Genomic DNA, 68,563 nt, shown 5'->3' with positions numbered 1-68,563 from the left:
TCTAGTTCCTTAACTTCTATTTCCTTTTGCCTAACTTTCTGATATTACTTGACCTAGTTATTTGTTGCCTACTCCTATCAGGAAACCTAGCCCTTCATCAAGTCTAACCAGCAATCTGTCCGTGCACTAAGAGGATCATCACTGTAGTGGATATGAATGCACAGACTTGTAAATACTAGTGTGTATGATGCACTCCAGTTAAGTCACAGATATGGAAAAAAGGCATAGTGAGACACATTTTGAGAGCCTGAAAAAGCCCAAACTGTAGTATTGGTCAACACAGTTTTCCAGAAAAAAGATTAACATAGAATCACCTAAAAAGAGACAGCCATTCAATACAAGATTTCCCAATGACTAGAAGTGAAAATAGAATGAAAGTGGAAGGCTGAGACCTTGTGAGATGAAGTGCCCCAGCACCATATGCTACTTGCTGACTTTGAGCTATTTTCAAAGAATAATACAGAAAGGGAATAGTGCAGAGAGGGATGAAATGGTAGACATTAATTCATAACAGAGAGTCTGGGCTAGATGGCCAAATCAACCTACAGTCTTGTTATAATACTAAAGATCTTGATGCAGTTACCCTTTGGGACACGGAGAAATAGATTATACGTATAGCTACTGAAAAATCTATTAAGTGATACCAAACTGGGTAAGGAAAACGAAGTGGGAAGTGTGGTGGGAGGTTCAATGGACTGCTGAAGTCTTCAAACAGTGGCAAAGTGGATTCAGACCAAACTGTTTATGCAAAACAGAGAAGACCTGTAAGAAGTGCAGTGGTAAGAGAAGCAATATTGAATGATATGTATGACAGTGTTTTGAACATAACTCAACAGTAGATGGGAAGAGAAAGAAATGGATAAGATGGCTAAAATTCCCTATGTGTAAAAAAAGGACTTGGATAATGATGTCCTCAGCGCTATTAGTGATGAGTGGATTAGTGGCTGACCTAAGAGATATCTGGCATGCTTGAAAGATGCGTTTCTAAAATGTCTGGAAAGGAAAAATATTCCAAAGAATATTTGCATTCACTGGCACTGTAAATTAAGTTGAAATGCCAGCTGGCGGTTCCAAAAGTAAACTGAAAAAATAAAAACATAGAAAAATGGCAGGGTCACATGCTGGACTTATGGAGGTTACCAAAACACTAGGACGCTGATTCTCAAATAGGGTGTAGCAGCATTCTCAGGTGCCCTTTCAAGGGCACCACAGGATGAAACACGATTCACAAGATAAACCTAGAGACTTCAAATAGGGATCCAGCATTAAGAACACACTGACCTGATGTGATCTTTCTGAGCTCTTTGCAACAGAAAAACTGTTCTATTATTCTTCCTATAACCTAAAAATGAGTGTAAACTAAGAGCAGGCATTTAGTGAGGGATGCCTCAAGTCTAATGAGGAGTACCTTGAGTCCAAAAAGGTTGAGAATAAGGAGATGCTTTAGGGCATGAAAGGGGATTGTTACCACATTTAATCCAAAAAAACCTGTACAATACAAAATATTTTGGACAAATAATGAGTAAATGCAATATAATGAGTCTTGTCCAAGCTGTAAGGTAATGACTATCAATGTTATAATGCAGAAGCATATATTTACTTAGAAGAAAAATTTTAAAAGATACCAAAGGAATCCTGCAAAAAGTAGAAATTTGGTCATATTACTGTGGAAGAATAGAAGAGTATTTCATGGACATGCAGGCAGGAAATGAGGAAGGCATATTTATGTCTTGTACTAGTTGCGTCTTAAAAAGGCAAAAATAGGGATTCTACATGTATGTCAAGAAGTAGACCAAAGACACCATGAGTCCCTTAAGGCACGTACAAGGTCGTCTAGTTATGAAGACAGTGAAAGTATTCAATGCCTTTTTAACTGCAGTCTTCATAAACGGATGACAAGTACAGTTGGCAGCAAAGGTAGGGAAGGAGACAAACAGCTAACAGTCCTAGAAGAATAGGGCAGAAATTACTCAAGAAATTAGATACTTTGAACTTGGTTGGGCCAGAAAATACGCAGTGTGGAGTAATGAAAGAATTGGCTGAGGTAATTTTGGAGTCACTAGCTATCTTCTCTAAGAACTCAAGGAGGTTGGGTAAGGTCTCTCATGATTGTAAAAGGGCATATATAGTGGTCATCTTTAAGACAACACGGTTAAGCAGCCAGCAGAAACAGAAACAGCCAGCATTGTTTCACAAAAAAACTAGTTATGCCTGACCAACCTGATTTCCTTCTAAAATGCAACAGGATGTGGAGAGGTCAGTGGATGTGATGTACCTTGTCTTTAGCAAGGCTTTTGGACAGTCTCCCACAACATTCTCATTAACAAACTAATAAGATACAAACTAAATTAGTGCAAGGAGGATACCTAAGTAGTTGGATCATCATGTTCAACAAATAGACACCAATCTAGCTGGGAGGAGGTATCTAAAGGGTCTCCATCCTAAAGGTGCTTTACGTTGTCATCAATGATTTGGAGATGGGATCAAGTGCATGCTTAGTAAATGTAGCCCATGAAATCAAGTTGGATGAAGTCGCAGACACTGGAGAGCAGCAATAGGTTTCAAAATGACCTAGATAGTCTGGAAGAATGGTCTGTAATCAACCAGATGACAATTAGAAAGGACAAGTACAAAGTACTGCATTTGGAACAAAGTAATTGCATGTACAAATGCAGACTGGTAGTACTGCACAAAAGGACCACAGAAGGGATGACAGCAGAGCATAAACTGAATATGAGCCAACAGTGTTCTCGTGTTGCAAAAAATACCAACAGCAGACTGGGCTGTATTAACAGGACTGTCACTTGCTAATCAGGGGAAGCGAGTCTTCTGCTCTTTTCAGCACTGGCAAGGCCTCACTTGGAGGACTGGGTCCAGTTTTGGGCACCACATTTCAGGAAGAATGTAGCCAGATTGGAAAGAGTGCAGTTCAGAGGAACAAAAATGATTAGAGGCCTGGGAAATTATCCTTGTAAAGCTGGAAGAGCTGGGGTTATTTAGTCTGGAAAAGAGAAGAATGGGGTGGGGGGGATTTGATAACAGTTTTCAAATGTCTGAGGGGCATTTATAGAGAAGATGGTGATGGGTTTCTCTCTGTGGCTGTTGGCTGTAGGGGAGACCGCTGCTTCTAATGCTGTCAAGATGAAGCAGACAAAATTTAGGTTGGCGATTAATAGGAAATTTCTGACTTATGTGGACGCTCAAGCATTGGAACAAGCTACTTAGAGAAGTTGTGGAATCTCCATCTTTGAGCATTTTCAAGAGCAGGTTGGATAGACACTTGGCTAGGATGGTATAATCAGGGACAATCCTGCCTTGACCCCGCTACATGACCTCGTGGGGCTTCTTCCAGCCCTACTTTACCATGATCCTAAGACAGACATAAGAGAACCACAAAAAATCATCAATAATCAATCTGGTTTTAGAAAAGGGAAGAACGAAGGAAATCCTCAGACACATTCAAGAAAAGTACAGAGAAGAATAAACACTCTACGTGATCTCTGTAGATTTAGAACAGTCGTTGTAATCCTTCTTTAGGCTAGAGGCACCTACCCAAAAATCTCAGCTCTTAAATTTTCACTCAGTTTTGATTACAGAAAATGAATAGAGCAATTCTTCTATTGCAAAGAGCTCAGAAAGACCACAACAGGTCACAATATTTTTAACACGAAGGATTCCTATTTGAAATATCTGGGATTATCATGTGAATCACGTTTGCTTAAATGCCCTGTGACATCCTGTAGCAGAGTGCCTGAGGGGCTCTGTCACTTTAGGAGGGCAGGAGCCCAGGCACAGCAGGGCAGGCAGGCAAGTCACAGCTGCAGTTAGGTTGCCACAGTGATCAGTTAATGGGATTAATTAGGAGGAACCCGCAGGCAGCCCAGAGGAAGTCAGCTGACCAGAAGAGAGGTGCAGCCTGAGGAATATAAAGTAGCTCTAGAGACTGAATGGTCAGTCTGGCCGGGAGGGGTGGAAACAGAGGGAAGTCTGCAATGGTGCCTGTGAGATAGAAGGCTTGCGTGTATGCTAGGCCCTCCATCAGCCACAGAGCTGAGGGCTAGCCAAGGATTTAGACCCAGGATTGAGGCTAATGGTTTAGTTAGAGCCAGAAGGGCTTTTATTTGTCTTTTGACTACAGTTTGAGTCCAGGAAGGCTCAGAAGCCCTGATCCAGGGTGGGTAGGGCTTGTGTTTGACGTTTGGATTCCAGAGGTTTGGGGGTATAGGGGTGGTTAAGGTGGTCCCATAGTGCCCACAGGGATGGGGGGGCTGCAGCCTGACACAGAAGCCCAAGAAAGCAAGCCAAGAAGCTGAATACCCCAAAGCTTGGTCTGGTCTGTGAACTAGAGCCACGGGGCTCAGCTAGAGCAAAAAAGTGGAGGCTGAGAAGGCTGAAGCCCAATGCTTCAAAAAGTGATAGGTTTGCTCTTGCAGCCTCTTTCCTAAAAAGTCTTGACATTCAAGTGAGTAAAGGAAGTGAGGGCCCCTAGAGTTAATACTGAGGAAGTTTGCATGGCTTCCAAGGGGTGTCCCAGCTGTCCCTGGGACCCCAACCTCTTACACAACCCAAGGCACCCCTGAAAGGATCTCAAAGCATTACAGGGTGCCATGACACCCTGGTTGAGAATCACTAATCTAGAAAAAGCATTTGAAGAGATCCCAAAGGAAGACCTTTAGTGAAGCCAGACAAAGAAGAAAGCACCAGTAAAGTACATCTGACTAGTAAGAAGTATGTACATTTTACATACCAAACTGACCAGAACAAGCACCTGTAATAAAGAACCTTTGGATGCAAAACTGGTTTTCACGAGGGCTCTGCATTCAGCACACTTCTTTTTAAAATCACAGTAATGGAAGTCTTTGGAGAAAAACTGCACTGTGGATCTTCCTTATTTTGGGAGGCTGCCTGTAAATATTGTAACATTTTAGAAAGGCAAGAAAATGTTATAGACTGGTACAGTGATCTGGATGGCATGGGTCTTAAGTAAATACAGTGAAGACAACGTTTGTGGTCTTTGGACCTGGAGACATAAAAAGGCACATGTGCACAAACTTACAGAAATTCCTTGTTAAAAGTACTTGGGTTTTACCACGCATAGAAATATCCCTAGAGGTTGAGCTGAAAACAGACGCTGATAAGACTTCCAGGGATTTATGCTGGTTTGTAACCAAAGAGAAGAAAATGGATCAGACACCACTGAAATGCACATTGAAGGATAGTTAAACGTTTGGACAGATACAACAGGAAAGAAAATGAGGAAGTAACAATGGGAAAAAGAATGAGGAAGGGAGTAAGAACAATTCCCCAAGAACAATTCCTTGGTGTATAACTATGAGCACTGGATTGAAAGTGGTGTGGACATGCTGGGAAGACAGAGAGGGATCATCTTGCCAAATAATTGCTGAATATGGGAGCACCAGGATTTAGACCCAGAGGAGGAGGCTGGCTGAAATTAAGGAGGATATGAACATTCATGAAACAGAACACAGGCCTCATAAATGACAGAGCAGTGCGGAGACAGTGAATTTAAACCATCAGCCCAACTTTCATGAGAAGAAGACTGTAGAAGAACAGAACCAGAAAAGGAGAGGAACATTTCTAAGCTCACACAGCTCTGGGGATAAGCAAGAAAGAGAACTTTACCGAGGGAATCAAGGGTTTGGTAATTCCTCAGCATCTGGTCCCGATAAAGCACCTTGTCTCCATTTTCCAGCAGCTCCCACTCTTTCTGAGAGAAGTACAGTGCCACGTCCTCGAAGGCCTCCCGGAGCTAAAGTCACAAGCAATACACACTCAGACCCTTTTACTAGAGCCTTTCCAACCCCCACTACGCCGATTCTTATGTGGCACTACAAGAAGTTGTTAGCACAGCTACACTGGGCGTAATTATGAACCTCCCCACCCTTCTGCACAGATGGTACAGTAAAGCCCTTGATATGGCTACGGCCCAGAGTATGCAGGGGGCACTGCTATCAACACCAAACCAGCAATAGTGACTCAAAAACATACCCTACTTTACCAGACATCTCTCCAGGGAACCCCAGGGCCTGACCTGCTCTGAGCCTCAATCTGCACCAAGAAGATGCTGGGTAGGAATGAACAAGTTCTCAACCCCCGGCTGATGCAGGTGCTCTAGCAAAGTCTGCTGCGAGGACTGTGCTTCTCTCCTTCAGCTCACGTTATCCAGGAGCTGGCACAGCACAAGCCACGGGGACGTTAGGAAATGCTGCCATCATCTCTGCGCCAACATAGACTCTAGGGCAGACAGCTCACATCTCCCGCTAGGGAAGCGGTTTTCCTGGCAGTGACGCACAGGGAGAACCCTCACGCCTGGGCATGGTGATCCCAACCATTTATCCTTTTTGCCCAGACACCTCCCCAGGGAACCCGAGGGCCTTGCAGCACAGCATCAGGAGTCTTCCTATGCTTCCCACACGGCTCTGGCTCTGTAGGGCGCAGGGAATTTACTGCCCCGCCGAGAAAGAGAGGGGTCTGCCTGCTGATGTTTTTTTTACCTGAACCGGGGCTGCTGCAGCCATCCCCGCTGTGTCCTGCAGAGCGGAGAAGAGGGGCAGGAGGAAGGAAGCGGGGCGCGGATCCTCCAGGCTGCCGGGCAGAAAACAACCTGGAACCAGAACAAAAAGGGCAGCGCGTCATTGCTTTGCGCACAGAAACAACCGCACGCCAGGAACCGCAAAGCGCCCGCACTCCCCCGGCGCGAGTCACCCCTTGGCGGGTGTCGTGTCCGCGGACGCGTTCGTAATCCCCGTGCAAGGGGCCCGCACTCCCTCGGCGCGAGTCACCCCTCGGCGGGTGTCGTGTCCGCGGACGCGTTCGTTATCCCCGTGCAAGGGGCCCGCACTCCCTCGGCACGAGTCACCCCTCGGCGGGTGTCGTGTCCGCGGACGCGTTCGTAATCCCCGTGCAAGGGGCCCGCACTCCCTCGGCGCGAGTCACCCCTCGGCGGGTGTCGTGTCCGCGGACGCGTTCGTTATCCCCGTGCAAGGGGCCCGCACTCCCTCGGCGCGAGTCACCCCTCGGCGGGTGTCGTGTCCGCGGACGCGTTCGTTATCCCCGTGCAAGGGGCCCGCACTCCCTCGGCACGAGTCACCCCTCGGCGGGAGTCGTGTCCGCGGACGCGTTCCTTATCCCCGTGCAAGGGGCCCGCACTCCCTCGGCGCGAGTCACCCCTCGGCGGGTGTCGTGTCCGCGGACGCGTTCGTTATCCCCGTGCAAGGGGCCCCGGGCTGGGATTCGCTTCACTTTCTCGCGGGGCGCGCACGCGCAGAGGCTTCTCCCGCGGCAGCCAGCCGGTCTCGCGCCCCGTCCCCCCCGGCGTCGCGCAGACGGGTCTGTTGCAAATTCTGCGCGCGTAAAATCTCACGAACAATGCGGTACTCACGTGGCGGGGGGAGGGCTGCGCACCAAGACGTGACAGCATGAGGCACAGAACTGGCGGCAGGCGACACGCACTGAAGAGGCTGCAAACAACGACACATTTATGTTGCCAAACACTGTCGTGATGACGCGGGCGCCTGGCACGGCCACACCGCGGGCAGCTGGGGACAGACAGGACACAAACCCCCTCCCCCGCCCCCGCACCCACCTCCCACCACCGCGTCCGGGCAGCAGCACAGGGACGGCCCGCCCCCCGCCGAGCCAGCCAATGGCTGGGGAACCGCCCCTCCGCTCACCGACGCGAGGCGCCACGATTGGTCGCTGCCAATGCCGCTCAGCGCTGCGCAGCCAATCGCAGCGGGGGGGAGGCCCCTGGACGTTCCATCCGCGCTGCAAAGCCAGCGCCCGCTCCCTGCCCGGCTGCGGGTGATGTCACGGCGTGTGAGGTCACTGCGGGTGATGTCACGCGGGATGGTGGCACGGGGCGGTCCCTGCGCTGGTGGGGCTCCGGGGGCTGCTGCTTGGCTCTTTCCAAGACCCCCGGCCCACACTTGGGCACTGAGCCTGCCGGAGCGTGGGCAGGGCGGGCCGCTCCCTCTGTGCCAGGGGGATCGCGCGTCCGCCACCCACGCGGACGGCCCCGGGGACTGGAAAGAGCTAGTCCTGAGCAACCGATATTGAACGGTGTTAACCTGTTGTTCACTGGAGACACAAAATCGGAGAAAACGAGGGCGGGAAGGGAGCTCAGGAGGGCACATCTAGTCCAACCCGCTGCCCCAAGCAGGGCCAGCCCCAACTCCATCATCCCAGCCAAGGTTTTGTCCCGCCTCCGAGGGGGGAGATTACATCCCCTCTCTGGGTAACCCGTTCCAGCACTTCGCCACCCTCCCAGTGAGAGAGATTTTTTTCCTGATACCCAACCTAAACCGCCCTTGCTGCAACTGGAGACCGTTGCTCCTTGTTCTGTCATCTGCCACCGTGGGCCTTGTCAGGGAGGAGACTGGCAGTCCTGGGGGCTGGGAGGGGTGCCTGTGACAAGCGTGTGAAGGGGCAAGAGTAATAGGGCAGGTCCTTTCCCCTCTAGGGGCCATCAGCCCCAACCTAGCCCCGCTGTGGGGAAACGGAGTGGATGGGGGGAGGCAATGGGGTGAGGGGCCTTCCCCCCACGGTAGCAAAAGTCGCGTATTATATGCATATAACCCACCTCTCCTCTTCTGCAGCGAGCTCAGGTTTGGCTGAGCCGAGATTTCTGCCGTTGAACTCAACAGCTTGGGATCGGCTGCTTTTCCACGGGATGAAACTGCCTAGAATGGGCTTTGTCTCCCGAGTGCAAGATGCAAGAGCCTATCAGGTTCATCCCCGCTAAGGAAGGACATGAAATCTCAGCTCAGGGAGAAGTTACAGATGGAAAAGGCATCAGGCCAAGGCAGGACATCACTGTTTTAGACTCAGAATTGAAAAAAAAAAAAACCACAAGAAAAATCAGGCTGGAAGGGACCTCAGGAGACCCTCTAGTGCAGAGCAGCTCAGCCAAGAGTCTGTCTAACCTTTCCTTAAAAGTATCCAAGTCAGAGAGTGCTGAACCACCACAGGGATAGAAAGCTCTTCCCCCTTTCTATCCAGGATCCCCCTTATTGCAAGTTAAGACTTATTTCTTGGCCTGTTCACTCTGAATCCGGAGAATAGTCTATCACCCTCTCTTTATAACCACTGTTCAGGTATTAGGAGACTATTATCGAGTCCTTTTCCAGCCTTTTATTCAAATAAATTCTCCTACGTCTTCCAGCCTCTCCTTGTAAGTCTCGTTTCATAGACCTCTATGCATTTTTCTTCCTCGCCTCTGGCCTCTTTCCAGTTCGTCCAAGCCTTTCTTTACTCATAATGTCCAAAACTGGATGCAGCTCAGCAGCAGAAGCCCGGGCAGTGCTGAAGAGAGTGGAAAAATCGCTTCCTTCGACTTCTGCAGTCCACTTGTAGGAAGTTCGGGGTCTAGGGGCAGCCGTGGCAGCGCTTGGTGACCATGCAACCCGCACCCCGCTCCAGCTCTAGGATACTGCCCTGTGTCACTCACCTGCCAAGCCTTGAGGTATTTAATCATTGGAAGGGAGGCCGTCTTTGCTGAGAGTCTGCAGGTCCCTCCTGGACTCTGCTAGTTTCAACCCTGCCTTCATGCTAAGTGCCCCGGTTCGCCTGTAGCCTTAAGGTCTGTTCACAGCATCCAATCTCCTCTATAGCCCTCACCGTGCCTCAGGTATTGTTGTACCAACTCTCCCTTATCAGGACTTTGGCCTTCTCAACCTCTACCCATTTATTTTAGCTGAGCCTTTTAGCCTGGGTCTGCTATGCGCTACTGCCTTCTGGGCTCCAAGCACTTGTCTCAGTACACTGGTCCTGTGCCTTCTGGCCCTGTCTCTGCCCTGCCTTGGGGACTGAGCCTGTTTGGCTCCCTTTGAACCCCCAGGCGTAAGCTCGAGACACCCTCAGGCACTCTTGGGACCTCTCTACCCCTACTAAAACTCCCTAATTCAAACTGCCAGGATAGCTACAGCAAAAAAATAAGCCCATTAGCTTGAACTACAGGCTCCCAAAGTCACTGCCTGTATCACCACCTAAACCCAAATTAGACCCAGATACAAAGAGCAGTTTATTGTTGGAGCAGCAAGACTTCGCCTTCCCCTGATTCGCATCACCTGCATAGCAACCCCTACCCCTTGGCACTGCGTGCTGCGGCCTGTCTCAGCAGCCCCGGGAGCCCAGGTGGCGGGCCGGCACTGGCGGCCCTGGCCTTCAGGCCAGCTGAGGTGCCGCAGAAGCGCTGGCAGGTGCCCTGCGCCTGCCAGGCCATCGAAACCCGGGCGCTGCCTCGGGCTTGGGGCGTGCGCCTGGACGGGGCTCCCAGGCCCGCGGGGGGCTGTGCAAAAGGGAGCCTCCCCGTCAGGGAGTCGAACCCCGGTCTCCCGCGTGACAGGCAGGGATACTCACCACTATACTAACGGGGAGACAGCTAGGGTCTGCCCCCTCCTGCTGTTGCCCTCACCCTCGCCCTTGCATTGGCAGGGCCGCCGGCCTGGGCAGGGAAGCCTGTGGAGCCCTTGCTCTGGGCTGTGCTGGGGGAGGGCAGCAGCTGGGCAGGTGCCCGGGCAAGCCGCCTGAGGGAGCGGGGCTCTTGCGGCTGGCGTGGCCAGAGGCAGCCTCCCAGGAAGACAGCCTGGCTTGCCAGGCTGGCAAGGCCTGGAGAGCAGGCGGGCAGGCGGCTGGGGCACAGCTGGCCTCCCAGGGCCTGAGCTGAAGGCAGGTGGCCTGGCCCAGGCTTTGCCCAGGACCCCCACAGGGGCTTGGCGCCACGTGTGGTGGGGCTGGGCTCGAATGGAGGGGCTGGCCGGCCCTTGCTCCCGCCCAGGGCTCCCTTGCCTCTGGGTTTGGAGGCCCAGGGCCTGGGGCCCAGGCTGTGCAGCCAGGGCAGGAGGACCTGGCAAAGGGGTGCCATGCCCGAGGCGTGGGGCGGAGGTCCGGGTGCCAGACACTGGGTTGTGGTAGCTGTGGCCGAGAGGTTAAGGCGATGGGCTTGAAACCCATTGGGGTCTCCCTGCACAGGTTCGAATCCTGTCAGCTACGTGTGGTGCCCAGGCTCTTTTGCTGCCCAAGCCGGGGCAAGACCCAAGTGCAGGGGCCCAGCTCCCCCAGGTGAAGTGCTTCGACATCCACAGCATCTGTTGCTTGCAGGGTGGAGGCACAGGTGGGGATGTGCCACCCTGACGCTTTGGCGGCCCAAGCAGAGCGCCCAGGCTCAGCCCCCTGGGCGCGCGGGCAAGCCCAAGGCAGCGCGGGGGCTTGCTCTTTTGCCCTTGGCAAAGCCCAGCCCGCCAGGCCGCGCCCAGAGCAGGAGAGCCACGGTGCGGGCCCCTCGCCCGCCTGGGCCCTTGCAGAGGCGCCACGTGCCACATGCACGATCTGCCAAGGAGCGAGAGAGAGGCAGCAGGGAGCGGGATTTGGAGACGGTCCCTGAGTCGTGGACACTACCCAGGGCCAGGGCCCAGGAAGGGACTGTGTGCCAATTCTCCCACACTGCACTGGTCTTGTTCGCTTCGTGCCTCCTGGGGCCCGCCTGCCTGGAGCCCCAGGCCCAGGGGCACTCCAGGTGGGACCCTGCCCCTTGGCGCCGCATCCCATCTCGGCAGCTCCGGCCTTCAGGACAGCTGAGGTGCCAGCAGGTGCCCTGCGCCCGCCAACCCATCGAAACCCGGGCGCTGCCTCAGGCTTGGGGCATCCGCCTGGACAGGGCTCCCAGGCCCGCGGGGGGCTGTGCAAAAGGGAGCCTCCCCGTCAGGGAATCGAACCCTGGTCTCCCGCGTGACAGGCGGGGATACTCACCACTATACTAACGGGGAGACAGCTGGGGGAACTCCAGCTGGGCCCCTCCCCCTTGGCGCCGCGTGCCGTCTCAGCAGCCCCGGGGGCCCAGGCGGTGGGCCGGCAAGAGCCAGTGCTGGCTGCCCTCGGTCTTCAGCCCAGCTGAGGACCTGTGGGAGCAGAGCCAGGCACCCTCTGGCCGGCCCTGGGCCACGAGTGCCTTCCGCTGGGGCACGGGTACCCAGCTGCTCCCACAGGCTTGTGGCTTGTGGCTTGCGACTGGACCGGGGCACTCCAGCTAGGTTTCCTGCTAAGGAGACACGTTACCAAGTTTAACCCTAGTGCCAGTAATTTGTGGTCTAAGATTTCCTTAAATGGATTTGCTCTTATAATCTCAGCCCAAACTTATCTCATTATTAAGGTCAATGTTTAGCACACAGGATTGGTGGCTGTCATGTTGGAGAGTGGCACTTTATAGCCAGATGGGTAACCTTTGGGCCTACACAGATTCCTTGAAGATAACCTTCCAAATGGCGGACTCCTGTGTTTTGGGTTGTCTACCAGGATTTTGCCGAAGAATCCAGGCCTAGGCTCAGCTGCTTATACAGGTTTATGTGCATAGCACATTTCTCTGGGTGGAGTGCTGTTATATGTCAGTTTGATGCATAAAGCAGTTCGTTTCTCTGGAGGCCACAAAAATCACAGGCACACACTCATTAGATGGCACAAAAGGTGTATTTGCAAATAGGGTCAGAGCAGAGTCTAGAACTCAGATTACTCCGAACCAACAAAGGAATTTTGCAGGCTGTATTTATCTCCTCCCTCCTGGGCACGTGTGCAGAAACAGGAACTCTTACAGCTCACTTCCGTTTCATACAAGCATTCATGTGGTTACATCACTACATACTTTGCATGTATAGTATAATTAACTACTTAAGTATGCAGGGCGGAGAGGTAAATATGTATCAGCTAATTAAGCATGCTCAGAAATTACATATAGGTCACCAAGAGTTCAAACCACTGCCCCTTTTCAAGGACACAGTCAGTTGAATTCCAGCTTCTGTAATCTGTATGAGAAAGGCTAGGGAGAAGCTGGGGGAGAGTCTGCGATTTAGCATAAGAAAGGCTGTGGCAAGGCTGGGAAAGGAAAAAAATCCTTGGCAGTGTTTCTTTCTTATCGGGTGCAAGATACAAGCTGTGCATTTCTAACAGTACTCCATTTCTAACAATATTCCATTTCTAACAATATTCCCCCCTCAAGATGCTTTCTGCTCCCCGTTTTCATTTAGGCAGATCAAGATAATTGCGAGGAATTTTTCTGAGTACCATGACTTTTGCTACAGTCTGCGCTTTGAGGGGGACTGCTGCAACTTGCATCCCTTCAACTGTGGTGGTTATCAGTCTAGTGACAGTACTCTCCTAATGCCACTTGGGAAAGATCCCAGCTGCGGTTCTCATCCCATTCTTGACCAGTACTCTTAACATCTGCCATATCACTTACCAACCATTTTGGGGCCAAAGGAAAAGCCCTCCAAGACCACTGTTCTCTGCCTCTCGGAGTCCCCCACAGGCCCAGCAGTTGGTGGGATTGAAGGTACCTGCATTCCATCATGTCAACATACAAATTTGTCCCTGGGGGAGCAATTGGGGGAAGCGGGGATATAGGCTGGCAGCTAGGGCTGCTCAATCCTGCTTCTCTTACTACATAGATAACAACAAGGCATATCAAGATTCCCACCATATTCTCCCTTTCTTGAGATCAAATACAGCCTAAACTTTTTCTTTTTAATTTCTTGTCTAATTTTCTGAACTTTGATTAAGCCGTCTCAGGCGCACTTGGAGATCACCAGTAGGTTCACAGCTCCACTTGCTGGCTTCTTGTTCCGAGGACGACTCAGCTTCCGGAGTGAGCTCATCCTGGGAGTTGGTGTCTTCTGACGCTCGTGGATGTCGTTTCACACGGGTATGGTGTATCCAACGGTCATGGCCAGCAATCTTTACAGCGGTGTGGGTTGTTAGAAGTACCTGGAAAGGGCCACTCCACCCCTCAGTCAAAGGTTCCTTTTTCCACCGCTGCGCCAAGACCCAGTCTCCCGGGCAGAAGTCATGTACCGGTACGTCTAAAGGCAGACGCTGAAAGGAGGCTGCATACCTGTGAAGAGAAGACAAGACAGACTACAAAGCAATAACGTACATATGAAGCTCGCTATTACCTAATTCAAAAGTTACATTTTCTCGCATCCCAGGAGGTAAGACTCGAGGGGGCTTGCCAAACATAATTTCATATGGGGTTAATTTAATGCCCCATCGGAGAGTGTTTCGAATGCAAGTAAGAGCTAGCGGCAATGCTTGAGGCCACTTAAGGCGTGCTTCAATACAGATTTTGGTGAGTAGAGTCTTTAAGGTCCTATTCATGCGTTCCACTTGTCCTGAACTCTGTGGTCTCCATGGTGTGTGTAGTTTCCAAGTGATCTTGAGAGCTTGTGCGACTTCTTGAACTACCTTTCCCACAAAGTGTTGTCCTTGTTCCGACTCAATGGACTCAGGCAGGGAATACCGGGGAAAGATCTCCTGCAACAAATACTTCACTACTGTAGCCATAGTGGCAGTCCTGGTGGGCCATGCCTCGACCCAACCAGAGAGCTGGTCTACCATGACAAGTAAAAACCCATGATGTCCAGACTGTGGGAGCTCAGCAAAATCAATCTGCCATGCTTGTCCAGGGTACACTGCCCAGGGTCTACCTCCCATTGGCACAGGGGGTATCCTTCGAGGGTTTACTTTCTGGCATGTGATGCACCTGGTAGCAATACGCTGAGCTTCTACATATAGCCCTGGGGCTACTGCTTGGTGGATCACTAGATCACCCGTAGCCAAGCCTCCCATATGGTTCTTGCACGAAGCTGATGCAGCACTTCCCGAAGCAATGGCCTGGGTATCATGACCTTTCCTCCTGGTACTATCCACCACCCCTGGGAGTTCTTTTCTGCACAAGCCTTCTGTGCAAATTTATCTTTTTCAGGGGAATACTGCAGGACTAAATCCCTGATGTAGGGCCATATGGCATGGGACAAGGCCTGCCTGGATACTTATTCCGCCTCTCCTCCAATAAATGCGGCTACCTTTGCTGCCGCATCAGCCCTTGAGTTTCCAAGCTTATGCTTTTCCTCAGCAGCCTTCCCATGGGCCCGCACATGAATGACTGCTACCTCTTTAGGCTGGTGGAGTGCCTCTAGTAGCTTGATAATCTGAGGGCCGTCAGCAATTTTATTCCCAGAAGCCGTAATGAAACCCCTTTCTTTCCAAAATAGTCCGTGCGCATGGACCGTAGAGAAAGCATAGCGAGAATCAGTGTATACATTAACCCGCTGGCCTGTCCCCAGCTGTAATGTTCGGGTGAGCGCAGTGAGTTCCACGGCCTGTGCCGACCATGAGCTCGGCAATGACTCCCTCCATACTACCTTATCCAAGGTTACCACTGCACATCCTGTTCGTCTTTTTCCATCGATAACAGAGCTGGAGCCGTCTACGAAGTATTCAGCATCTGGGTCTTCAATTGGGTCCTCAGCAAGATCAGGCCGCACCTGCGTAGTTTGATTCAGGACCTCAAGGCAGTCATGCGTCAGTTTCCCTGGCTCTGGCAGCAAGGTTGCAGGGTTCAAGGCTGTAGTATGTTTGAAAGTAAGTCCTGGATTAGAGAGCAAAAATATCTCATACCGTGATTGTCTGGAGGGGTTGAGAAACTTTCCTCCCTCAGTCCCTAGAATCTGGGGAAATCCATGTGGGGTGTGTATTTCCATATCCGCACCCATGAGTATCTTCTGGGCTTCTTCAACAACCACTGCTGTGGCTGCCACAGCCCGAAGACAGGCTGGCCACCCGAGTGCAACTGGATCTAGAACCTTTGAGTAATATCCCACGGGTCTCCAGGTCGGGCCTGATGGCTGTGTCAGCACCCCTGATGCAACCCCTCGATTCTCATGAACATACAGTCGATATGGCTTTTTACTATTTGGGATGGCCAGGGCAGGGGGCTGGGTTAATGCTGCCTTAAGCAGATCAAAGGCATGCTGCATTTCTTTATTCCATTTCCATTTAGTAAGACTCTCCTTAGTCAGGGAGTCATACAGTGGTCTAGCCTTCCCACCATAATCTGGTATCCATAGTCGACAGAACCCAGTTAGCCCTAGGAATGCCCGCAGCTCCTTGGGTGACTTAGGTGAGGTTAGACCTTGGATTGCCTGTATGCGATCTGCACTCAGGCCTCTGACTCCTTTTGAGAGCTTATATCCCAGAAATGTAACTTCAGGCTGACATATTTGGGCTTTCTCTCTAGAGACTTTATATCCTTTTTCCCCTAGAGTGTTTAGCAGTGACCTGGTGGCTTCCTCGCAGAGTTGCAAGTTTGGGCTTGCAACTAGCAGGTCATCCACATACTGGAGGAGAGTCACTGCGGGGTGTGATCCCTTCCACTCCTCCAAGTCCTTCTGAAGGGCAAGTCCGAAAATATGGGGGGCTGCTATGAATCCTTGTGGAAGAACTGTCCACATGAGTTGGGCTTTATGGAAAGTATCTGGATCCTCCCATTCAAAAGCAAACAATTTTTGACTCTCTCGGTGAAGGGGAATGGAGAAGAAAGCATCTTTCAAATCTAGCACTGAAAATATTTCAGCTTCCCCCGGTACTTGTGTCAAAATCGTGTGAGGGTTCGGGACTACAGGATGGTCTGAAAGGACCTTCTTATTTACTGCTCGCAGGTCTTGGATCAATCTGTATGAGACCCCATCTGCCTTCGGCACTCCAAGAATGGGGGTCTTATATGGTGAGGACCCTTCCACTAGCCATCCGCACCTCTTGTACTTCTCTATTAACGGCTTGAGTCCAGCTCTGGCTGCTCGGCTGAGTGGATGCTGCTTTACCCGAACGGGCCCCTCCCCATCCTTGCGTATGATCCTTACTGGGGAGACCGACTTAGCTCGTGCAGGGGTTCCATCAGCCCATACTGAAGGGTCTACTCCAGTCATGTGATCTTCAGAACTTACTGCAGGGCGTCGGTCCTCCAGGAGAGCCACCTGATAGTTCGAGCTCTGCTTGACAGGTAGCTGGACCACCATCTGGTCGTCTCTGAAAAATATCTCAGCTTGCAATTTTGTGAGTAGGTCCCGCCAGCAAATGGTCCCCCACTTTGGTGAGGAGTGGCTTACAAACAAGGAGTCGGGATTGCGTTCCCTCAATCCCTTCCACAAATACATGCTGTTCACTAGTTCCTGCACAGGGGGCGTTTTCTGGAATCATTGAAAATGTAGCCCCAGTATCCACCAAGGCTTCAAAGTTTTTGCCACCAACCCTAATGGTTACCATGGGATCTTCTCGGGCTCCAACCCAAAGGGTAGTGGTCTTAGATCCCCGTCCCCTTCATTCTGTGTCCTCACCCTTTTCCTCTGCCCGCATGAGGTGACCTCTTGGTTCACCCTCTCTCTTCTCCTTTAACTTTGGGCATTCCCTCTTCCAGTGTCCTTTCTCCCTGCAGTAAGCACAAACGTCTGATCCCACTCTTTCTCCTTTCCCTTTCTGCATCCCAGCCTTTCCAGGGTTACCTCCAGTTATAGCAGCTGCCAGCGCTGCCATCTGTCGCTGAGCCTTTTTATCCTCCTTGCACTCCTGCATATGCTCACGATTCCCATATACCTTATATGCAATTTCCACCAGCTCTGAAATCAGTTTCCCAGCACCTCCCTTAGTTTTCTGTAACTTCTTACGAATATCGGCAGCGGATTGACCAATAAACATAAGATTTACCATGCGTTGATTATCTGGGGCTTCTGGATCTAGGTCCGAAAACCTGCGGAACGCCTCATACAGCATCCCGAGGAAAGCTGAGGGATCCTCCTCTCTTCCCTGTCTCACTTCATACAATTTAGACAGATTAGTAACCCGAGGCACTGCCTTCCCCATTGCTTCCACTATAATCCCCAGATACCGTGCACTCAGCTCTCTTCCTTCTGCAGTATGATTATCCCATCTCGGTTCCTCAACAGGGCAGGTATCACGCAAGGTACGACCAGCAGCTCCCTCCGCTTCTACGCTGGCTGCTGCAATGCGCTCTGCGTCCCCAACACTAATCTCCTCTCCTCCAGGGTCAGGAGGGTTTGGAGCATCTTCTGGACATCAGCCCAAGTGGGTCGATGGGTTTGCCCAATAGATCGAAACAGGTCCCTCATCTTTTCAGGGTTGTGAAGGGATCAAGGACCCGGGGGGCTAGGACAATGTGGAAGGCGGCGGAGCCCGGCCCGGCTTCCGGGTCCGGACCCGGAAGCGGCCCCTGAGGTCTTCCCCTTCCAGGAACCTGGACAGACCTGGGTCGGGACCAGCCCAGAGCTATAAAAGGAGCACCCCAGCTCCAGACGGGTGGAGGGAGGGGCTCCGACTGCAGCCAACGCCGGCGGCGGAGCCGGAGGCAGCGGAGCCGGTGACAGCGGGCCCGACAGCCGCAAAGCCAGAGACGGCAGAGCCAGAGGGACATGGTAAAGGAGGCGCCGGCGGAGAGACCCTCCTGGGGCAGCTGCAAGCCATCTGGCTGCGCGGCAGGACCCTCTGGGGCGGAGGTAAGCCCCAACGCACCCAGGCGGCGCGAGCGGCAGGCGGTAGGGGAACGAAGACCCTAACACCGCAGAAGGCAGCGGCACCCGGCCCAAGGCGGGTACCGTAAGTACTCTAATAGGGGCACACAGCGGGGGAAGACACCCCACTGCGGGGCCTGTGGACGGACTCAGGGGCCAGAGACCCCAGCCTGGCCGGGGCTGAGGGCAATTGCGGAGTGAGGTAAAACTCCACCCCAGGGATATTGGGCTCAGAAGTTGTATTGGCATTGTATTTCTTTTGTTCCTTTTGCCCCTTTTGAACATCACAGGGACTAACGCCCTGTAGGGTGGCAGGGCCCAAGAGGCAGCTAACCCGGAGGACTGGGCGAGGGTGTAGGGGTGGAGGAGCCCTCAGGACCCCTGGACTCTAGAGCCAAGGGACCGCGTCCGGACTGCCCGCTCCCCAGACGGGTGAACCCCATATTCCATCAAGTCGTGGCAGGCGAGATCGGCGGAGGCGCGGTACGGACGGCAGATCCTTCTCTTCTCCAGGGGCCATCCTGGTGAGGCTGGTGACCGACCCAAGGTAGCCCCCACACAAGGGTCTTCACGAAAAGAGGGGCTCTGATTCTTCCAGTTAAATAAATCTGAAGTACTAAATGGGGTGTAGACAAAAGTTGCATTGACCCCCTCTCCAATAACCTCTCGCATCGGGCAATTCAGCACCAGCTGTAATTCTACAGTCTTGCGCAAATAATAGCCCTTATTCCCTGATTCAGATGGGGCACTTGGCTGAGGCTTACGCTCTGAATCATTAGGTATGCTTTGATACGCCGGTGGTGGTTTCCCTGAGGGAGGGAGCGGTGGTGCAGAGGGACTGGATCCCGAGGAGGTGTCTGATTCATCCTCGCTACCTGACAGGGCGACCGGAGACCGGGTCCGATACTCAGTCAATTCAGAATTCCCCCCCTCATTAGACTCAGGGAGTACAGGCGGTCCTCCTCGAGTCTTTCCTTTAACAACCATCACATGAGACTTTACTAAGCATTTCTTAATCCAAGGTGGCTGATTTTGAACCACCCACAACCAACAATCGATATAAGGAAATTGATTCCAATATCTGTTCTGCATAACTATTTCATGGATAGCTATCACTTCTTTTACTACAAAGGATCCTTTCGGGGTCCAGTGGACCCCAAATGTTGGCCACTCAAGTTGACAAAACTTAATTAAATCACCCTTTTTCATCTTCACTCCATAATCTGCCTGCTTTGGAAATTTACTGAAGTTTTGTAATATATAACTTAAAGGCGTATCCGGGTTTTCTACACGGGAGCGACCCGCATCCATATTAATGCCCACAAAAGTGCGCCCAATGCACACCAAATACCAACAGATCCTAGTTACAGATGGTTCGCAACAAAAACCAGGCTGAAAATCCCCCGGTAAATTGAACACGTTTTTGTTCCCGGATCCAGACCAAATTGGGCAAAGGAATTCGTATACTCACTCAGATACCCCAGAGATCTCGATCAGAATGCCGGAATGTGTGTCTGGCGTCCTCAGAAACCAAAAATTTTGCACAGGAGCCTTTAATCTCTCGGGTACCCCGACTCACGTCTGAAACCCCCTGGGCGAGCCCAAAAAGGTGGCTCGGTGCGCACTCCCCGTGGTGGCAGAGATGCTCTTGTCACTGGGCCCCAAGGTGATCCAGAGACGCCCCATCTGGGTCGCCAGATTGATGCATAAAGCGGTGCGTTTCTCTGGAGGCCACAAAAATCACAGACACACACTCATTAGATGGCACAAAAGGTATATTTGCAAATAGGGTCAGGGCAGAGTCAAGAACTCAGATTACTCCGAACCAACAAAGGAATTTTGCAGGCTGTATTTATCTCCTCCCTCCTGGGCACGTGTGCAGAAACAGGAACTCTTACAGCTCACTTCCGTTTCGTACAAGCATACATGTGGTTACATCACTACATACATCGCATGTATAGTATAATTAACTACTTAAGTATGCAGGGCGGAGAGGTAAATATGCATCAGCTAATTAAGCATGCTCAGAAACTACAATTGGTCACCAAGAGTTCAACCCCGCCCCCTTTTCAAGGACACAGTCAGTTGAATTCCAGCTTCTGTAATCTGTATGAGAAAGGCTAGGGAGAAGCTGGGGGAGAGTCTGCGATTTAGCATAAGAAAAGCTGTGGCAAGGCTGGGAAAGGAAAAAAGTCCTTGGCAGTGTTTCTTTCTTATCGGGTGCAAGATGCAAGCTGTCCATTTCTAACAATATTCCATTTCTAACAATATTCCATTTCTAACAAGTTTGTAATGCAAAAAGTGAGCCCAGGCTTCTGCAGGAAGGTTCACCAAAGGTGGAGACTTGCAATTTGGGATGATTCAAAGTGGGTTTTTCCCAGTAAACCCAGCCCAAACTCAGTTCCTGATTCATTACAATGAATTTAGCTCACAAAGTTGGGAGACTGTCATTTGGCTGGCTGGCACTTGATACATGTGCTGTGGACCAGGCCTATACAAAGTTCATTGAGGGAGTGCCCCAGTATCAGGGATTTCTGGCTCTGGGTGATCCAAAAGGATTTTTTGTGGTAATATCAGCCCAAACTCAGCTCTTTATTCAGGGCTAAGTACCTATCACAGGTCTGGGTGGATGGGTTAGCAGGCTGGCACACAAAAACCAGCTTTGGGTCAGGCTGGGACCTACACTGGCTTCTTCAGGATGGTCTCCCAGTGGCAGTATCATATGTTTTGGGGTAACCTGAAGAGGATTCCTATCATAATCCCAGCCCAAACCCACTTCCTTATTTCATAGTTTGCTTGGGAACCTTAGTAGGCATCCTGGTACTCACCAAGTTTCAGGTCAGGTAGGGGCCTGCCCAGATTTTTTCAAGAAAGTCCCCCAGTGGCATGTGGTTTGAGGTGGCTTGAAAAGATTTCCACCTATAATCCCAGCCAAAATCCATCTTCTTATTCAGGCCTCATTCAGGGCAATGTATCTGATACACAGTACTTTAATTTTTTATTAGTTAATATACATTTTTGGTGAAAACCTAACTCTTTACCTTGTTTAATTCATTACTAACAACCATTACTCATGTAAAGATTGTCTTTGAAAAAGGAACTAGGAACCAGGAATAAGGAACTGGGAAAAAGGAACAACATTAGCCTCATGTCTTTAAGGAGCATCAAGCCATTCTGTGATCACAGGAAAGTAGGACCATTGGAAGTTGGGCCACAGATGGCTTTCATTACCTGGAAAAAGCCCTGCACACCATCTTTGGATCTCACCACTGATTTTTGATTTCTTGGATCTTGCTTTGTGCTTCAGCTTTGAGGAGCTGGTACATCTCCTTCTTCTGCTCAGATGAGGTATCATCTTACCAAGTAGAATGAGCCCTTCTCTTTCAGATAAGAAGGGCTTGGATCTTGTGTCACTCTCACTGACCCAGTCGTGGTGTCAATAGGTGGTGTATCCAGTGGATTCATCACAGGCAATATGGATGGAGGTTTTAAACCCCTTGCAGAGTTCCTCAGTGTTGCCTTCATTTGCAGATGGGAAAGGGAGCTTTTCATGGAGATCCTTACAGACCTTCAGGTCTTTCAGAGATTTGGTGCAGAGAGTCCATTACATTGCTTTTGGCTGTTTTTGATGTTTCAGATCAAGCTGGAAGTTCATAATGAGTCTGACAAGATGGAGATCTATCTAGCAGTCATTTGTTCCTTGCATGGCTCACATGGTACAGACACCCATTCCATCGTGGGGAAGGCAATCATCAGGCTACCAACCACCTCCATGCAGATTTGTGGCTAGAGACTCCCAGATTCAGTAGTCCTGTCTCCGTCACCCCTGGTTCATGGCCCAGGGCTTTTGCAGGTAGGTGCCTTGTTTCCTGTGGTAGAAGCCTGCCCATGACTTGGTTGAACATGAGGAAGCTGATGTGTGGAGATAACGACCCCATGATATTGGCAAAGTGAAGGTCTGGGCCCAGCAGCAAGAGAGACGAATGCTCGAGGACAGGAGGCCTTCAGCTTGCCAGTCTCCTTCCGCCTCTGCAGCCATTGAGAGCTTGATGTCTTCTTTTGCCCAATACACTATTGTGGCTTGGGGTGGACGTGGTACATGTGGATCCCCTGCAGGTCGGGTGATCACCCGTCCCGGACTGGGTGGTGGGACAGTCCTGGAATGGGACCATCGAGTCCTGCTCCCAGGCCATACAACTGTGGGACAGCATTTGTCCTCGATTCGCAGTATCCTGCAGGGATCCGGGTTTGGGGCTCGGCGGGTTTCCCCTTGCAGGCTGCTTGCGGCTGCCAGGAATGGGACGCGGGGGTGCCGTTGTTGAGGAGTTTGTGACCCCTTGCAGAGCTGTTCCCAAAGACACAGAGTCGCTGTCAGTCTCAAATTTTATTCAGCATGCTGGGCACCCTGAGCAAGCTCATAGGCCCCGAATAAAACTGGTAGAGGCAATTTATAGTTTACAGACAAGACGCGCACACAGGTGGGAATTTTCCACTGTGAAAGAAAACAAGATATCAGGTCAGTGTGAGAAACCCCTAATTAGTTCAAACTGGTTTTTGGCTACATGCTTGTTTTTGAAATGCTAACTAATAGGGAGGGGGCTACATCCTTGATTGCTTCAGACTTCAAGGCAACTAGGATTTGGTCATTCTGGAGTCTTATCAGGCCGTGTCCTTGAAGTGCTGAGTCTGTTTGTAGTTAATTTCTACACTATTATCTATGGTCTTTCTAATTAATTTCTACACCATGTGTACATGTGCTCACACACACGTAGCCAGGAGTACAGCAGGGCAGCATGGAGAGCAGCTCCCTGCAGGTATGTTTATGGAGGGAGTATAAGGGGGGGCCGATTGGGGCCCCCCATGGTGAGGGAGGGAGGGAGTGGAGCAGAGGGCAGGGGGCCAGGGGAATGAGGCGCATGTCCTGCTTTTGCACTTTGAACAGGTAGTGCTCCTGCAGACCCGTGCATGCTGCCGGTCCGGGTCATGGGCACACGCACGTGTGCACAGGGCACGAGCTCTGGCTGCAGCACCTGTGATATTGGAATATCTGTACATGCCCTGCACGTTGAGCCCACCAGAGCAGATGCGCAGCAACCATAGAGCACCGGCCCTCCAAGCCTATCAGAGTGGGTGCGCAGCGACCATAGAGTCCCAGTCCAACAAGCCCACCACAGCGGGCGCGCAGTGACCATAGAATCCCAGTCCTCCAGGCCCACCAGAGCAGATGCGCAGCAACCATAGAGCACCGGCCCTCCAAGCCTATCAGAGTGGGTGCGCAGCGACCATAGAGTCCCAGTCCAACAGGATCCCCCCCAGACCGAGTGCGCAGCAACCATAGAGCCACGGTCCTCCAGGCCTACCATAGCGAGCCCGGAGATGACGCTACGAGCAGTTCCGGTGCCGCTCGCGGTCGCCTTGCTTGGCTGGGCCGGGGGCCGGTGCGTCGCGGGCAGGCCTGTCCCTGGCGGGGCCCGGTCGCCCGGGCAGGCGGGATGGCCGCGGCGGGCCCGGCCCAGGTAGGCGCGTCCCGGGACGGGCGGGGGCCGCAGCTGCGGGAGGCCTTCGAGCTGGTGGCGCTGCGCTTTACGCGGGCCGAGTGGCGGCTGCTGCGGGACGGCGACAAGGGGCTCTACCGGGACCAGATGCTGAGGAACTACCGCGCGCTCGTGTCCCTGGGTAAGGCCCCGGGCTCCCCGCCGCGCCCGGCCCGGCCCGGCCCCGGGGTGGGGGTTTATGTCTGCGTATCCTCCCGGCTCTGCCCATACCTCTTCCTGAACCGTGGAAGAAGTATGTATGTTTTGGATGTATAAGGTGAAGCCACCACCTTTCCTTCCAGCCCTGCCTTCTGAAACAGTGTGTGTACCCCTCAGTGCTGGCATTCTAGTCATGAGTTGTGCCATCAGATCTGTCAGGCCAATGAAATCACAACTTTTTTCACAAAGTGCAACTTTCAGTTCATCTTGCTTGTTCCTCATACTCCTCGCATTTGTATATCGGACATGTTTTGAATTTTGATCTACTTGTTTCCATCTTGCATCTCTTATTGCCATCCTGTAGCTCTTTGGTCCCTCCCCTCAGTGGAGCTGGTTTTGTATTTTTTTTTTTTTATACACTTCAGTGGCTGATGTTTTATATGCATCCTTCTGTTTACTTGGGTGACAAGGGTCATCGTCTGTTGAAAGTTTCTGCCTGGAATGGCCTTTTCTTGTAGCTACATGTCCACTTTCCCTCTTCCTTCAAGCCTCCCTTGGTGTGTTCGAGTCCATTGGATCTGTTTCCACAAATCCTATTTAGGCTCTGGAGTGGGGGAGTAACAAACGATCCCTCTTTGTGCACTTTCCCAAACAGGATACCAAGGTCCCACACCAGACTTAATCTGCCGCATCCAGCGAGGGGAAGTGGAGCTCTGGGCCCATGATGATGAGGACCCTGGAGAAAGTGCATTTTTTGAGGGCCTGTCCCCAGGTGAGTCCTGGTAATCCCTTTCTGCTCCCTTGCCTCCATCCCTTGTTATAAACTGCTTGTTACCAGAATTATGGACAGAGCCGGAACTCTGCAAACCTGCTCTGAACTCTCACCCCAAGGTGCTGATCTCTGGTGGCTTACGCTCATCTGTCTTGTCTATGCAGATGTGTTCACACTCTTTGCATTTCAGTTATGTGGGTGTAGGCAACCATTCCTTTCCTCTGCCTATAATTAGGGCTGTGGGAATGCCATTCCTTTCAGCAATGCCTCCTGTCACCTTTCTCTGAAAACCTGAGCCTCACACACCTTGGTGAGGGGGAAGGTATGTGTCATAGGAGGTAGGGCTCCCAACAGGGGAGTTTATACAGTGATAGGGCAAAAACTTTGCCTGATGTCTCAATATTAGAAAGAAATCTGTTATTGCTAAGGTATCATGGGCTGCAATTTCCATCTTTGCTCAGCAATGTAGGAGCTCCTACCCCATCCCAAGGTGGGCATATCTCTATAGTGCCTTGCAGTAGACTGTGATGGGACTTGTCTTGCTTCTTGGGAATTGTCATGGTGGGCAGCAGTTCTGGAAGGCACTAGAGAGTCTGGGTCTCTCCTACCCAGTGCCACTGGTTCCTCCTGCTTAGTTGGAACTGGAGCTCGCCTCTGTAACAGACAGGGGAATAAAGGCAACGTTTAGTCAGTGATTTGGGCTGTATACTGACATGGCTTCTGGATATGGGTGGGATTCACAAACTCTCATGCTGTGAAGGATAAACTCATGCTTCATCTCTGGGGGTTCTTGTGTCAAAGTCGTGGTCCCTGAGACCTAGAGTCTAAGTGCAGGTTAACACCAAGCCTTTTGTCCTGGTGCAGATTCCTCTGAAATGGTGGACACCTGGGACTTGTCTGCAGAGGAAATTGCTGTGGACTCATTCCCCAGGCCAGATTCTTCCCAGCAAGCAGGTAGGAAGCAAAGCTCTGCTCCTTCCAGAAAGGAGAGCCAGAGAACTGATTTTTAGGCCCTGCTTGTCAGCTGCAAGCCTTGCCTTCCTAGAACATTTCCTTGAGTGACAAGGGCTGATGTAGTTTGCTTTTTCTTTCTAAGCACAGAAACCTTTAGGGCTTGATTTAAACCACACCAATGGCCTGTCCCAGAAAGGGCCATGCTCAGTGCACGCACACACACGCTCCAGACCCAGAAGTTTGTCTTTGGCCTTGTCCACAGACACCGTTCTCACAAGTGCCAGAGACATGGAGTTCAAGAGTGAGCATTGGGGATGAGCTTTGAGCAGCATCACAGGTGAACTTCTAGGGCTCAAGCATAGCTGGGACCTCAGATTAGAAGAGAAGTGTTCTGCACTGTCTTCTCGTGTCCCCGCCATTGCTGTAGTATAGATGAGCCCTTGCAAAGTTAGGCAGATTCTTCTGGTCTCACCCTCAATTGTGTAAATAAGTTCTATGAGCCCCTCTACGGATCCACCCTGATCTGTGCTATCATATGCATCCCTTATGTTTCTTCCCCCTAAGGGTATGAGGTGATGTAGTTTTCCCACTCAAACTGTCCCTGGATTTGGGAGAGAATCAGTGGGAATCTGGATCTGAAATTCAGTAGAGCAGCATTTCTCAACTTGTGTGTCATGACCCAAAAGGGGGACTTAAGAATATATGAAAGGGTTGTGAACAAACTTTTAAAAATGGATTCTCCGGAGTGGGAAACCATGGCTTTTCCCTTGCAGGCTGGCAGAACTGTAGCCTGCAAAGGGCTGCTTGGGGCCTTGCATGCCCTACACACACCCCCACACACTGAGGGGCAGGGGGCAGAGGCCAGTGGGTCAGGACTGAGAGGCATTGTGGGACTGGCCATTGATGTTTATAAATGGGTCCTGGTACAAAAAGGGTTGAGAAACCACTGCACTAGAGAACATGAGCAGTGTACTGACCAGCCCCTCTACCCCCATCATGGAACCACTTGGAATTGGACTTCTTGTTCTCACAAGTGCTGAGGCCAGGACCTGCTCTATGTCCCATCCTAACCAAGGGATACAGCAGGACAGGGACTAATTTCTGTAATTCAACAGGTTTTGAGACACCGAGTAGAGCTGAGCAACAGCCTCTTGAGGAGGAAGAGCCTGCAAACCTGGAACTGGTTCCAGCCATCAGCCAGCTACCTGCACAGTGGCTTCAGAGAACAGCTGAGCCACAAATGAGCCCTGTGTATAAGGAAGAATTGAAAGAGCAGGGAAACCCAAGGAGCCCTGAGGGCAGCACTCACAGCGGGGAGGTGTCATATATATGTGGAGAGTGCGGTGAGAGCTTCTGGGGCCAACAGGAACTGAGAGTGCACCGGGTGACCCACCAGCTGGAGTCTGGTCACCCCTGTGCTGTGTGTGGGAAGAGCTTCCGCTACAAATCCCGTCTTGCTGAGCATCAGAGGACGCACTCAGGAGAGCACCCCCACCCCTGCCCGGACTGCGGAAAGCGCTTCGCCCGCCCATCCCACCTGCGCGTGCATCAGCGCGTGCACACGGGGGAGAAACCGTATGGCTGCCCTGACTGCGAGAAGAGCTTCAACCACTTGTTCCACCTCCAGGTCCACCTGCGTGTGCACACTGGGGAAAAGCCATACCACTGCGGAGAATGTGGGAAGAGCTTCAACGACCCATCCTACTTCCGTGTGCACCAGCGCCTACACAGCGGGGAGCAGCCATATCAGTGCACAGTGTGTGGGAAGAGGTTCCGGCAGAGCTCTGCGCTTGCCAAGCACCGACGTGTGCACCGCACAGAGACGGCACAGCACTGTACAGAGTGCGGGAAGAGTTTCATGGACCCATCTTACCTGTTGGTGCACCAGCGCCTGCACACAGGGGAGAGGCCACACCGCTGTGAACAGTGTGGGAAGAGCTTCAAAGACCCGTCCTACCTGCGCGTACACCAGCGTCTGCACAGCGGGGAAAAGCCTCACTGCTGCCCCGACTGTGGCAGGAGCTTCAGCAACCCATCCCACCTCCGCGTACACCTGCGCCTGCACACTGGGGAGAAGCCATTCATCTGCACACAATGTGGCACAAGCTTCAGGCACAGGACCTCTCTCACTAGCCATGAGCGCACGCACACGGGGCAGAAGCCATACCCCTGCACCACGTGTGGGCTGAGCTTCAGGACCAGCTCCTCTCTTACCAACCACCAGCGTGTGCACACTGGGGAGCAACCATACCACTGCACTCAGTGCACGAAGAGCTTCAGGCATCGCTCTTCACTCACCAAGCACCAGCGAACCCACGGGTCGGACCCTCAGCATTGACGCTGGTCAGCCTCCGTCAGCTCTTGCCTTGCCTCTTCCTCATAGTCTGCACTCTGAAGAGGGGTGGGGGGAGGTCCATACCTCGTGTGAAATGCTGCTACTTCCCCACTACAAGCTGGGTTTGCGTGGCTTTGGGAATGGGAGCTTTTCCCTATAAATGTGTCATGGTTGGAGTTACAAGCTGCAGTTGGGATGGGGGGTGGGGCAAGTGGGCTTAGGCTTCTGCCACAGGGGCTCTGGTTTCTCCCACTAAGTTGCCCATGTTGCACTTAGTGGTGCCCTTTAATGTCGCTGCTGGATGTTGTCTGAGGTGGTAGAATTTAGGGGCTCTGGAATTCAGTGTTGTGTTTGTTGGGAGGAGGAGGAAGAGTTGGTTGTACTTCTTGGAGAACGGTGACAGCAACAGCCCCTCTGCAGAAAAGGGCCTGCTGGACTGGAGGGGGCCTTGGGAAAAGTTGGAGGAATCCCCCCTGAAGATGGTGGGAGTTGGGACAACTATGAGTGTAGCAGTGGGGTTTGGAAAGGTTTCTTGTATTGGGATGTGAGTGGCAATTGGGCTGTGGCTGGGATGGGCTGGAACAGACCAACAATCCCCAGTTGACAAAGCAGCCTCCACAGCAGGTGCTTTTCTGGACCAGTTGTTTCAGCTGGGAGGCGGGAAGTTTCCTCTCGTGACCTGGCCTAGCATCACTGGTAAAACCCTGGGCATTTTTACATCTACGTTTTCATGCTGAGACACGCCGGAGATCCATATCTGCATGCAAGTCAACACGTGCTGCGTCACATACAGTTGTGGAAGTGGTGAAATGTGCGTCAGTGTGCAGAAAATGTCAGTGGTGCATTTTTAAACTAAAGCACCTTTGCGCTTTAATTCAAAAGCACAGTGCCACCATTTTCTCAATGCTGGAGCACCAGAAAAGCGTCTGACACTGTGGCGCGAGCTTTGTACAAATGCCCCCAGTGTCACAGCCCATCTTCCCCACTGCTGCCAGCACTCTGAACATCCACCCAATGCCCCACTTGGCTCTTCCCCACAGCCAGCTCTGCCTCTTTCCCAGGCTCCAGGCCTGAGTACATGCAGGGAGGATGGGTGAGGCTAGAGCAGGAGTATAGGCCTTATGGTCCACTGATCTAAGCAGAGTAGAGCAGTGCACCTAGAATAGATGGGGAGTTGTGAGACATAAGGGATTTTTTAGGAGCATGCTTCTGGACAGATGGAGGTTTGGGCAGGTCTGGGTGGTAGTGGGTCATGGAGGGGCTGCTAAAGTCAGGGAAGGTCATGGAGGGGAATGGGGTGGTGGTGTGAGAGAATAGCCTGCTTGTCCCTCACCACATTCGTGGGATTGACCTCTTTGAAGCTTTTGCCTCATTTTTCTTATCCTTGGCCCATGTCTCCAGTCTGTTTTCCTGACAGCTTCTGGGAAGTGTTTTTCCTCTGTGTCTCCTTGCTTTTGCCCTGGCCAAAATCAGAAGCCTCCCCTTCTGATGAATTCACAGACTCCGTGCTGCCTGCCCCCAGAGGAAGGGGTAATTCAGTCATGCAAGGTTCAGTCCTAGAGCTGGTGGGACAGGACACCTCTGGGAAGGGAACAGCAAAGGGTGGGTCGGTGGTGAATTGTGCAGAGCTCTGCAAACTGCCTTTTAATTGTTCTGAGTTTCCTCTGTGTATTTAGGATGTAAATCTTGAACTGGAAATGCTTGCAGGGAAACAATTTTTGGTTAACTAAAGGGATCATTGATTTAAAAAAAGAAAGAAAATAAAAACTTTCCAGATAGTGTAACTGAAAATGCTGAAAAAGGCTCTGACCAGAGAGGAAATAGTTCCTGAAAACTGAATTGAAAAGCAAACATCATAATGAAAACTATTCATGGATTTTTTTGGGGAGGGGGGGCTAGAAACCTCCACCTAGGTGACCCAAGTGGACTGTGTCCCATAGAAATGGGTGTGTATTTGGGTTTTTGTCTTCAAACACTAAATTCTTAGAAGAAAAATATTGGTCAGCTTTAAGGGGGGGCAGCCAAGGGGACACAGAGTTGTCCTGACTGCGGAGTGAACTGGACCAGGGTGTAAATTGCTGGCCTGCAATTGCCCCTTCTCTAATCATGGCCACTTTTGCTCCTTTTCTGGCCCTGTGGCCCATACAGATGCCCCACCTCACAACCTGAAGCAGAGGTGTTGCATGCAAACGTGCTCAGATTCACTTGTAAACTTATGTTGTTAATAGAACAAAATTAGTATGCTGACAGTACGTACATGAATTGGCTACAGTGGCATCTTGGTATAAAAAGAAATCTCAGACACAAATTCTATAAAACTGTTTGAATTCAAATTCAGAATTTAAGCTGCCTATACATGAGTTTGCGGGTGGGGGCGTTTTATTTAGAGTGGTTCCTAGGTAGCCGCTCTAATTAAAATGCCTCACCATCAGGTGTATAAGCCCCTTCAGCTTTGAAAATGGCAATGGGATGCTTTTTCTAGACCAGCAGTTCCCAAACTCTGGTAGATTGCACACCGCCAATTTAAAATGCTACAACCTTAAGTACCACCAGCAAATTTTTGTCCTATAACAATTATAACAAATCTGTTAACGTGTTCCACTGATGGTACCCATACCACAGGATGGGATCTGCTGATCTAAACCTCATTCGACAAACGTTAAATAAAACACCCCACCAGCCACTTCTAAATCTTCAAGGGCATGTGACAATGAGGCCACACTGGAGCATTGTAATTAGAAAGCAGAGCCGACTCGATTAGACTGCTCTGATGCATTCTATTTAAAACACAAACCAGCACATGTATTGGGCACCCTTAATGTTTGTATGGGTGGTTGTAGTTTTAAACTGTGTTTTAACTGGCAAGTACTACTTGATTGTGTTTAGGTTTTAAGTATAAATGGGTGGTTCTCATCCTTATTAGACTTGAGGCACCCCTTGGAAAGTAGCAGCTCTTAGTTTTTCACTAATTATTTTACTATGGAAAAATAACTGAGCAGTTTTTTTGTTGCAGAACTCAGACCACAGCAGGTCAGAATGTTTTAATACTGTGGATTCCTGTTTGAAATCTCTGGATTTATCTTCTGAGTCATGTTTGCACACCTGATCATGGTATTGTTGCATGGTGCCTGCGGCACCCTTGAATGGATCTGAAGGCTCCCTAGAGTGCTGCAGCACCCTGATGGAGAATCATTGATATAAGCAAATGGTTCTGTGTTTGCAGGGTAGCTACTAGGTCTTTCTATGAAACTGTCACTTCTTGTGCTTGTCAGTCTTTATAAATCCTTTGGTTTTATCTTCAGTTCATGGAAGTGATTTTGCATTTCATACAAGCCCTAAATTGACAGGTGTTAGCCCACTTGAATAGTGTTCTTCCATTTTTTCCCCTACAGTTAACCAAGAGGTAAGCTGGGTTTGCTTCTCCTATGATGCTAAGTTTGCCTTGCAACCCATTGTGAATCTACAGTTGTGACTTATTTTGCACGTGTGTGTGTGTTGTGTATGCCACTTGTATCTTGATTTGTTGCAACAGCCATTAATTGTGTGTGTAAAAAGACAGAAATAAAATCACAGCAGTTAGTAATTACCATGCCATTTTAATGCTTTCTTTTTTTAAAAAAAGATGCATGTAGTGCATAATCTGACTGCAGTGATGCTTTCCACACATTTCCAGAAGAAAGAGTCATTTAAAGATCCTGATTCCTTGTTAACAGAATTGTGGCTTAGGGCAGCAAGTGAAAAGTGTTTCAGGTACAAGAATCGCGAACTTCCCATTTGAGAAGGACAAGAGATGGTGCAGAACGCGTGGTTTGATTAAAACAGGCCTTAGACCTTCAGGTCGAAAGTGTTCATCTGAGAGTTGGTGTGAACACAGCGGTGGACCCTGGGCAGGGCTGTCCTGTACTGATGGGCAGCATCATGCCAGGCTGCCTGGATCCTAGCATCAGCTTCTGCCTGCTGGCCACTTTGACACCTGCTGCCCCACTCCAACCTCTGTGCCAAGCATCACCTGTGGGCCCCCTACCCTAAAGCAGCATTAACCCCTCTCTGGCCCTAAGGGCCTATTTCTACTGTCTCCCTCTTCTGCCTGTCCTAAGGGAACAGCACCATGCACCTGGGGGGCTACTTCCCAGCGGGAATGTCCTGCCCCAGACAGGCTGACACCAGCACCCAGCAGAACCAGACTGGCACTGGCTGAACATCTGTGGGGCTGTCAGACTTCTGATGGGGGGTGGGGAGGGGGGATTGGTCCAATAAAATAAAATGAAAATCTAACTGAACTTTTGGCTGAAGTAAGTTAACAGTTATCTGCTGTCTGCACTTACCTTATAAAATGTCTGCATGCCTTAAACAGCACCAATGTGCTATTACACAGTAGTAAAGTGACTGGGCTGTTGAGGCTGTAGAAATACTTGCATGTAACAACTAAACTACTGTGCTCCAGCAAGTAGGATTATGAAAATAAAGGGCCACAACAGGTGCCTCCTTTTCCTGCACCTGTGCCACACTGCAGGTGCTACAGGAAGGAGTATGTTCAAAAAGGAGAGGAAGGAGGACCCGGGTAACTATAGGCCTGTTAGCTTTACCTCGGTCCTGGGGAAGCTGTTTGAGAAAAGTATCCAGGTGCACATCTGCAAGGGACCAGTGGGGGAGGTTATGCTTAGGGGCAACCAACATGGGTTCATTCAAGGCAGGTCCTGTCAGCCCAACCTGGTGGCCTTCTACAACCAGGTCACAAAATCCTTGGACACAGGTGTTGGGGTGCATGTAGTCTTTCTGGACTTCAGGAAGGCCTCGGACACTGTCACTCACCCTGTTCTCATTAAGAAATTAGGTGACTGTGGTGTCAACACCTACACAGTCAGATGGGTCACAAATTGGCTGGAGGGCCACACCCAGAGAGTGGTGGTGGATGGATCTTCTTTGACCTGGAGGGATGCGGGCAGTGGGGGCCCCCAGGGCTCGGTCCTCAGGTCTGCACTGTTCAACATCTTCATCAGCGACTTGGACAAGTGGGTGAAAAGCACTTTGTTCAAATTTGTGGACAACAACACTAAGATGTGGGGAGAAGTGGGCACGCTGGAGGAGAGGGACAGGCTGTAACTAGATCTAGATGGGTTACAGGGGTGGGCAGATAAGAACAGGATGGGATTCAACACTGACAAGTGCAAGGTGCTGCACCTGGGGAGGAAGAACCAGCACCATCCCTACAGGCTGGGGAACTCCCTTCTCGTCAGTACAGAGGCAGAAAAGGATCTTGGAGTCATCATTGATGCCGAGATGAACATGGGCCGGCAGTGTGGGGGTGCAGTCAGGAAGGCCAGCCGTACCTTGTCGTGCATCCACAGATGCATCTCGAGCAGGTCCAAGGAGGTGATCCTTCCCCTCTATGCGGCACTGGTCAGGCCGCAGCTGGAGTACTGCGTCCAGTTCTGGGTGCCGCACTTCAGGAGGGATGTGGACAACATGGAGAGGGTCCAGAGGAGGCCACTCGCATGATCGGGGGGCACCAGGGCAGGCCCTACGAGGAGAGGCTACGGGACCTGAACCTGTTCAGTCTCCACAAGAGAAGGCTGAGAGAAGATCTGGTAGCTGTCTATAAACTTACCGGGGGGGACCAGCGGGGAACGGGAGAGTCCCTGTTTCCCTGAGCACTGCCAGAAGTAACAAGGAATAACGGCCATAAGTTGACTGAGAGTAGGTTCAGGCTAGACATCAGGAGGCGCTACTTCACCGTCAGGTCGGCTGGGATCTGGAACCAACTTCCAAGGGAAGTGATACTCGCTCCTACCCTGGGGGTCTTCAAAAGGAGACTAGAAAGACACCTACCCAGGGTTGTTTGACCCCAGCACTCTTTCCTGCCCAGGGCAGGGGGTTGGACTTCACGATCTGCCCAGGTCCCTTCCAACCCGACCATCCATGAAACTATGAAACTATGCTTTAACATCACAGCTAGGCTGCAGCCCAGGCTGGGGACTGAAACTAGGCTGTGCCAGTGCTCCTGCTGTGCCTTAAACCTGGAGTTTCCTGGCTAGAGGGCCTTGCCCCTCCAGGCAGGGACAGCCCAATGCCACATTCAGGGTCAGGAAGGAATTGAGACAGACCGAGGGTTTTTGCTTTCTCCTGTAGCCGGGCATGGGATTTTTTGAAGCAGAAAGTCCTGCGGAAGGGAGAATTTACTTCTCCAGCCAATATTAGGTAGTTTTTCATTTCTGAGGCATGTAGGGCATCGATGCCGCATTCGCCGAGGGAAATTTTGGTATGTGTGAATACCAGTGGTGAGTAGGTTTATGTGAAGATACTGGAAAGTCTAAAACAATCAAATGGACTAAATCCAGAGTGCTGGATGCTCAGCCGTTTCCCCCACCAGCACTGTACCTAGACCCCTGGCAGCCCCGGGCAAACTTTTAGGATCAGCCCCCCTTTGCCAGAGATAAAGATAATAATAATAATAAAAATTACCATTTTGGGGTCTTGAGTGGCTGCCTGGTTCACCCATGCCTGTCTGGCCCTGTCCCCACACAAAGAACAGACTCCTGGGGACCCTTGAAGCTTAGTGCAGCGTAGGAAAGCATGATCCTGAATCCTAACCCAGGCCCTACTTACTATTCTGGGAACTGGGGCTATAGGAGGCGAGGGGGAAACGAGGTAGGGGGCCAGATCAGGCTTTCTCACCCCAGGTCCTTCAGTGGAGCAGCAGCCACTGCAGCAGTCAACCCTGCCCCCCAGCCAGCCAAGGCCAGCGATGCTGGTGGAGGCACATTTCCCTGCCAGCCCCTGGCCTGTCCCAGCAACTACTCCCTGCAGATTCAAGGGAGAAGGGGTTTGATGCAGCAGATTCCAGATTGGGGACCTGGGAAACGTGGGGTTCCCCTGCTCCTGCAGATCCCAGGCAGGCAGCCTGCCACGTGCAGCTCTCCCCTCTTCCTGCAGATCCTGTGAATCCCTGGAAGCTGCTACTCCTGGCTCTGCTGGGATCAGGATGACAAGGGTTTTGGCTTCTCACTGCTGCTTAATGTCAGGAACCTGCAGTCACACAAGGGGCAAAGAGGTCAGCAAGGAACAAAGGAAACCATTGCAGGAGCTAGGAGAAGAAAAACAGAAGGAGAAGAAGAAAAGACGGAGGAGAGCCACCTGTGGAGGTGGAAACCCTCCTGCCTGCTTTGGAGGGAGGAGGACAGGGTGGGTGGGAGAACAGCGAGGGACACGCTGCTGCCCAGGAGGCTAGTATAGCTCTGGAGCGGGGGCAGGAGGCCGTCGGAGGGTCACTTTGTGGGACAACCTGCATGCTGTCTATCACACCACGGAGCTGCTTGGGGGATGCATATTTTGCAGATGAGTCTGAGCCTGAAATGTGTTGGCTGAGCTGCTGTTCGCACCATGCTGCACAGAAGCAAGGTACCGGTGCAACGGATGAGGCTGGGGGCTCGGGAGAAAATGAGGCAGCTCCAAGGATTGGAAATGGGTGTAGGGAAGTGGTGGGGGGCCTGTGCACTGAGGGGTGGTTCCTGGGGCAGCTGAAGGGTGGAGATGGGGCTGCTGGGGGTTGAGGGAGAGGTGGAGGAGATGCCAGGACGCTGTGGTCTCCCGAACAGTGAGTCTGGGGTCCAGGTCCCTCAGTTCTGGGCTCTCCTGATTTTGAAATGAAGGCATTTGCTTGTCACAGGGCTCATGGAGGAGGGTGCACATGGTGCATAGAGATGGGGCTGGGATCAACAGTGTGTAATCAGGCAAGTCAGGAATGAGAAGCAGTCTCGGCAGGGGGACTTCGGGGCGGTGGGGCACCCTTCTGGGAAGCTGGGTAAAACCGATCAAACTAAGGGAGTTTCCAGAAATGATACTGCAGACGCAGCTCCATGCAGCCTTAAGCAACAGACAGCCACATAGCACAGAAGTTGAGAAGCATGGAAAATAATGCAGGATCCACCTGTGCTTTCCAGCTGCAAACCACAAAGGTAGCAACTCGAGGGTTCATGTAGCACTGGGGCACCCCTGTGCACCCCTGCACATGTGAGGCTGAGCCTGGCACCATGCACATATGCGCGTGCACACAGGCAGCCTCAGCACGGGGCCCTCCCAAGGCACATCCTGGTCTCCGATGGCCCGCAATGGCCAGCAAAGGCCTGGCAGGGTCCTGGCACTGCTGCACCCCCATGCTCCAGGCTGCCCTGAGGGGTGCCCCAGGGCTCAGGGAGGGCTTGGCTGGGCGCCGCTTCCCACTACGTCCCTTGTGACTGCGCTGCCCCTCATGCCAGGTGCTGGTGGCACTAAACGTCACTCTGGGAAAGCAAAGGTACCGGGCAGGCAGATGCTGCAGTGGTGGCAGTCGGAGCCTGGTCAGAAGTGGCTACAGCACAGGCTAAGAGTCTAGGGCATGGTCCCCACCCTCATCATGCCGCACACCCCTTCGCCCTTGGCCAGGCAGCACAGGCCTTGCAAGCCAGGTCCAAGGGAGCCCTGCCCTGCCTGCAGGGCCCAGCCACAGAGAGCCCTGGGCGGCCAGGGGAGGGGCTGAGGGAGGTGAAAAGGTTGCTCCGCCCCAGGGCTGGCTGCTGGAGTCTGCTGGTGCATTGCAGGGACCTGGAGCAGGGCATGGAGAGGGCAGTGCAGCTGTGCCAGCAGCACAGGTAGGGTTGTCTCTCTGCGCTGGGGTGGCAACGCGAGACTGGGACCCACCCTGGGAGCCAGGGGCTGTGGGCACCCAGCGGGCTGACACCTGCTGCAGCCCTGGCCAAGCCCACCCGGCTGCAGGGGCTACGGGACCTGCCTAGGCCAGCTGCAAGAGGGCAGGCCCGGGACATCAGCCATCCCTCCCTGTGCCTGGCTCAGCAGTAGTGCTGGGCCAGGACGGGGGCTGCAGGGATCCAGTGACACAGCATGGGGACTCCTGGGTCCAGTGGCTGGCAGTGGGAGGAACTGGGAAGACCAGGTGTTAGAAAGGCCTCTCCTGCAGGGTCCCCGCGTGGGTGGCTTCTGTCCTGGAGCAGGCAGCGACAATGAAGTGTGACAGGAGCCGACGGCGCAAGGCGTACAAGTTGATCCACCGGCACCTGGTGAGAGCGGCAGGGTGGGTACAAGGGACCTCCGACTCGCGGACAAGGGAGGGTGCTGGATGCAGGGGTACAGGGAAGGGAGCCCCAGGCACGGTATTTGCATGCATGCTCCTCGCGGTGCCAGCTCGGGCCCTGGGGTGCACGCGGCAGCCTAGCTGGGCACTGGCTCTTTGGCCAGCTCCACCAGGCGAGCAGCACTGTCCAACGCGCCCGTTCTGCCTCTGCTCCAGTGGGAGGGCGGAGTTGGCCGGGAGAAAACCTCGTTCCCCACCTACGTCTACCCCCAAGAGCTAAAGGCCCTGATGCGAGCTGCCTTCCCTGCCGGGCTCTGCGACTACCCCGACCCCGACCACAGCAAGGTACCGGCCCTGGGGCAAGCAGAGAGAGGGGGACACGGGCTCGACTGAGCCAGTCTCTGCCCTCCTCCCCACTCCCCAGCAGGGCTGGGCAGGGGTAGGGGCTGCACCCACAAGGAGCCCTGCCTGCCAGGAAGCTACGGCCCCAGGCAAGGGACAGCAGGGCTGGTCCGGGTGGGTTGAGGGAACGCCCCATCCCAGAGCCACGGCCCTTCCCACCAGCCGGGCTCCCCACCTTCCACAGGTTGAGGCAGTGAGACACCCTGCTGTAGCTCCGGTGCATAGATCTGCCCCAGCCTGGGCCTGACCCCCGCCCAGAGCATCTTCCCTTTGTCACAGGTGCCTGGTGGGGCCTCTCTGCAGGGCTGAGGTGGGCTGGGGTGCTGCCTTGCACCCGAGGAGCCTTGCGAGGTGGGCTCTGTCCTGGTGGCAGGTGGTGCACGTGACCCTCCAGGACCTGCTGCCGCTCAACAGCCCCGTGGCAGGACAAGCCTCTTCCCCCAAAGCTGCCAGCAGCACAGAACAACGGGATGCAGCTTCCCTCAGCCAGTGAGAGCCCCCGCGCCCACCTGCCCAGGGCCGGGGCAGATGGGACACGCGGCCCGGTGCAGCGTAGGAGCCAGGGAGCACCGCATGCTGCGTTCCTGCGTTGCGGCCTCTTCGCACCACAGCCTGCCCCGGGGAGTCTTCGGCCTCTCCCCCAAGAGGGCCCCTCGCACACCAGCCTGTCTTTGCCCAGCTCCAGCTGCCCCTGCCCCTCCAGGCCAGGCTGTCATGCCCACCTCCGTTCCTCTTCCTCCTTGGCAGGGCTCTGGCTCGGGAGTCTACCCAGCAGCTCCTCTCCAGAGCAACCTCCAGCCCAAGGGCATTTCCCTTCGCCCTGTTGTGGATGCTGGCTCTTGACTGCCCCCAGCCAGCTTTTCAGATAAATGATAGCTGAAGAGCAGCTGGGGATTGGGGTGGGCACAGATGGCATGCTCTCTTCCCATTGCACCTACCCTTCCCCATCTCCATTGTCACACTGGTGTTTCTACTCCCTGGGGACGCCACACCGGCTGCTAGGGGACAGTCGCGTGTTTGCATTAACAAGAGGGTGCTGGGGCCAGCTGCTGCCTCCATTCCCAGCTCCGCTACAGGCAAGACCCTCATGTCACCCCTCAGGTACTGCTCACTCCACCGCCCTGTGGGTAGGACACTGTTCTCAAGGCCCGTTTGTGAACGCTGTTGGCCAAGCCCTGGGTCCGATGGGTCTCTACTCACGCCTGCTCTTGAAAGGTTGTGAATTTAGCTCTTGAATAAAATGTGTTATCAACCCGCACCCCAGGGTGACTCTGCTGTACACGGCTGATCCAAGGGTCTTTCTAGAAGCACGCTGCCATTAAGGAAATCACTCTACATCACATCGCTTGGAAAACGACCATTGCAAAGAGAACAAAACGCAGATGGTTTCTCCCATCTATGCAGGGACTGGCCTCTGAACGCAGCTTCTCGGGGAGAAACTCACATCCTGTTTGACTGCTAGTGTTACTGCTGCTTTGAAAGAGGTGGTAAAAGGAAAATGGTGGGCTGAGAAAACCTCAGTCCCTGATTCCTGTGCTCAAAATGTGATAGGAGGCAGCTGTTGCATTTCTTCCATTCTGCCAGCCAAAGCGCGTGCAGGACCAAGCCTAGCCAGAGTCCCAGCTGGTGCTGTAATGGAGGTAGATCACCGGAGGGGGCTCCTGCTACCTGAAAGAAAAAACTGAAGCAGAGCTGGCCCTAAGCGGGTGAAAGCAGCTGAACCTGGGCCAGCTGCTGGGAGCAGGCAGCCAGGGACCATAGGCTGCAAGTGCCTATTAGCAAGAGGACAGTAGGGCAGGGCCTGGCCAGGCAGCTCAGGCTGGCCAGGCACAGGGGCTGCAGGCCATGCCAGGCACTCCCAGGGCTGAGAGAGCCAGAGTGGGGAGCAGGCTTCTGCAATGGCAGGATGGCCCTGAGGGTCCTTGGGGATTTGAGTTTAGTGTGGCTGCTTGTATTTGTGGTGCTGGCATTGCTTTTGTAGTTTATACTGGCGCAGCAGCTGTAGGGGTGGAAAGCCGGCCACAGGGGGTCCACCTGAGGGGTCCGCCAGGTTTTGAGCCCGCCGGGGCAGGGGCATGAGACAGAGCAGGCTGAGGCTGAGAGGGCCAGAGCCTGACCCTGAAAGCAGGGCAACAGAGGTGGCCTGAGGCCAGGAGGACCAGAGTCCGAGCCCAGAGCGGGTGACAAGCAGGCTGTGGCTGATGAGAGACTGAGACTGAAAGGCCAGAGCAAGCGGGTTCAGGCTACCAGGCTACAGCCAGAGTAACCTGGAGGATAAGGCTAAGGAGGCCAAAGCCTCTGCAGGAAGGTAAACGGCAACAGAGTGATACCCATGGGGTTACAGAGGAGGATGGAGGCCACAATTAAGAGCCCTCAGGCTTAATTAGGGGCAACAGGGCCATAGGCGGTGACCACTGGCTAAGAGCAGTGCCAGCTGGGCACCAGCAGGCTGCCAGGGCTCAAGAGGCAACTGCAGAAAACTGCAAAGTTTCAGGTTAATGGGCAGAGGGCCCAGAGACCCTGAGGTCAGTTTAGGTTGATTAGACGCCTGCGTGAGCACTCTGGGACTCAGGGCAGTCTCCCAATTGATATTAAAATTTCATCTAGGCATGGCAGGTGAGATAAGCAGGGGAGGTTATATACAGGTCTGGGATTTCAGGCAGGATTAGGGTGCTGCCTTGGAGGTGCCACTGCCCCAAGACCCGTCTTGATACCATCACTCGTTCTGTTTCTCAGATATGCCATCCCTTCCCATCTGGGCAGTGCAAGGTTAACCCTGCCCTCAAGTTTTCAGTTGATTTTTTTTTTAATGCTATTCCTGGAGGCGCCTCCTTCATAGGCCTAGAAGGGAGTTTGCTGTATCTCTGCCTGACCCTTTGCGCTTGTGCTGAGGTTGGCAAGAGGTCACGCAGCTCATCATGGCAGTGGGCTGTGTGAATGTTGCAGTGCCAGCACCAGGCTTGAAACTACGGAGAGCAATGGAGATGCCTGTCTGCTAGAAATCCAGGTCCCCCGTCTCATTTCACATATACCCACTGTTGAACATAGCCTGTTGAACTGTCAGCTCTGTTTAGCCAGGCCTCGCATAAGAAACTGCACAGCTTGCCTCCAGGCCCCTTTTCCTTTCTGTTCCTCCACAGGCCCCCACTTGCAGCTGTGTGTGTGGATGGGAGGAGCCCACAGCTGCAGCATGACAGAGTGGTGCTAAATAAAACTTGCAAACCTGTTCTCAACACCCTCTCTCCCAGTCTGCACGAGGCAAAGCAGGGCCCAAGGGCAGAGGGAACATGGCTGTGGGCAGGGCAGCAGCTCCACTTGGCTGTGAAAGTAGAGCCTGGGTAGAGCCCAACAAGAACCAGTGGTATGGGGGAGACTTGGAGGAGCTGAGACCTGAAGAACTACAAGGGGAAGCTTCACCAGATGGAGAGGCTGCATCCAAAGTGGAAATGTCCCACCTTGTCCTGTTTCGGGATGGTGCCAAGAGCCTCCTTGCCTGGGAGAAAGAACAGGGTCTGGAGGAACAGCAACTCTCAGGTGGCCCCAGCCTCAACTGTCTGAGCTGGGGGTCAGCAGCCCTGGCCTGGGGGGACTTTAGCGCCTGCAGTCAGTGGGGCAGGGGCTGGGAAAAGCAAGCAGTAATTGAGTGCATTTGTCCTGTCGCCATTAGGGCAGACCTTAAGTAGCCCAACTGGGCGTCCCCCAGACACCAGTGAGTTCCTGCTGCAGCCCCCACCCAGCCATAGCCATCATTTTTCTAGTCTGAAATCAGGGAGACAATCCGGTGACCACTTCTCACACCCCCTCGGGGATGCTCCTTTTCCTCCTGGAGACCAGAGTAGAAGGGAACGCATTCCAGGCACATGGTGTTGGGGCAGCAGCATCCATGATTAGGGTTAAACTCTCACCTGGAGCTTCTCATCCTCTGTCTGCCCTGGTGGAAACCCCCCTGCCAGGGTCATTGCCTAAGCACAGCTCTATGCCAGTCCCCACTCCCAGCTCCATCTCTCTGGGCAGGACAGCCAGGAGCCACTGCAGCACCAACTGCTCCAGGATCTGCTCCCACAGTCCGCTGGCCTCCTCGCTGAGCCCAGAGCCCCTGGGTTTGTTTGGAAGGAGGAGCCAGGAGCTAGAACAGATGGTGCTTCTGATAGACTGGCAGCCCCAGAGATGCTGAGATGGGTGGCTGGGGGAGGGCTTGGCAAACAGGGTGGGCACAGAGCAATGGCCTGTCTGTAAATGTTGGTTCTACAGAAAGGCTCTTCCAGGGACCGAGTCCCCACAAAAACTCCTCCTACAGCAGCTAAAGACAGAGCTTCTCACCTTTCTTATGGGAGCCTGGCCTGCAGTCACTCTCAGATGCATGCCTTGGTCTCTGGCTGTACTGAACTCCCACACCTAGCTTGAATACCTCAGGCACTCTATCAGCTCCCCAGCATCACCATTACCTGTCCCTGACCTGCAGTGATTTACAATATTTACGTGACTCTCCTTTTGTTCATTATTAACTGAGGCCTGTATCAGTCATCCCGTTAATTTCCCTGTGACCAGCACTGGGCTAATGGATCTTTATTTAGCCAGGCATAGCATAATCATTCTTCCGTTCACCCAGACCTTCTCTGGTGTTCCACAGTCTACTGAAAACTAATGGCCTAGAGAGCTTCTGAGCCAGCTCTTTGAAAACTCTTTAATGCAAGATACCAAGACCTGCTGATTAAGGAATGTCTGACTTCAGCAGCTGCCGTTAAGCATCCTCCTTAGACAAACTGGGAAGTTATGCAATATTGCTATGTGCTAGGAAGGCACCTTCCCCCTCAGTAGTTGATGTAGAGGTGGATGGGAAGTTTACTTAAAGGTATACAATAAAAACTGGAACTGTATCCTGTTTCCTTTGCCTCGGCCTGAATGCAACTTTCCCAGTTCCTCCCCTTCCCACCCCTGCTCCTTGCCCCTGTGATCAAGTTGCTTGGGTGGGAAAGTTCCCTTGCACTTCAATGCAGTGGTGCCCACCCAAGATGCTTCTTCTGCCAGTACAAGGTGAATAAACCACACCATAACTCTACAGCACCAGGCCATAGCCAGAAGGACAGAAATTCATTCAGTTCTACTATGTGCAAACCCAGTAGCTGGTGAAGAGGGTGATGGGGACATTTCAGGCCAGGTGTTGGACTGTCTCCCCATCTGAACTGAGGTTCAGGGCATAGGTGGTAGGGTGAAAAAAAGAGGTAAGAGCTGCAGACACCAGCCTGTGTCAATGGCAAAGGTCTGGCCCATGGGCTCGCCGGTGTTTGTTGAGAGCCGAAGTAGAGGCAAAGCGCTTCCCACAGTGGGTGCAGTGGTGTGGCCTTTCCCCGGTGTGCACATGCTGGTGCGTGGTGAGTGCGGAGCTCTCAGCAAAACGCTTCCCACACTGCATGCAGGGGTATGGCTTCTCCCCACTGTGGATGAGCTGGTGCTTGGTGAGCGCAGAGCTCTGCCGGAAGTGCTTGCCGCACTGGGCACAGCGGTGTGGCCTCTCCCCAGTGTGGATGAGCTGGTGCTTGGCGATGGCGGAGCTCTGCGTGAAGCGCTTCCCGCACTGCGCGCAGCAGAAGGGCTTCTCCCCCGTGTGCACACGCTGGTGGTCACGCAGGCGGGACGGGTAGGCGAAGCCCTTCCCACAGTCGGCACAATGGTGCAGCATATCCCCCGCATGCAGGCGCTGGTGGTCACGCAAGCGGGATGGGTTGGTGAAGCTCTTCTCACACTCAGGGCAGCGGTATGGCTTCTCCCCTGTGTGCACACGCCCATGGACACGCAGGCGGGATGGGCAGTCAAAGCTCTTCCCGCATTGCGTGCAGCGGTGTGGCTTCTCCCCACTGTGGATACGCCGGTGCACGCGCAGGCCATCCCGGCGGGTGAAACTCTTCCCACAGTCTGGGCAGAGGTGGGGACGGTCCCCTGAGTGGATGCGCAGGTGCACCTGGAGCTGGAACAGGCGCGAGAAGCGCTTCCCGCACTTGTGGCAGGGGTGCGGCTGCTCACCCAAGTGCATCCTCTGGTGTTCCATGAGGTGGCACTTATACTGGAAGCTCTCCCCACACATGGCGCAAGGGTGGGCCAGCTCCCTTTCATGGGCCTCCCTGTGTGCCCTGACCTCCTGCAGGTCCCAGAGGCTCTCACCACACTCTCCACATATATACAGTTCCTGTCCACTGGGAGTACTGCCCCCAGGGCTCCTTGCGTCTTTCTGTCCCTCAACTCCTCTGCAGACAGGGCTCTTTTGAGGCTCAGCTGTTCTCTGTCCCCATTGCTCAGGCAGCTGGTTTCTGCCTGGAACCAGCTCCAGGTTTGCAGGCTCTTCCTCTGGGGGCTGTTGCTCAGCTCTGCTCAGTATTGCAGCACTTGCTATGTAGAGAACAGAACCCAAAAATTAGTCCCTGTCTGCTGACAAAGAGAAATCCCTGGCACTCCCTTGTGCTGGTATGGGTCCCAGAGCAAGGGCCAGGCCTTGGAACCTGGGCACTTGTGAGAGCAAGAGGTGCAATTCCACATGTCCCGGTGCGGTGGGTGGAAGGGCAGGTCAGCGTGCCATGCTCATGTTGCCTAATTCCCGAGGGGATTGCTGATCCAATGTTCCAAATCATGTAGTTTTCAAGTGGCTCTGTCCCAAATCCAAGCCCTGTCTGAGCATGGTGAAGTACATCACCTCAGAGCTCTTGGGAGGAGACACGTGTGGGATGTATGCACTAGCAAATGCTGAATGGCTCCATACACTCTACAGCCGAGTGTGAGACCAGAGGCACCTCTAACTGCTGGTCTCTACAACAGCAGTGACTGGGACTGTGGAAGGAAATCCCTTACTTGAAAGAAAAGGTCATCAGTAGCTATTGAGCATGGGAGGGATCCAGCCTCTGAATCAGCCCTTCTTAGACCTTAAATGCTGGAGGCTGCAAGTGAGAGAGGAACAGGGGAAAAACCCTGTCATCCCCAGTTGATTCTCCCTTTCAGCATCCACTCTCTCACTGCGTGACACAGGATACTGGGCAGACTGGCCTATGGTCTGATCCAGTCAACATCAAGTCTTACATTCTTGTGTAGGTGTTGCTGAGCACTCCTCAACCCACCTAAGTTCCCTGCCATACTTGAGACCCATGAGTCCACTTGTAAGGGAGTCTGGGGCTTTGGTCCAGTGCTCACTCTTGAGCTCCAGGTCTCTGGCAAACCTGAGAACAGAATCTGGGGATAAGTCTGAAGCTTCCGGGTCTGGAGTGTGTGACCAGACGTGGGTCTGGGAGCATACTGAGCACCCCCTCTCTAACACAGACCACTGCTGTGCTACAAGCAAGCCCTAAAGACTTCTGAACCTAGAAAAGAAAGCCAAACTAATATATAACACTGCTCAAGTAAATGTTCTAGGATGAGGGAAACATCCTAAGAAGAGATTTGCAACTGATGAGTCAGGCCTGAAATCTGCTCTCCGGCTCCCTTCTGGGAGGAGCAGACCTCTGCTTCAGACCTGCTTGTAGGGAAGGACCTGGTCTGGGGAATAAGCCCATGGAGCTTTCTGCCAACAAGTCCCAGGTATCCTTCGCATCAGAAGAATCTGCACCAGGACAAAGGCTTTGGGAGTAACCTGCACATGTACTCTAAGTCTCAGGGCACAGGGTTTGTGACATTTAGGGCCCCAAGAAATGCAGTAGGAAGAGAGAAGTTCTGGTGCAAATCTTGAGTTAAGATCTCTCAGAGCATGGTAGTTAAGAAACACCACACAGACCAGGAAGCCACGTAACACAGCCCGAGATACTGATTAAACACTGCCTTTATTTTCTGGTCTGTTATGAAGGGGTATCCAGTTCCAACTAAGCAAGAGGAACCAGCAGCAGTGGTTAAGAGAACCAAAGCCTATCTGTAGTCCAACCCCTTGTGGCTCCCAGAGCTTGTGCCCACCATGACAACTGCCACAGGGTAATACAGGTCCCATCATACCCTGCCAGAAGGCATCAGAGGGGCATGGCCACTTTGCCTGAAATGTCCACCTTCACTCGGCAGCGTACAAGTTGATACCTCAACTCATGGTATCCCAAGGGTACCAGATTGTGCTTAATAGAGACATCACACAAGCCTTTGGCCCTAGCCCTGAATAACTTCTCTGTGGGTGGAGCTCCACCCACCAACCCTTGACCTCCAGCCAAGGTACGTGGGGCTCAATTTCCAGAAAAGGGGACAATAGGAGACAATGCTGATCAAGTGAATTTGGATTTCATATCCCAACATCCCTAATAATTGAATCATAGAAAAATTATGGTTGGAAGGGACCTCAGAAGGTCATCTAGTCCAATGTCCTGCTCAAAGCAGGACTGTCCCCAACTATCTCATCCTACCTAAGGCTTTGTCTAGCCAGGTCTTAAAAACCTTGAAGGATAGAGACCCCTTTACCTCTCTGGGTAACCTGTTCCAGTGCTTTCCTACCCTCCTAGGGAAGAAATTCTTCCTAATATTTAACCTACACTCCCCTTGCTGCAACTTGAGCCCATTGCTCCTTGTTCTGTTATCTGCCACCTCTGAGAACAGTCCAGCTCCATCCTCTTTCGAACCACCCTGCAGGGAGTTGAGAGCTATTAATTCCCCTCTCAGTCTTCTCTCTCCAAACTAAACAAACCAAGTTCCCTCAGCCTCTTCTCATAAATCATTTCCCCCAGCCCCATTTTCATTGCCCTCCACTGGACTCTCTTCACATCCTTTCTGTAGTGGGGGGCCCAGAACTAGACACAGGATTCCAGATGTGACCTCACCAGTGCTGTATAGTGGGGAATAATCACTTCCCTTGATTTGCTGGCAATGCTCCTACTAATGCAGCCCAATATGCCATTAGCCACCTTCACAAGGCCACACTGCTGGTTCATATTCAGCTAATTTGTTCATTGTAACCCCCAAGTCCTTGTCTGCAGAGCTGCTGCTTAACCAGTCAGTCCCCAGCTTGTACAGGTGTAGGGCCCACAGGTGACTGCTCTAATAGGAGAACAATCACTTGTGCCCATATCACTGAATTGCAGGAAGGGGGCATATGCTTGTCTGGATAACTCAATGAGGATAAACATTTGAGGTCAGTATCTGGGGCAACAGCTCAGGGCAGGTGTGCAGGGTTCCAGCTCTCTGTCAGTCTGGATATGTGGGGAAGGGGAGGGAGGGCAGGAGGGACTGCCACAACTCACCTGGCAAGCGGCCCTCAGACCAGGAGTTTTCTCCAGGGCTCTCATCACAAACCCAGAGCTCCATTTCCCCTCGCTGGATGCGGCCGATTAAGTCTGGTGTGGGACCTTGATATCCTGTTTGGGGAAATGTTACAGAGTTACAGTGGGGCAGGCTGGGGGCAGGGCTGTGAGCATGAGTCTCTACCAGTACCACAGAGTTGGGGCCAGCAGTGATGGCAGCTAGAAGAAGCCACCACTGCTGCCTGGGCTGCCTAGAAAAGTGAGGCAGGCTGGGGTTGGGGCGGGGACTGTGCACTGTTGGCAGCAGCATGTGGGCTCTGAGCTGTTGTTGGTGGGGTCTGGGAGGGTGGTGTGCTGACTGGCCCATGGCAGCTTCCCAAATCTGCCAAGGTGGCCTGTGGACCCAATTAATTGCCCACCCCTGAGCTGGACTCAAGAGGACCATCTAAAAAAAAGTGATAAGCAATTTGTTTCCTTTAAATAAGGAAAAAAAGTGGGGAAAAAACCTTCAGACACTTCCAAGAAAAGTACAGAGAATACTAAATCATGCTGTGTGGTCTCCGGTAATTCAGAAAGAGCTTTTGAGAATGTACAAAAGGAAGGTCTTCAGTGTAGCTAGAGAAAGAAGAAAGCACTGGAAAGGTAAATTTGTTCATCAAACCTCCACAACTTAGAAAAGTCAACTCTACTAAAGAGTCTTTTTATCATAGTGATGGGTGTCACATCATATGACACCATCTCAAAATATGGAGAGATTTTTTAAATAAGGCAAAGAAACTTTCTAGGCTGGCAGAGTGAACCGAAGGGGCCTTAAAGTAAATGCAGCAGAGACAGGATCTGTTGGCGGTGGAGACGGAAAAGCCAGAAATACAGGTACAAGCTTACAGGGCCTCCTTGTTAGAGGTACCTGGGCTCTATCATGGAGGGAAATGCCACCAGGAGACAAACTGAGAAAATGGAAAAAGCCACATAATGAAGCAGCAGGTGCCAATAAGGTCACCATCAATGGATGCCAAATTAGTAACCCAAGAGAAGAAACCACTGAAACGTCTAAGTGGGAGAGTTAAATGTTTGGGTAAGACCTGGAGAGAAAACAAGGCAGTAAGAACAATCCCCAAGGGAGACAAGCTTCGTCAGGGGGTAAACCCGATATTTTTCATTAGCCCGACTCAAACAGTTGGAAAAAATCCTTCTTTGCCACCTTTCGGGTTTAAACACCCTCCGTCAGACTGAGGAAGCATCTGCAGTCGGCCTGTGCTCTCCTTTAAACCCAAAAGCGGCAAAGAAGAATTTGTCCAACTATTTGAGTCAGGCTAATAAAACAGATCGGGTTTACCCCCCAACAAACCTTGTCCAACTAGACCAGCATGGCTACACCCAGCACCCCAATCCCCAATTTGGGGCATCGGGTGACTTTATGAACAGCGGGTGGGTGATGGCACGGACCTGCCGGGAGGGCAAAGGGAGACTGTCAAAAAATAAATTAAAAAATAAATAGCTAGATAGCGACAGCTATAGATATACAGAGAGAGAGAGAGACGGAGCACAGCAGCGGCAGGTCTTGCACCGAGAGGAGAGCGGCGTGCACCCAACAAAAGAGGAGGTGAAGACACACGAGGGCCCCGCGCCACGGCACGGCTGTGTCCCGAGTCCCGGTCCGTATTCCCGCCCCACGCCCGCAGCCGAGGGCACCCATGCCCGGAGCGCTGCAGGCCTTTACCCAGGGAGACAAGGGCCTCGTAGATCCTCAGCATCTGGTCCCGGTAAAGCGCCTTGTCTCCATCCCCCAGGAGCCGCCACTCGGCCCGCGTGAAGCGCAGCGCCACGTCCTCGAAGAGCCCCGGGCCGGGTCGGGCGCCGCGGGGTGCCCCCTCGGCGGCGGCCGCCATCCCCGGCGGACCCGAACTCTATGGTCGCGGCGCGTCCGCCCGGGACTCTGTGGGCGCCGCGCGTCCGCTCTGGCGGCCCTGGAGGACTGAGACTCGATGGTGGCGGCCAAAGCCGCATTAACCCGTTCCGGCCCGCGGGGCAGGGGCGGGGAGATGGGGCAGCTTGTGTGGACTCGCCCCCTCTCTCCCCCGCGGTCACGGAGTCTCCCTGCCCGGCTCCCAGCACGCACAGCCCTCCCCGCCCATGCACGGGTGGGTAAATGCGCGGGGCCCCCGGTGCCTGGGCTTCCTTGTGGGGCTGTGTCCCCCCGCTGTGCAGCACACGCTGGGGCAGGGGCAGCAGGCAGGAGGGCTGGGGCTGGGGCTGGGGCTGGGGCTGCTCATCGGCATTTACAGACGGGCCTGGTACAAAATGCCAGTAAGCGCTCTCCTTTGCGCTGGGCTGCGCTCAGAAACCCGGAGGCCGGAGCCGAGAGGCGCGCAGGGGCTCCTGCTCTGTAGCCCCCCTGCCAGAGCCGCCACATGCTGGCTTAGATGTTTTTAAGTGCTCGAGGACTCAGCGCCTTGAAGCCGCTGTCGGACCCGTGGCTTTAGCCCCTGTTGGACTTCTCAATCATATAAGCGTTCAGACACTAGGGTGATGAACACAATAGACTTATATGGATATGGTCATTAATTAGCATCTGCTCTGCAGCAAAAAGCTATGCTTGTTGTTGCCAATAGAAGTTTGGTGGGCTGATGCAAAACCCCTTCAAGGTGGTTAGACTTATAGAAAGGCAGGGCTGGAGAGGCACTGAAGCAAGGCATCCTGGGCTGCCCGGTTGGTTTGGATTTCTGCGGATAAATTCTACTGAGAGGCTTGACACAGCAGCGCCAGCTACCAGCCAGCCGAGGGTTAATTGGCGGGGATGGGGAGAGCGGGTTATCAACTGGCTTCCTGTAACATATTTGTCTTCCTAGCAGTGGTTTTTGCATGGGAATTTAGTCTGGAAAGTACCCAAAAACATCCCGTTACAACATATTTACTTATGACTAAGCTCTCAGTCCAGCTTGGTTGATGTGCAGTAAGTCTGCTAACAGGAGAGGAAGGCAATGGTGAAAGCCAGTCCAAGCACGTGCAGTAGGTGAGGGCCCTGCGCTGGGAAACACACTGTGACAGCATGCTACTATAGGCTCTGCCACTGAGCTGCATTGTATCCTTGAGCAAGTCACCTTTCTGCCATGTGGCTCTGGGCTAGCAGTTCTTCGGCACAGAATTCTGGTTCTTCGTGTATATGTAGCATCTGACGTGTGGGGGGCCTCCCCTCGGTTGGGGGTGACATCAGTAGAGCTAGGTTGATTTGCTGGGCAAGTTTCTGCCTCATAGGCTAGAACTGAAGGCCCTTTCCCCTTCCAGGACAGCTATTCCCTTTTGCTACAGGGAGAATCATAGCAATTAGGGTTAGAAAGGATCTCAGGAGGTCACATCTAGTCCAACTCCCTGCTCAAAGCAGGGCCAGCCCCGGTTACATCATTCCAGCCAAGGCTTTGTCAAGCAGGGCTTTAAATACCCCCAAGGATGGAGAGTCCACCACCCTTCCAGGTAACCTGTTTCAGTGCTTCACTACCCTTCTAGTGAGAAAGTTTTTCCTAATATCCAGTCTGAATCTCCCTTGCTGCAACTTAAGCCCATTGCTCCTTGTTCTGTCATCTGTCACCGCTGAGAACAGTCCAGCTCTACAAATCCCCCCTCAGTCTTTTCTTCTGCAGTCTAAATAAACCCAGTTCCCTCAGTCTCTCCTCACAAGTCATGTGCCCCAGCCCCAAAATCACTAAATAGAATAGAAAACCAAAGAGCACTTAAGCACCAGAACCTGCAGCGATACGGCCACCTACAGGCACAATAGGATTTAGCCCGAAGGCTGGGAGTCTTAGCAGCTGAATTTTTACTGATTGCAGGAAGTTACCCCTGCTTTAACCGGAGTGAGTGCATTAAGAACCAGGCCCTGCAATACGCCTATGTATAAAACAGGCCAGCTCCTCACATAATATAGCTTCAGATAATGGCATAAGTCCTGTAGATTTTGATGGAACGACACCAGTTAATATCAGCCAAAGGGTCTGGTCCAGGAGTCATGGATGTTAAGGCCATAAAGGACCGGTAGAACATCAGATGGGGCCTGCTGTATAACACAGGCAGGAATATTTCACTGGGGTTCCCCTGTATTAAGTCCAACATTTGTGATTGTCCAAATCTACCCGAAACATCTCTGGTCTAGATGTGTTGTGTATGTACAGCACAACGCATGCTTCAGCTTGGTTGACCTGTTTTTAACAGACAAGTTAAAGGTCATTAGTTATGCCAGTAATTGAGGTGAGAGTCAATAAGGAAGAACATGCCGGCTTCTCTGAATGGTTTATTTGTCCCCCAGGTTATTTGCATGCGGGTTCATTTGCATACTAATATATTTAACTCCATGCTGTATGATTTGCATGCTGCAGTGCTGCTTGCATGCCAGTTTGCCAGGTTGCATATTGGTACCCACAGAGCTCTTCAGCTCATACTCCTGACCGTGTGCCTGCGCTGCAAGGCAGCCGCAGGACTGGTAGGAGTCTAGCTGTAGCAGCACAGAGCTCAGCATGAGTTCATTTGTCCTAACACCCTGAAGGCTCAGGCTATGCATAGTGGCTTCTTATCCTGGCAGGGGAAATACCATGTATCTGTGTCCAAGAAGGCAGTTTTCCTGAACCGCCTCATAGGAGAACTGCTCTTCTGGCATTGTTCAGTACTCACCAAGGTGCAGCAGTTTTAAGCCCAGTTTATGGAAATGGGAGTCTCCTCCCTTGCTTGCTCCGAGGGCCTTATGGCTCAGGGCAAGCAAAACACAGGTGCATCCGAACCCCGAGCCTCTGAGCTTGGGCCTGCAAGTAGGATGCCCACCAAAGGTTTTAGAAACATCTGATGCCCCAGGTGTGGGTGGAGCACATTTGCCAGTAGTAGGGCCACTTATGGTCCTGGACTCTTGGATTTGGAATTAGTTTTAGCTGATTTGGCCTTGGATACAAATTATATTTAAAAAATCCCCCAAAACCACCAAAACTTCCACCGAGTGTATTATTGTAATCAGGAGGATCAGCCACTGGCACACATGACCATGGTCACTGTATCTGCTAGTTATGTGTACCTGGGGAGAGTGGGATGGACTGAGCAGAGGACTGGGAGCCAGCCTGGATGCAGCTATGCAGAGCATTTGGTAACCAGCCTTCTCCAAAGGTCTGTGGGCTTTGTGAAGGGACAATGCAAAGCGCGTCTCAAGTGCTGTGTGGGCAAAGAAAGCAGCTAACATCACGGGTCAGAAGTCAGGAAAAGAAGCCAGGAGGCCTAACCAAGTCCCTAACCCCACTTCCCAGCAGAGTTGGGCATCAGACCCAGGACTCCCTCTTCCTACCTTCTCTGCACTAACTACTAACCCTGCTCACCTTCCAGGAGTGCTGGCTTCCAGCCCCTCGACTTTAATTCCTCCCTTCCCCGTTTTGCCTACAGAGAAGCTTTCACTTTGCTGCTCTGTGCCTGGCAATCCCCATGTTCTCCTTCCCTCAGATTTTCTGGGAGGCTGGGACTGCAGTTCCCCGCCACCTCACCCCACAGAGATTGCAGGGAAATGACCTGTGTTGATGACACCAAAAATACAAGCAGAAGCTACTTCTGGACAGCCCACTCCATGGCAAACTCTACTGCCGCTGGCAACACTGCAGAATTTCTTCACTATGTTCCTAGGGCTAGTGGGAAATTGTCTCTTGGGGTGCCCAGAGATTTCTGGCATCCTGTGACCACTCTTTGCTCCTCCATTCCAAACACCTAGGACAGGTTCAACTGCAAAAACACCTACGACAGCGTCAAATGCAATTGGCTTAATCATCCACTAACTAAGCAGACAGTGGGTGTGCAGTCACTCCCTTCCCTCCTCAGCTTCCCGCATTCATCTCTCTGCCCTGACCCCTCTGACAGCCGATGCTGTGGGAAGCAAGACTGGAAGGGGCCTCTGAGGCCAGGGAGTCCAGCCCCAGTGCTCAACAGCAAATTGATGACAAAAAGCCAGGAAGGGAACCCAAGCATCCTGAGGCTGTGCTTCCCATCTCTAACCATTATCCTGCCTGCCCCTCCTTTAGCTGGGATCATAACTCAGTTGTCTCGATTCTAATTTTCCTCTTCAACCACTAGATGCCACTCCCCCCCCGAAACAGAGACGCCAGGCATCCTGATATCTTGTGCATAAGGCTTCAGACTAAAAGGTAAGGTTTCCTCCCCTCCCGAATTCTTCCTTGATGCACCTGTGATGAGCAAGGCCTGCCCGCACCAAAGGGGTGCTCTTGGCAAGGGGGAGCCCAGGAGAAAAGAGTGGTTGCCCCACGTTCTCCCCATGCCAGCACCCCCGTTCCCTGAAAACCTCCCTGCCTCCCACTGTGTTGCAAGGGGACTCCGGCACATGCAGACGATGGGGCGGGGTGTGGTTTGGCTTGGGTTGTACTGCAACACCCTCAAATATCCAGAAATCATTCAGGGGCTGGCCAACGCTGGCAGAGAAGGTGTGCATGGTACAAAAACAACGACAGTGGAATAAGCCCCAGGGCTCTCCCACCCCTCATGATACGACTGTGCCTCCTAGATTGGGGTAGAGGTACCTTAGTCATGGCTGCTTCTCCTCTAGGTACCACCCCGCCAACGGCTGCACCTTTCCCAGCCAGAACTTCTCTAGGATCGTGCTTCTGAAGTAGCCTCCTCTGCCTCTCTCTTCTCAGACCTCCTGCAATTATATATTAACTATTCTGCTGCCCGGGGGACTCCACGTCAAGCACAAATAATCCCAGGAGAAGTGGTTTCCTCTGGCACAATGGGAGAATCTGCTGTGAACCTGGCAGCTGCTTTGGCTTTCCGCTTGTCAGCTGTTTCTCATGGCCAGCCACTGTAAGTAACTGTTTCGTCAGAGGCAGCAGTCAGTGGGAATTTGAGCTGGCATTTTCTTAGTGCCAGCACTGACACTAGTGAGTCTGTGCCTGCCATGATCTGCTTCAGAAGGGCCTGGGTTTCAAAGGGCAGATGTGCTGAAACCCCTGACCCTCCTTCTGGCCACCGCTTGAAAGCACGAGCCTGAAATGTGACACTGGCTTGTCATTACCAAGCATGCAAACCCCACGAGCCAAGCTCCCCCAGATCATGAGACCTGGTTAAAATATAAGCCAAGAAATACTGGATTCAGGCCATGTGCCTATCTATCAGTTTGCCCCTTGAACTGTCACCCACACTGCTGCCTAAGGGTCAGCACTGATTTGAAAGATGCCCCCTGCTGATCCACCTTGCCCCACTTCTTTGATCACAGGCCCCCCCAGCTCTGACTGCAGGCATGCCCCCTGAGCCTCTGGCCTGTTTTCTGCAGCACAGCACCTGGTAGTGACTGGCTGCAAGGGGAGAATACCCCCAGGAGCATTATACCAACGCCACTGTACTAAATTACAGGGGAAAGGTGTCATCCAAACCACTTCCTATTAAAATCTGACCTCTTCTTGGAAGGTGACCAGGCCCATCCTGCTTAGGTCCCAAAATTAACCACGATAGTTATTCAACGTGGTGGAGCTCAGGTTATAGCTAAACTAGATATCAGGGGAGTAACGTGTGTTTGATTCTCCATCATGACATCATCTGTCCCTTCATAGGGCTGATTGGCCCCAACATCTTGCACGTGGAGACAGAAGAGGCGGTCGTTGTAGAAGCTCATGGCCACCATGGCCCAATCGAGGCCACAATCACTGTGCTTGACTTCCCACAGAAGAAGGAGGTTTTGGACTACACTAAAGCAAGCTTGAACCCTGGGAATGGCATGATGAACATCACCAAAATAAAGGTGGAGTGGGGTGGGGGGAGCTGGCTGCATCTGGGAGGAAGACTCCAATTTTAGTCTTGTAAGATGTTCAGTCAGAAATGGCTGGTAATGATAGCCCAAATCTTCCTCCCCTAAGAAGCCAGGAGAGATTTTCCAAAGCCGCTAAGGGACTTAAGGCTGAGATACATGATATGCTCAGATGGCTGCAATCAGCTTTTGCACTGCTGAAAAAAAGAACAGATGCATGAAATACAGTCAGACACTGCTGCAGTTTGGATCCAATGTAAGCCACACTGCTGTACCTGTTGTGTGTCCACAGCTTATCCCAGGGTAGCCTTTGCTGAAGGCAAGCATGCTATTACCTGCTTCCCTTGCCCCTAGCTATAATAGTAGCCAACAAGGTGCACCCAACAGGGTTCTTGTCTGTCCTTTCTCCAGCCCAGTGTAATTTATATCAGTATGCAGAAAGTATACTGGTGTAAGTGTGTTGTGTCCAGGCTCTTAGGTGCTTTGGGAATTTAGCTCCTGATCCCAGGCTTGTGTTGAATGACAACTGCATCCATCTGAGAGTATCTGCACTCTCCTTGGTCTCAGCAGAGGGGGCAGATGAAGTGGGTCATATCCACTTATGTCCACGAGATACTGCAACACGTTGTGGGGTCAAGCCATCACCTACCTGTTCCACAGCTGGTGCCCCCCCTGTGCCCCCGAACTCCAGGCTGGCATGGGTGAGGGTCCTGAGGAAACCTCTCCACCATGACAAAAGTTGCCATCCTTTCCCACTGCAGATTCCTACAACGCTGCTGCCAAAGGAGGCCAAGAACGACCATTATGTTTTCCTGCAGGCCAGGTGCCCTCAGTTCACCCTGGAGAAGGTGGTGCTGGTCTCCTTCCACAGCAGCTACATCTTCATCCAGACAGGCAAGCCCATCTACACACCTAGATCGACAGGTGAGTCCCAGCTATGCCTCATAGCCTTATCAGGCAGAAACATTGCTTTTTTCCTTTCATCTGTGGGTCACACTTTCAAAGCTTATCTGCGCCCTTCTCCTTCAAGGTCAGGAGTGCTCTGCCAGCCTTTCCACGTGCAAATCAGCTCTACAGCCTTTCACCTGTACAGCTGCCTGGCCTTCACCACACTTTTGTAGTAATCATGCAGAGGCTGACACTAGGTGTCTCATCGCAGAGCCAGCAGTGTGAGTTCCAGCTGTGCTCTTGTGCTCCTACCAAAGTGTGCCCCGATCAACCTAGCTGTAAATGGGTACCTGGCCCTTTGGGCCCAGGCATCGAAGGTGGTTGGATGTGATTCCAGCCACATCATCCCTTTGTATGCCAGTGGCTGTGGAAATAGGGAGGCCTTAATTACATCAGACTGCAAGTTGCCATGTTCACACAAAACCTGCCATGAAAACCGCCCCCAAAACATGCATGTGTACATGGTGATGCCATTATGCTAGACAAATGGTGATTGTTCGGCACTCTTCCGTGCGTGTACATGGTGAAATCATAACGTGTACAGGTGCCCTAGGAGACAGCTTTTGTGCGTGCAAGTCAGGAACATTTCTGATAGATTGCCAACCTGAAAGGGTGGTTTACATGATCACAGTGGTCCCCTTTGGCCTCAGTGTCCAGGAGTGCATGATGGCCATCAGTCAAACATTGTTGACCTACACTGTGCTGGGTCAGGGGACAATCTAGGACACATGCTAGGTTAGGGGTGGCCAATCCAGGACACGAGCCCCAAATGACATGGGCAGCATCTGCATGTGGCAGGCAGCAGAGCAGGGAGGGAGCAAGGAACGCAAGGATGGGTAGGGCAGGGAGCAGAAAGCAAGAAATAGATCAGGTGGGGAGCACAGGACAAGAAGCAGAAAGGGCAACAAATGGGGCAGGGAGCAGAAAACAGCACCAGATAGGGCAGGGGAAGGGGATTGGTGTGTGGAAGCACTCATTGCCTTTCGCTGCCTTTGTGTCACCATTAAAAGTTTTACAGCAGCACAAAAGCCACGCAAACACATCCATACTCCTTGTCATGCCACTAATGCCCACAGTTTCTGGCTGCAACACAGGTGATATCTGTTTGTGCTGCTGTTTAGCAGCAGATGTCTGTTTGCTTTATGGCAGGAGAGTGTGAGTAGCTCAGAGCTGCCCACGGTCTCCAGCTCCCCAGGCAGGTGATCTGGGGTCTTGAGGGGCCCAATCCTGCACTTCTTGGGAATTCCTGCCCAGGATCAAGACGTACAAACACTGCCCAGCTTTCCCCATTTACAGGAATCTGGGAAATCTTGGGGTGTGACTCTATAAGCGAGAAAGTTGGGATTTCCCTGATTATAGAGACTGCCCCCAGGAATGTCCAGGGTGCATCTCTGTAAGCGGGGAACCCTGGCTTCCTCCACTTATGGATGGAGATCCCAGGGGCACTCCTAGGGCTGGAGGGGCCTGATCCTGCACAGGAAATCCTGAAGTGCGCAGGACCCAGGCCCCTCAAGCCCTGGCCATTGCCCCACTGCATCAACAGACTGGACAGCGGGTGACGCCTCTTTTGGCCAGTGACACAGATCATCGCATTGGCACAGCTGATTCTTTTGGAAACATCTGTTTCTAGCCATAGGGATGCTCAGGGAGGGTGTGGGGCTCACCTGTGGTATGCCTGCCAAAACGGCTGGCCCCGCTGTGCTAAGTTGCGACGGAGGGGTGAGTGATTGCGGGGGAGCGGGCTCTGCAGAAGGGGAGGTGCCAGAATGGAGCTGGGATGTTGCGGGGGTGCGCGTCACCCTCCCATCCCCTGCTTCCCCTCCTCCTGCAGCCTTCCTGCTCCGGTAGCGGTGGCACAGGGCCTGTGAAGGACGAGCCCGTTGGGACATGCCGTTCCGCAGGCAGCGGGGCAGGAGCAGCCGCTGGGATTCGCTGCTGCTGTGTGGAGACATCACCTCATTTTGGCCACCAGAATGGGGTGACCTCTCCCCACTTCAGCAGCGAACCTCTGTGCCGAGCCTCCAGAGTCAGATCCCAGCAAAGAAGGTATCGGGAGGAGGAAGGGCGGGTCTGACTACATACACCTCCGTTCTTTAATGCCCGCTTTGGCTAGTGGATCAGTAGGGCTGATGGCTTCCCCCTCCCCTTCCCCTAGTGAAGTATCGACTTTTCACTGTGAGCCACATGCTGGACCCCAACCTGAAGTCGGTTTCTGTGGAGGTCGTGGTAAGATGCTTTCTAGTTTCATAGTTTCATAGTTTCATAGTATGAAGCGCTGAGGACCCAGAGGGGAAGGGAATCAGATGTCGAAGGTGAGTGGTTGCTCCTTAAGGAGACGATCCTCCATGCCCAAAGGGAGGTAATCCCAACAAGGGTCAAAGGGAGCAGGAGGGCACATAAACCCCCATGGCTCACTAAGAGCATCCGGGAATGTCTCCTTGCTAAAAGGGAGGCATATACCCAATGGAGAGATGGGGTCATCGCCAAGAAGGACTATGTTATAGTCGCCCGAGGATGTAGGGGGGCAGTCAGGAGGGCCAAGGCAGAGTTGGAGATAGGACTAGCTTCCCGGATTAAGGACAATAAGAAGTCCTTCTTCAAATACATAGGGGGTAAAAAGAGGGTCCCGGGTAATGTGGGGCCCCTGCAGGACACGATGGGCAACTTAGTCATCACGCCAGATGACAAAGCTAACATATTTAACGATTTCTTTGCCTCTGTCTTCCTAAGTAGGGACCAGTTCAGCCACCTCCCTGCTGGGCCCCCCTCGGGCCCCGAGAGAGACACGCCTGGGCCAAGGGTTAGCGAGGAGTTAGTTAGGGTACTTCTGGAGAGGCTGGACGTGTTCAAGTCCGCTGGTCCGGACGATCTTCACCCTAGGGTTCTACAGGAACTGGCCGAGGTCATTGCGGGACCCCTGGCGCGGCTCTATGAGCACTCGTGGTGCTCTGGCGAGGTGCCGGAGGACTGGAAGAGGGCCAATGTGGTCCCTATCTTCAAAAAGGGAAAAAAAGAGGACCCGGGAAATTACAGGCCAGTTAGTCTGACCTCAATCCCGGGTAAGCTCTTTGAAAAAATTATCCTGGCACACATCCAGGAGGGCCTTGCGGGGGAATGCATGCTCAGGGGCAACCAACATGGGTTTATCAGTGGCAGGTCTTGTCAGACCAACCTGGTGGCCTTTTACGATCAGGTCACCAAATCATTAGACGCAGGGGTTGCTGTGGATGTAGTCTTTTTGGACTTCCGGAAGGCTTTCGACACTGTCTCTCACCCTGTCCTCATCAAAAAGCTGGGAGACTGTGGTGTCGATGCCCACACGGTCAAATGGGTCGCCAACTGGTTGGAGGGCCGCACCCAGAGGGTGGTAGCGGATGGGTTCTTCTCGACCTGGAAGGATGTGGGCAGTGGGGTTCCGCAGGGCTCGGTCCTCGGGCCCGCACTGTTCAACATCTTCATCAGTGACTTGGATGAGGGGGTAGAAAGCACCCTGTTCAAGTTTGCTGATGACACTAAGATGTGGGGGGATGTGGGTGCACTAGAAGGGTGCAATAGGCTACAAGCTGACCTTGACAGGTTGCAACGGTGGGCGGATGAGAATAGGATGGGGTTTAACACTGATAAGTGCAAGGTGTTGCACATGGGGAGGAAGAACCGGCACCACACTTACAGGTTGGGGAACTCCCCTCTTGCCAGCACGGAGACGGAAAAGGATCTTGGAGTCGTCATTGACTCCACGATGAACATGGGCCGGCAGTGTGGGGAGGCAGTCAAGAAGGCCAATCGTACCCTGTCATGCATCCACAGATGCATCTCGAGCAGGTCCAGGGAGGTGATCCTCCCCCTCTATGCGGCACTGGTCAGGCCGCAGCTGGAGTACTGCGTCCAGTTCTGGGCGCCACACTTCAAGAGGGACGTGGACGATATGGAAAGAGTTCAGAGGAGGGCCACTCGTATGATCAGGGGTCAGCAGGGCAGGCCTTATGAGGATAGGCTATGGGACCTGAACCTGTTTAGCCTCCACAAGAGAAGGTTAAGGGGGGACCTTGTGGCCTGCTACAAACTGGTCAGGGGGGATCAGCAGGTATTGGGGGAGTCCCTGTTCCCCCGTGCGCTGCCAGGAGTGACCAGGAATAACGGTCACAAACTGGCGGAGGGTAAGTTTAGATTAGATATTAGGAGGCGCTACTTCACAGTCAGGGCGGCTAGGGCCTGGAACCAGCTTCCAGGGGAAGTGGTGCAGGCTCCTAGCCTGGGGATTTTTAAAAGGAAGTTAGATGAGCACCTTGCCGGGGTCATCTGACCCCGGTGCTCTTTCCTGCTAAGGCAGGGGGTCGGACTAGATGATCTACCTAGGTCCCTTCCGACTCTAGCTACTATGAAACTATGAAACCTGCAAGCAGACAGGTAACTAAGGAGAAGATAGAAGGCAGCCGGACAGAGTAAGTAATGGGTTGAGCAGAGCCCTCTGAGTCAGTCAGAGTTTAGGTGAGCATGAAGGAGCGGAGCCCAGTATATGCAATGCCTAGCTCCAGAGCTAGAGTGGCAGCCTGGCCCTGACTGGCATAGAGGAGAGAGCTCCTGAAAGCCCGGGCTACTAAGGGAGGGGACTCAGCCATCACAGGGACCCAGGGGTGCTGGAGGGAGCCAGCAGGTGGAAGACTGGGAGCTTCTGGGACCTGGACACAGAAGACTGGAGGCTGGGATATAGTTGATAGGGGTGATGGGGAGTCCATGGGTAGGATACCTGAGGGGCACTCCCATCAGCGAGGGTTGAATCCCAAACAGAGCCCTTCCAGGGTCTGGGACCTGAGGGCTGTGTGGGCTACAGCCAGGACAGGGCCAGGGGCCCAGAGTGAGAATAGGGAAGGAACTGAAGCCAAGATTGAGTCTTTCCAGGGTCTGGGACCCAGGGTGCTTTGTGGACCCAGGCCAAGGCAGTCCATAGCGTGCTATAGAAAGAGCGAGGGGCTCAGAGGGCTGAGACCATGATGGGGCCAATGGACCAAGTGAAGAGCATAGAGTACGATCTGCCAGGGATAGGCTTAGCTGTAGAGGCAGCAAGAGGCCACGATTAAAGCCCTTGAGGCAGCCCAGGCCTAGAGGGCTGTAACTGGGGCCAACAGGGCCCAGTGCAAGGGGGGCAGGGCTAATAGCCTGATACAGGGTCTTCCAGAGGGGGTCTGACCCCCAACGGAGAGACTTGGAGTCCCTGGGGGTCAGAGCCCCACAGTGCAACTGTCCAGAAAGCTCACATTGGTCTCTGAGGGGAGTTTCCCCAATTTCACCATCAGGGTGTGGCTGGTGTGATAACAGGGTGATCCCCTAAGAGGCCAGAGGGGAGCTGTATTTCGTGCTCCTAGTTGGTCCGTAAGGCTGGGTGATCTGGTGGAACTGCATCCCCCACAGCGCACCACAGTGAAGTGGCCCATGGCGGCAGCCACGGTGCGTCTTCCGGGAGGCACGTGCAGCAACACGTCCACGTTTTGATCATTCTGCTTTTCAGCGAAGAATCAAATTTTCGCATGAAAAGTGAAGGTTTTTATGGGGGGAAAAAAACATATGGAAAAACGTATTTTCTATTGGATGGGAAATGCTTTGATGGGAAATGCATAACCAGCCCAGCCCCACAGTGCTCCCCATGACCTAGTTCTTCTGATTCCAGTTCACCTACTCCCCGGATCTATCTTGATGTTTGTCTTCTTCTCAGCAGTGGTTTACTACTTGAGATTTTCAGATGAAGGGGCTGTAGTAGTTGCTATTCCACGCACATCTCCAGTATTTCTGACCGGTTTTCTGCTCCTTGACTTCAGAATCCAGATGGGATCGCTGTGGAGAAGAACATGGTGTCCTCTCCAGACCAAAGTGGCATTATCTACAGGACTTACAAGATTCCCGAGATAGTGAAGTGAGTTGTAATCACTGGGAGAAAGCAATTACACTGCTAGTAATATCTCAGTTTTCATGAAATCATAGAAAAGTAGGGCTGGAAGGGACTTTCAGCCATCTAGTCCAAACCCAGGCCTGGGGCAGGATCATCCCTGTCCAAACCATCCTGTACAAATCCCTTCTCTAACCTGTTAGCAAAACTACATAGTCAACCCTAACACAGCCATAAGACATCATACCTGAACCTGCCACAGGTAAAGGAGGGAGACCAGAGTGGCCAATGTCCTGCTGCTGCAAAGGTTGTTAAAATATGCTCAAGAGATCCCAGGAAGAAAGCCAATTCCTCCTCTCCCTCCCCACTCGTACAGAGGAAGGAAAAAACCCCCCACAGTCCATACCAGTCTGACCATGGGGGAAAATTGCTTTCTGACCCCAGATAAGGTCCTTAGTCTGACCTTGAGCAGAGGGGCAAGACCCCTTGGCCAGGAACGTTTGGGTTTAAGTCCTAACAGGTGCATTGGCACAGCCCAGTCAAAATCCCTAGCTTTGACTGCCGCTGACACCCAGCATTTCTGAGGAAAGCAAAACTACCCCCCGCCCAACACAGATAGCAGTCAGTGAGGAGGAAAATTCCTTTCTGGACCATTGCAGAAACCAGCAAAGCCCAGAGGCCTGGGAAATACCAATAGTAAAACAGGCACAGTTACTCCTAAATCGTCCTGGGGGCCAGGGGTCTGTAGGAGTTGGGGGTGGGATGCTGCACTCACTTGAATTAATGGATAATTGCACATGCATGGGGTGTAGGGAGGGTGCCTTGTGCCATTGCCCTGTCTTCCTGGGTCAGGTACACTGAGGGGCTTATGCTGGGGTATCCTCAGGACAGTCAGATCAGGATTTAGGAGATTAGTCTGGTTTTGCTGTCAGTGAAGCAGGTGTCAATCCAGATTATCTTCTTTTGCACTGGGATAGTGAAGACTGGGAGTAGAACCCATATCTCCTAACTCCCGGCCTGAGGATTTAACCCGGGAATACATTGTACCAGCCTGAATGACTGCACTTGTCTCTGAACAACCAGGCTGTTTTATGGCAGCAACGGCATCTGGAAGATCATCTGTAAATATCCACCTGCCCCTCAGGAGACCTTCACCGTGGAATCTGAAGGCAAGGGAGACGGTACCTGTCCTCCCCTAGTCTGATCACAGGAAGACCATCGTCTCTCAGAGCTTCCTTGATGTCTGTGCCTCAAAGGAGATATCAACATGAATAGGAACATAAGCAGTGCCATACTGAGTCAGGATAATGGTCCATCTAGCCCAGTGACAGGAGTAGAAACTTTAGAGGGAGAGCATACGAACTGGGTTTCTGTAGTGTAATCCATCCTCTGTCGCATCCCTCTAGTTATCTGCCAGCATTGGTTGAGGGAGATCAGAGGTTATGTGCTTCCAGAATGCGTGACGGTTTGGTGGTGCTGAATCTGCAGTATTTGCTGTAAAAAAAAAAATTAATTGAAAAAACATTTCTGCGCTTGGTTGGAGAGAACAGCCATGATGGGAGACAGGGACCTTTCCTGGCGAGAGGGCCCCCGGGGAGGCACAGCTGGGCCAAGGGTTAGTGAGGAACAAGTTAGGGAACTTCTGGAGGGGCTGGACGTATTCAAGTCAGCCGGTCCGGACGATCTCCACCCTAGAGTACTAAAGGACTTGGCCGAGGTCATTGCAGGACCCCTGGCATGCACAAGCACTCGTGGTGCTCTGGTGTGATGCCGGAGGACTGGAAGAGGGCCAACGTGGTTCCCATCTTCAAAAAGGGGGAGAAGAAGGACCCGGGGGAACTATAGGCCAGTCAGTCTTACCTCGATCCTAGGCAAGCTGTTTGAGAAAATTGTGCTGGCACACATCCATGAGGGGCCAGCTGGGGACTGCATGCTTAGGGGCAACCAACACGGGTTCATCAGTGGCAGGTCCTGTCAGACCAACCTGGTGGCCTTTTACGATCAGATCACCAGATCATTAGACGCAGGGGTAGCAGGGGACAGTCTTCCTGGACTTCCGGAAGGCTTTTGACACTGTCTCTCACCCCATTCTCATTAAGAAACTGGGGGCTGCGGTGTAGACACCCACACAGTCAAATGGGTCGCCAACTGGCTGGAGGGCCGCACCCAGAGGGTGGTGGTGGATGGGTCCTTCTCAACCTGGAAGGACGTGGGCAGTGGGGTCCCCAGGGCTCGGTCCTCGGGCCCGCACTGTTCAACATCTTCATCAGTGAAGGGGGGTAAAAAGCACCTTGTTCAAATTTGCTGATGACACTAAGATGTGGGGGGATGTGGGCACACTAGAAGGAAGCATCAGGCTACAATCATACCTGGACAGGTTACAAGGGTGGGCGGATGAGACTAGGATGGGATTCAACACAGACAAGTGCAAGGTGCTGCACCTGGAGAGGAACAACCGGCACCATACCTACAGGTTGGGGAACTCCCCTCTTGTCAGCACGGAGGCGGAAAGGGATCTAGGGGTCATCATTGACTCCAAGATGAACGTGGGCCGGCAGCATGGGGATGCAGTCAGGAAGGCCAGCCGTACCTTGGCATGCATCCACAGATGCATCTCGAGCAGGTCCAGGGAGGTGATCCTCCCCCTCTATGCAGCACTGGTCAGGCCACAGCTGGAGTGCTGCATCCAGTTGTGGGCGCCGCACTTCAAGAGGGATGTCGACAACATGGAGAGGGTCCAGAGGAGGCCACTCATATGACCAGGGGGCAGCAGGGCAGGCCCTACAAGGAGAGGCTACGGGACCTGAACCTGTTCAGCCTCCACAAGAGAAGGCTGAGGGGGGATCTCATGGCCTGTTACAAACTAGTCAGGGGAGACCAGCAGGCACTGGGGGAGTCCCTGTTCCCCCGAGCACCGCCAAGAGTGACTCGAAATAACGGTCACAAGCTGGCAGAGGGTAGGTTTAGGTTAGATATCAGGAGGCGCTACTTCACGGTCAGGGCGGCTAGGAGCTGGAACCAGCTTCCAAGAGAAGTGGTGCAGGCTCCTACCCTGGGGGTGTTTAAGAGGAGGTTAGATGCACACCTTGCTGGGGTCATTTGACCCCGGTACTTTTTCCTGCCATGGCGGGGGGTCGGACTAGATGACCTGCTCAGGTCCCTTCTGACCCTAGAAACTATGAAAAGTGAACATGTTTGAGGGCTCAGCTGAAAGGCAATCTGCATATACTTGTTTATGCATGATGTTGAAGGAATACAAGCCCATATGCTGCCCATGAGGGGGACACAGCACTGCCCACATCCCCCAGCCAAGCCATAAAACTCCCCCTGACCTCCCCATACCCCCAATTCCCTGTGACCCTCACCCCAACCATGCCCAGCAACCCTACAATAGCACAGGCCTGCCAGAGGGTGCCCAGAGGTCCCTGGAGCAGGGCAGGACAGTAGGGTGTGGGTGTGCAGCAGTGCCCGCTGGCTTCTGCCTCCGTGCCCCAGGCTGAGGAGGAGGGTAGGCTGCAGAGACTACATGGCCAGTTGTGCTTCAGACGTTGCCTGAGCTTTGCAGTGAATGGAGTGGGAGCAGCAAGACCTGGTGAGCCAGGCTCCATTCACCTGCTGGGCAGGCAGGACTGGGACCTGGGGACAGATCTGCTGTGGGCCAAGGAAGGAACTGGGGCAGATGCTGCAGGCAGCAGGGTAATCCCTGCTGCTTCCATCCCAGGTGCTGAGCTGGGGGCCAGGGCTGGGGCTTGCTTTGCTCCTGGGATGCCTGGGGGGATGCACAGGGAGACGGGGACGTGGGGACTGGAGAGGCTGGGGTGCCAGGTGCATCTGGGAGCAGGACACCCCCGGGTGTTCTGGGGAGGAAGAGGAGGAGTCCCTGAGGGCGCAGGGAGCACTGCCAGGGCAGCTAGGGTCCACTCTGGGGGCGGGAAGGACTGTGAGTGGTGAGCAAGCCAAGCCCCCACCCTGTCCTTGTCTCCGCATGCTGGGACACTCCTCCCTGGCAGAGCGCTGCCTCCTGGCTCACCGCCCTCTCCCCTGCTACAATCGGACCGCTGGCTGCTGGTCCCCATCCTGCTCTGGCTGGACACAGAACAGCTCCTAACCTTCCTCTCAGCACCAGCCTCTCCCAGCAGCAAAGGCTGTTGTCACAACCCCGCTCAAGCCACCCCACCTGGTTCTGCCTCTCCTTGTTGGCCACGTTCCCGAGACCCCTGATAATTTCTACTAGCCCACATCTGTCTTGAAGTGTAGTGAACCAAGCAGAGCAGTGGTTACTGCCCCTGGAGCCCAGCACGAGGGTCTCTGCCTGTCTCTGCTTTCTCCGATCAGCCACGCTGGGTGCAATGCTGGATCCCTGGGGTCTGCCCTGGATCTGGCTGAGATCGGACTAGGTCACAGGCACAGCCCAAGCATGGAGAGTCAGGGGTGAGGGCTGAGACCCCCACAGTTGAGGGCCAAAGCAGGAGGGAAGCGGGAACCAAGAAGCAGGAGCAAGGCACCAGGCCAGGACTTACAGAAAGGCCTGTCATTCTGCAAACCCAGTGCAGGCAGCAGCCACACCCACGTACCTTATGGGGGCTAACCAAGGGCACTCGGGCAGCCGCAGCCAGGCCCACCCAGGCTATTGGGATCAGCTGGGGCAGGTGGGAGCAGCAGACGAGCAGAGTCTTGACGGGCCATATCATGCCAGGTGCTGCACTCGACCCCCTAAACGCACCTCCATGCACCCTGAATCTGAGCTCAGGGCCTGGTCATGCCTGGTACTGCATGCCTGTGCAGTAAGGGCCCTGCCCTAGAGAACTGACAAGGACTCAGGCAGAGGCAAGGACCAGAGCATTGTCACTCCCGCCATTGGGAGCACGGATAACCTGAGACGCAGTGACAAAAGGGCCTAGCCATGGAGCTTATGGCTGAGCCACAAACAACACCTAGTCCTCCTGAGAAGGACCTTTCCGCTGTCTGCCTTGGCCCTAGGGGCTGACCTCTTTCTGACATTAATTATGCATGTGCAGCACCCAGCACAATGGGTGTAGCAATCACTGGGTTCAGTAAGCCCAGGCGAACATGACGGAGATCTGACAGTATCTTCATTTACGAAGCTGTAGACAGGCCTCTGTGGTCCCTTCATTTCTCTGACTAGCTACTTAATGGAGGGACCAGCTCTCAATTACTTAATTACTCCACATGCTTGGCTGGATAGATGGGATATAGCCACAGGTGGGGACTGGTGTCTAGGACCAGGATGGGCCAGTGGGGCCTGGACCAGGATTATGGGGCAGTGACAGCATGGAGCCAGGGTCTGGGGCAGAACCATGATCTGTCGCACATCCTTGCGACAGGCACTGGTTCTGGCAAATGCTTGACATGAGCAAGGACTAAGCGAAAACCCCAGGGTGGCGCTCCTGCGTCGAGACACCCGCCTCACTGCACCCCACCAAAAACCAGGCTTTGGATGCTTCCCCGGGGCACCAACTTCTGGTCAACCCCCTTCCTAGGCATATACCCGTAAGCCTGGGGTACTGCTGCCACCACCAGGACTCAGACCTTTATCTGGGTCCTGTGCCTCCCAGGATTTCATAGACATCAGGGCTGGAAGGGACCTTGAGAGATCATCGAGTCCAGCCCCAATACACAAGCCCTGTAGACCTTGGGATCTTGAAGTGTTTCTATTAGCTTGAAGTATAGAAAGTAGCATCCTTTAGTCAGCTGACCCAAGGGAATAAAAAAGTGTGCCCAATCCCTCTCAGTAACGCGTCTCTATGGGATGCTTTTCCAGAAGTGAATTTCCCTTTGTAGACCTGCCCTAATGCCTCATGGGTAGTGAGCCTCTGTATAGCAACAGGTTCAAGGAGCTTTTCCACCACATCCTCTCTTCAGCCCTGTTCCTGTCCTCTGGATACAGGAACGACCACGTTTAGGGCAAATGCCAGCCATACCTTGGCAAGCTGCTTGTAGCTGAAGCTCAGAGAGCAGGTCTCAGAGCTCGATGGGGTAGTGACTGTGAAAAAAGTACATCCCAGCCCACTCTTTGGGTTGGTTGTTTTTCCACCTTTTTATTTCTCTCTCTGCCCATGTGTCTATCAACCTGGTTGCCTAGGCAAGCCGTTAAGGAGGGAGGGATTCCCTCTTCGTGTGTCCAGGTCTGTGGTGTAACCTTCCCACCACTTACCTGGAGGGGCGATCCTAAGGCAGTGCTCACTCCTCAAGGTGAGGGCTGATGTTTTTCAAACTGACTGGTCAGAATCAGTGATGCTTAAAAAATATCTGATTTTTGGTTGGGTCTAAGTGATGAGGTCAGAAAGGTTATTTAAAGGGTCCCTCTGTCTTAGGAGGGAGAGACAGCTTCTGATCACTGAATCAAACTATGGACCTCCACAATGATCTGGTTGTAGATGTGAGTAACTTGCCTGAAACCTAGCTAGGAACGTAGATTTAAGTGCTCTAGTCGCATATCAAAAAGCTAACCAGCCTATACTGTTTTACTCAAGGTGGTTTTCTTTCTATCTTCTGTTGTTTCTTATCCCTTCCTCATCCTATCCCTTTTTGATCAATAAATCTAGCTGATTTAACATGCCTCACTGTGTGTGTTTAAGAGGGAAGGGACGAGCCTTGTTAGCTCACTTGGTTTGGCTGGCTAAGGTGACCTCGGCTTTTTACTTTCCTCCTGTACTGGAGGCTGCTTGAAAATGCTTCAGACTGATAGAAACACCCCAAAATCCCACGGTGGGTTAAGCAGCCCCAAGGTCTACAGGGTCTGTGTACCCAGGGCAGCACAGAGCCCTAATAAAGACCCAAGCCCAGGTGGTGGCAGCGGTTACCCCAGGCTTGTGAGTGGGCTCCTGGATGTAGGCACCCCAGGGGAGACCCTCAAAACGTGTTTTTTGGTTGGGCGTGTTGAGGCGGGTGGCTCATCGCAGGAGTGTCCCCTGGTGATCTGTCACAGTGGCAGTGCCTTGTCCTTTTTCAGAGAAGAGAAGTTGGGTACCTGCTGCCCTGTCCACAGGTAGGAGTCCCTGGGAAAGACGCCTTCTGCTTCAGCTCCAGGTTGGCTTGGCTACAGGCAGAGAGTGGTGCAAGGCTTAAGCTGGGGCCTGGGAAGGAGGAATCATATTCCCAGTGCTGCTGTGGGGAGCAGCCACGCGCTGGTGCCGCTATGGTGCTGTCTTGCCTTT

The 68,563-nt window shown here is 52.9% G+C and overlaps 4 protein-coding genes and 3 non-coding genes across 10 annotated transcripts in view; 3 read left to right on the top strand and 4 right to left on the bottom strand.

The window, feature by feature from the left end:
* Positions 1–7,644, bottom strand: part of LOC149860942 (uncharacterized) — a 12,363-nt gene extending 4,719 nt beyond the window's left edge. Inside the window, exons 1-4 of one of the 3 annotated variants that reach the window (XM_090053620.1) lie at positions 7,607–7,644; positions 7,403–7,481; positions 6,516–6,625; positions 5,644–5,770 (exon numbers count right to left, since the gene is read on the bottom strand). In XM_090053620.1, the coding sequence (XP_089909746.1) occupies positions 5,644–5,770; positions 6,516–6,539 (151 nt within the window). In that variant the 5' untranslated portion in view covers positions 6,540–6,625; positions 7,403–7,481; positions 7,607–7,644. Of the gene's footprint in view, positions 1–5,643; positions 5,771–6,515; positions 6,626–7,111; positions 7,331–7,402; positions 7,482–7,606 lie in introns of those variants that run through there. The other 2 variants (XM_090053618.1, XM_090053619.1) reach the window with 2 other exon arrangements.
* A 2,681-nt stretch (positions 7,645–10,325) lies between these two features.
* TRNAD-GUC (transfer RNA aspartic acid (anticodon GUC)) lies at positions 10,326–10,397 on the bottom strand. The gene has a single exon. It is a non-coding gene; the product is annotated as a tRNA-Asp (tRNA).
* A 534-nt stretch (positions 10,398–10,931) lies between these two features.
* Positions 10,932–11,013, top strand: TRNAS-UGA (transfer RNA serine (anticodon UGA)). Its single transcript has one exon. It is a non-coding gene; the product is annotated as a tRNA-Ser (tRNA).
* Positions 11,014–11,714: 701 nt separating this feature from the next.
* Positions 11,715–11,786, bottom strand: TRNAD-GUC (transfer RNA aspartic acid (anticodon GUC)). The gene has a single exon. It is a non-coding gene; the product is annotated as a tRNA-Asp (tRNA).
* Positions 11,787–23,532: 11,746 nt separating this feature from the next.
* Positions 23,533–35,148, top strand: LOC149860938 (uncharacterized). Its single transcript, XM_090053622.1, has 4 exons — positions 23,533–24,044; positions 24,717–24,833; positions 25,698–25,787; positions 26,903–35,148. Exons 1-4 carry the CDS (start codon positions 23,861–23,863, stop codon positions 28,123–28,125), a joined length of 1,614 nt encoding a protein of 537 aa, XP_089909748.1. The 5' UTR covers positions 23,533–23,860; the 3' UTR covers positions 28,126–35,148.
* A 6-nt stretch (positions 35,149–35,154) lies between these two features.
* LOC149860937 (uncharacterized) lies at positions 35,155–48,738 on the bottom strand. Its single transcript, XM_090053623.1, has 3 exons — positions 48,503–48,738; positions 46,783–46,896; positions 35,155–43,975 (listed from the first exon to the last, which is right to left on the bottom strand). The coding sequence occupies exons 1-3, from the start codon at positions 48,669–48,671 to the stop codon at positions 42,840–42,842; spliced, it is 1,419 nt and encodes a 472-aa protein (XP_089909749.1). The 5' UTR covers positions 48,672–48,738; the 3' UTR covers positions 35,155–42,839.
* A 3,908-nt stretch (positions 48,739–52,646) lies between these two features.
* Positions 52,647–68,033, top strand: LOC149860936 (venom factor-like). Of its 2 annotated transcripts, XM_090053634.1 has the most exons (6): positions 52,647–52,943; positions 53,360–53,616; positions 54,363–54,550; positions 55,318–55,480; positions 61,318–61,412; positions 62,469–68,033. In XM_090053634.1, exons 2-6 carry the CDS (start codon positions 53,604–53,606, stop codon positions 62,508–62,510), a joined length of 501 nt encoding a protein of 166 aa, XP_089909760.1. In that variant the 5' UTR covers positions 52,647–52,943; positions 53,360–53,603; the 3' UTR covers positions 62,511–68,033. The 2 variants fall into 2 exon arrangements, with proteins under 2 accessions (XP_089909760.1, XP_089909758.1); XM_090053632.1 differs by having other exon boundaries at positions 53,451–53,616; positions 61,318–68,033.
* Positions 68,034–68,563: the final 530 nt, after the last annotated feature.

The sequence above is a fragment of the Crocodylus siamensis genome, chromosome 6, assembly GCF_052110815.1.
Source record: "Crocodylus siamensis isolate JL-2025a chromosome 6, ASM5211081v1, whole genome shotgun sequence".
Classification (NCBI taxonomy): domain Eukaryota; kingdom Metazoa; phylum Chordata; order Crocodylia; family Crocodylidae; genus Crocodylus; species Crocodylus siamensis.
This window is presented reverse-complemented; position numbering and strand designations above follow the sequence as displayed.

Coding starts and splice junctions, on each gene's coding strand:
- LOC149860936 (XM_090053632.1), top strand. Junction 54,551..55,317: donor TGAACATCACCAAAATAAAG/GTGGAGTGGGGT, acceptor TTCCCACTGCAG/ATTCCTACAACGCTGCTGCC. Junction 55,481..61,317: donor CTACACACCTAGATCGACAG/GTGAGTCCCAGC, acceptor CCTTGACTTCAG/AATCCAGATGGGATCGCTGT.
- LOC149860938 (XM_090053622.1), top strand. CDS start 23,861: ATGGCCGCGGCGGGCCCGGCCCAGGTAGGCGCGTCCCGGGACGGGCGG. Junction 24,045..24,716: donor CCGCGCGCTCGTGTCCCTGG/GTAAGGCCCCGG, acceptor TTTCCCAAACAG/GATACCAAGGTCCCACACCA. Junction 24,834..25,697: donor TTTTGAGGGCCTGTCCCCAG/GTGAGTCCTGGT, acceptor GTCCTGGTGCAG/ATTCCTCTGAAATGGTGGAC.
- LOC149860937 (XM_090053623.1), bottom strand. CDS start 48,671: ATGGCGGCCGCCGCCGAGGGGGCACCCCGCGGCGCCCGACCCGGCCCG. Junction 46,897..48,502: donor CGAGGCCCTTGTCTCCCTGG/GTAAAGGCCTGC, acceptor TTCCCCAAACAG/GATATCAAGGTCCCACACCA. Junction 43,976..46,782: donor GTCTGAGGGCCGCTTGCCAG/GTGAGTTGTGGC, acceptor TTCTCTACATAG/CAAGTGCTGCAATACTGAGC.